Source organism: Mesoplodon bidens (genome assembly GCF_964165515.1).
Source record: "Mesoplodon bidens genome assembly, chromosome: 16".
In the NCBI taxonomy this organism is placed as follows: domain Eukaryota; kingdom Metazoa; phylum Chordata; class Mammalia; order Artiodactyla; family Ziphiidae; genus Mesoplodon; species Mesoplodon bidens.
The window spans coordinates 5,819,070-5,891,158 of record NC_138173.1 but is presented as its reverse complement, the minus strand read 5'-3'; the positions used below and the strand labels follow the sequence as shown (position 1 = coordinate 5,891,158).

Sequence of the window (72,089 nt, the reverse complement as noted above, 5' to 3'; positions counted from 1 at the left end):
AAACTCATTAAGCAGGACAAGGGCTGTGTTTCTATGCAGAGACTCTGGCAGATGAAATGGGATAAATCTTTACTGCATCTCATATCTCCTCAACACATATGAATGCAGCCTAAATGACGCTCCCATCAGCAGGCAAGGATTATAGAGTAACTCAGTTAATGTGACCTAGATGTGCTTTCTTAATCATCATTCACACCCTTTGGGAAAGAATTCAAGCAGAGTGCAGCCATAACTTTCTCTCTAAGACCAGGAAAACCACGATTTGTCTTTAAAAAAACAAATCATAATAAAAACTGCAGCAGCAGAAGCTACAACAATAATAATGCCCTTACAATAAACCTGCCAAATCGTGTCCCATTAGTAAAATATTCATACAAAATTATACTTCCACCAATAGGAAATTATGTTTACCTATCACAAGTGAGAAAAACAAAATTAGAAATTTGAAACATTACAACTTTTGCAAATACTCATTTGTAACACAAAAGAAGCAATAAATTACCAATAAATGCATCATGATTTTACTTTATGTTTTAGTCTCCTTTAAAGTTACCTGATTAATTTTTTACAGGTCACTATATCTCTTTATTATTTATCTGATTTCTGCTACATTCATATAAAGGTCTTCAATATTATCACCATACTGATAGAGTTCCCAGGACCATGAATCCTTAGGTCTTTGAAGCCACACACAAAAAATGAAAAAAATATAAAGAGCACTTTACTGAAACAGAAGACTTGGAAGTTCAAATTCTTGAAGATTAAGGAGTATGAAATACAAAACTTACCAAATGACTGAAAACTAAAGAATGGTATTTTTCCCTCAATGTTGATTACTACATATTCCAGAGAGATTGATTCTTCTTTTTGTTTCTAGGCAAACAATATTCATCTTTAAGGACAGAGAAACATGAAACACTACTACTTTTTCACCCATCTTTACAACTTGAGCCCTATTACCTGTAAGATTTTAGGTCAATCGTGTATGAAAGAGAATACATTCTTCTCTAACCCTGGTATAGCCCAGGAAAACAATCTTCCTTTGGAGGTCACAAGTCTGTCATAAATGGTAATACGATGCACGTCTTCTGCACATGTTTCAGTGGGGTATTTGCATAGGAGTTGAAGTCCAGGTTTAAGGGTATATGTGCTATGTGAACTGTAGCAGACAGTACCAAACTGTCCTCCAGAGGGATTAGACCAATTTACTCTCTCACCAGACTTACTGCAAATATTTTTATTTTGATATTATTATAAATGGTAGACATTTTGAAAATTTTATTTTATATGATGCTAATACATAGAAATACTGTTGATTTTTGTGTATGGACCTTATAGTCCATGCTAAATTTACTGATTAACTCTATCAGTTATCTGTAGATTTTGAGTGTATTTTCTATGTACATAATCATACCTTCTGAGAAAAATAATAGTTTTATTCTTTCTTTTCCAATCTTAATAACATTTAACTTTTTTTCTGCCTTACTGCATTGGCTAAAACCTAAGTCCTGATCTTGAAGGAAATGTTTGTAATCTAAAAGCAATAAACATGATATTTTCTGTACATTTTTTTGTAAATACTTCTTTATTTTATTTTATTTTATTTTATTTTATTTTTTTTTTTTAAATTTTTTATTTTTGGGGGGTAGGCGGGCCTCTCACTGTTGTGGCCTCTCCCGTTGCGGAGCACAGGCTCCGGACGCGCAGGCTCAGCGGCCACGGCTCACGGGCCCAGCCGCTCCGCGGCCTGTGGTCTCCTCCCGCACCGGGGCACGAACCCGTGTCCCCTGCATCGGCAGGCGGACTCTCAACCATTGCGCCACCAGGGAAGCCCAATACTTCTTTATTAATGCAGTTATTTTCTAGTCCCAGGTCTTTGAAAGTGTTCATTATGAACAATGTTAAATTTTATCAAATATTTTTTATGAATTAACTGAAATGTTTATTTGTTTTCTTTCTCCTTTATCCCAGCAATATAGTAGATTATATTCATTGATTTTCAAATGCTAAACCAACTTTTCATAATTGGAATCATTTCAATTTGCTCCTGAGTAATTATCTTCTTTTTATATAAATTTGCTAATATTTTGTTTACAATTATTGCATCTATGTTTATGAGAAAGACTGATCTATAATTTTATTTTTTTATAATGTCCTTGAATTTTGACGTCATGGTAAGACTGGTTTCATAAAACAGGTTCCAAAGCATTTTCTCCGTTTCTAGTCTCTCAGCGAGTATGTATAATACTCTCAGAGACTTATTCCCAAAGTATATCTTCTCCAGGGTATCTAACAAAAGCTCGGAGTGATTATTAGGGACCCTCCTTCTCGGCAAGACATAAACTCAGACTTCTGTGTCGTTAGTCCCATGAGTCTACTGAAAGCTCTGCCTTGTGCTGTACCTCTTGTTCTCTGCTTTCTCCTTCATTCCTGTCCTTCCGTCCCACACAGTGTAGGAACTGGTGACTGGTTCAAGGGGAAAAGCAACTTCTCTGTGATTGAGCTTTGTTCAAGTCCTGGCTGCCATCATTTTCTTCCACAGCCCCTGAGACTGCCAGATGCTGAGTTGTTTTCTGCTCAGCCACCATGATATATGCTGTTTAGAAGTCAGTAATTGTCTCAAAGGGAAAAGTGGAGCAAAGTATCACCTCAATGCATTTCTTTGACTTGGCCCGACAAGGTCCGGTTTCCTTGATTGCCCCCTGATGCCTTCAAATAACTGTGATTTTTAAAAAATTTATATTTTATGCAGCATTTATGTTTTTTCTTGATGGTAGGGCTGTAGGGGAGTTTGACAGGTTGATAGATAACAAGCTACTCTATCAAAGTTTACAGGAGAAGTCCTGGCCATTCTTTATAAAACAAATTTCAAAAAGTGACTTTTAGAGGTGAATGATAGAGAAATGATAACTGGCAGCCTGGTTAGTTTTCTCTGTTAAGCAAAAACTTAACTAGAGCAATTCATGGTAGAAACCAAGTGAAAGAGGAAGAAAAACTCTATATTTGTGTCTATGTTACATAGGGGAGGAACGGATATTGTAAATTTTTACATTTTAATTGAATTCCTGACATCTCCCAGCAGTGTTAGATTTAGTGGGGCTACTGAGGCTGAAATTGATACATTGAGCTGCTATTTGCATTTAAACTGAACAGACCTAGGAAATGGAGGTTTTCCAATAATACAAAATGGTTCCTAAAGCTGCAGCTTTATTTTGCATTGAGAATGGCTGGAGGTAAATTAGTTGGATAAGGTCTATTCTTTTTACACTTTATGGAAACGGAGATCCAGGTTACACTGATAATTTTAGAGAAAGTAATAAACAGAATGGACATCTTTTCCATAGCATTGATCTGTTGGTTTGAAATGAAAATAATTTCTCATGAATTAGGTTTTAGGACATGATACCTTAACTGCCTCTCGGGCCATCTGTGGTAAAAGTCTTTCCCTCAATCCATTTTCTCGGGTCCTTCATTCATCCAGGAGCCAGGCAATTTCCTTACTCAGTCACTGTGGATAACAGCCACCCACAAGATTCTCCTTTGAATGTACCCTCAATTCTTTGACTCCCTTTGTGACCATCTAAAAGAGATAATGAGCAATGCAAACCCCAAATTTTCTGGGAAATGGAACTGACATGGGAGTATAGAGGCCTTTATTATAAAAGTCACAGCCAAACCCCTCTGAGATTTGAGTGAAAAATAAGAAAGACAAAATCAAAAAAAGTACTTCAGAGTGAATAAACAGGTTTGAAGTCATTGCAGTGCTATTTATTCATTAAGCCCTTAGAGTAGAATGATGATATTGAAGATGCTTTTGCAGCTGGCATATGAAGCAGAGTGCTAAGTAGAAATAGAGAAGCTTTCTTTAAGAGCCTACTGACTACAAATCCAAACTACTGGAACACTGCCACCATGATCTGTAGTAACTTCAGAGAAGGCTGAAAAACAAGAGATTTCACACAACAAAGAGTCACTGGTCTGGCCAAAATTTGAATTCCTCCAAATTTTATCTAATGCGTTGTGATTTAAACAGCTGGATTTTTCTTGGACATAACTACTGAACCACATAATAAGAAAGGTGAAATGAACATGATTCCCTTTTCTATGAAAGAAGATGGAGAAAAGTCAGCCCCAGTTTCAGATTTTGCAATCTGCATAGGGGCTGGTTGATAGAAACAGAAATGTCTAAATCCTCTCCTCAACACCATCTATTGAATTGAATCTCTGGGAGAGGAGCCCAAGCATCTGAGGTTTAACAAATGTCACAGAGAATTTTTATTCATGCTACCATTTGAGGGGCACTGCTTTAGAGTAACTCTTAATTAAACTTTTAGTCGAATTGCCTTGGGAAGTTCAATTTTTCTAAGAAAACCAATTTAGGAAATAGCTTTAAAAATTCTACATGACATTCAGTTACTTACTGATTTTTTTGTGTGTGTTTTCACTCAGATACTTGGTCTTTAAATAGTCACAGAGTGAGTATGGGGTATTGGAGAACAGAGACCCCATAATAGAAAGTAAAGGTAGACAAAGTTTCTACTGGGGCTTGGGAGGAAGAGGCCCATAAGTACTTCCTGTTCATAGTTTTGTCCAGATTGAGTTCTGCTGCCTTAACCTGCTAACAGGAACCAAAAGAGCCTGGGGTTGTATTGGATTCTATGTACACATCTTTTATTTTTCTTTAACTGTATGAATAGTTTTTGTGTATTTCCAAGAAAAACCCTAAAAGGCATTTAAGTACTCTCAGGTTCCATTGTAAGTAGCCTAAAAGTGAATTGTAAAGGGCAAAGAGATACCTTTAGTTACTCAATTTATTTTCCAGGCACTTGTTTATGTCATGGGGATAAGAAGTTAAGGATAAGGTATAAGTGAGATGAGAAGGTAAGGGTCCTACCCTCAAGGAACTTCTTGTTTAGGGGAGAAATCAAAAGGCAAGCAGTTAGTAACTAAAGTATTGAAAGCATCTGCATAAGAGTATACAGAATGGGACTTCCCTGGTGGTGCAGTGGTTAAGAATCCGCCCGCCAATGCAGGGGACACGGATTCAAGTCCTGGTCCGGGAAGATCCCACATGCTGCGGAGCAACTAAGCCCATGCGCCACAACTCCTGAGCCTGTGCTCTAGAGCCCACGAGCCACGACTACTGAGCCAGTGTGCCACAACTACTGAAGCCCGCACGCCTAGAGCCTGTGTTCCGCAACAAGAGAAGCCTGCGCACTGCAACGAAGAGTAGCCCCAGCTCGCCGCAACTAGAGGAAGCCCGCGCACAGCAACGAAGACCCAACGCAGCCAAAAAAAAAAAAAAAAAAGTGTATTTTTAGATGGGACCTCCCTGGTGGCGCAGTGGTTAAGAATCCGCCTGCCAATGCAGGGCACACGGGTTTGAGCCCTGGTCCGGGAAGGTCCTATATGCCACGGAGCAACTAAGCCCACGCACCACAACTACTGAGCCTGCGCTCTAGAGCCCGCGAGCCACAACTACTGAAGCCCACTTGCCTAGAGCCCGTGCTCTGCAGCAAGAGAAGCCACCATAATGAGAAGCCCACACACCTCAACAAAGAGTAGCCCCCACTCTCTGCAACTAGAGAAAGCTCGCGTGCAGCAATGAAGACCCAAAGCAGCCAAAAATCAATAAATAAATAAACAAAAAGTGCACAGGCTGATGCTATGACAGGAGTACCTACCTAGCCCAGTGTGTGGGATCAGACAGGGCAGGATTCCCGGAGGACGTGTACCTGAGCAGAGACATTAAGTGGGAATAAGAATTAATTCATGAAAAGCTTCAGGGAGACCAAGAAAAACCATTGTGAAGGGTAATGACCACTGATTCATTCATTCGATTCATGCATTTATTTATTCAGTGACTTAAACATTTGCCAGGTACAAAGTACTGAGCTAGATCCCAGGGAGTCAGAATGGCAGCTGGCCCGGCGCAGCAGAAGAGGTGGAAGCATCCCCAGAAGTGCCATCCAACCTCAGTGGAACTGCGCTAACGGAAAGGTCCTCTGAGCCGGCTAGTACAGTAGCCACTAGGCACGTGGGGCCATTGAGCACTTCAGCTGTGTCTCCTGCAACTGAAGACATAAATTTTTACTTTCATTAAATTTTAACTGCAATACCGTATGTGGTTAGTAGCTACCACCTTCTATAGTACAGCAGTGAAAGATTCCAGATCTGAATTCCCATAGGGACCAGAGATAGGAACCAGCAGCATCTTAAAGATTAGCTCAGATGAAAAAGGGGCTGCAGTGAACACATGAGAGGCAGGAGCGTCAGCAGTGGGGTAAGGACAGGGTGCCTGGTTAAGAGCAACAGAGTAAGCCCAACTTCAGTAAGCCTGTAACATCACAAGGATTTCAGGGCCACGTCACCATCGAAAGGTAGCCCTGTTGCTGTCATTTTGAAACATGATTGGTCCAGTCTGTCAAAATCTTGCCACAGATGAGCAGACAATTTCATTCCTAGCAGGATTAAATTCCTATTTCTGTTTGCTGAGCAGCTCAGGTGTTTGAGAAAAAGTTGTCATCAGATTGATGGTGCTTTTTAAAAACTGCTTTAACATATAAAGAGAAATAGTTGAGCGATTGAGGTTACCCAGGTTTAACAGCACACTGCAGGAGACCACTGCATTCCCTAGCTTAATGCACCAAAGACACAGAGAAGACACAGGGAGAAGGTGGCCATCTGCAAGCCAAGAAGAGTTCTCCTCAGAAACTGACCCTGCTGGACCGTGATCTGGGACTTCTAGCCTCCAGAACTATGAGGAAATACGTCTCTGATATTAAAGCCACCCAATCTACAGTATTTTATTGTGGCAGCCTGATCACACCAATACGTACCCCAATTCTCTAAGCCTCAGCAAGGAAGATGATCCATAATTGTAAATTGTAAATTGTAAAACTCTTTTGACCAGAAACAGGAAGTGAGAAGGTTTCCATCATGATAAGGCAAAAACTTCCTGGGCAGAGCTGGCTGGAAGTTGAGACCATCTCAGAGAGAAAGTGTCTGGGAAGACCCACCTAGGCAGACGGGACTAGAGCAGACTCATAAACAGCAGTGAGTGATGAAGAGCTAGCAGGAACATTCCCTCACCCCAGTTTTTTTTTCCAGCCTACAAAATTGCATGTTTCCAACTCCCAGCTCTATTAGTCGTTCTCAGGTTCTGCTTTATGAATAGCTTTTCACATCCTTTTTCTCTTTATTTTCATCAACTTTGTATTAGGAATAGCAATATTCTGATACATCAGCTGCAGGCATTTTCTCTCCATTTTCTCTTGATATTGTATATGATGTTTATTGCTCTGCACTTTTTAAAGGTTGTGTTAGGAGATTTACATTTGTTTCCTCTACAGCTTTTACCTTTGTCAATGAAGAGCATCATCCCTGTACTCAAGCTATACAAATATTTCCCTAAATTTGATTCTAATGTTTTATAGTCTTAGTTTTTATGTTACGATCCTACTGGGATTTATTTATTTGGTGAGAAGTAGGATTCTAACTTTATTTTCTTCCAAATGAAAAGTCAATTTTCTGAACATGAGTTATTGAAGAAATTTCTTTCATTGATTTGTAATATAACCTTTAACAAATATTGTTTCCATATATATTAGTCTCTCTCTGGAGTGACCTATTAATTTATTGTTCTGTTGGTGCCATACAATTTTTAACTTCCTCAGCACTGTACTTTTCTCTTTTAAAATTGGGATACAGTTCACATTCCATAAAATTCACCCTTTTAAAGCATACAGTTCAGTGGTTTTTAGTGTTTTCACAGTTGTGCAACTGTCATCACTAATTCCAAAATGTATTCATCACCCCAAAAAATAACCACTACCAGTCACTCCCCATTCCTCCATCCCTCCAGCTCCTGGCTCCTCATAAGCTAATTTTTGTCTCTGTATATGGGCCTACTTTGGACATTTCATATAAATAAAATCACACAATATGAGGCCTTTTCTATTGGTTTCTTTCACTTACCAAGATGTTTTCGAGGTGCATCCATGATGTAATACATATCAGTACTTTATTCATTTTTACGGCTGAATAATATTCTATGCTATGCACATACCATATTTTGTTTATCCATTCACCAGTTGATAGAAATTTGGGTTGTTTCTACTTTTTGGCTATTATGAAAAATGTTGCTATGAACATTCACGTACAAGTTTTTGCATCAATGTATGTTTTCAATTTTCTTGGTTATATACCTAGGAGTGGAATTTCCAGGTCATATGGTACGGTTATGTTTAACCTTTTGAGGAACTGCAAAACTCTTTTTAAAGCAGCTATAACAGTTTACATTTCCACCACCTCCTTGCCAACACTCATTACTGTCTATCTTTTTTATAATGTATACCCTAATGCATGTAGAGCAGTATCTCATTGTGGTTTTGATTGTATGTGTGCATTCCTTAGGATGTTCTTCATACATGTACATGTTTCTGTGAGTAAAGATGGTTTAACTTCTTTCTTTCCAATCTGGAAGTCTTTATTTTTCTTGCATAATTGCCCTACTAGAACTTTAGGTAAAGGAACAGGTGTGGACACTCTTGTCTTGTTGATCTTAGGTAGATAGCTTTTGGTCTCTTACCATTAGGTATGATGTTAGCTACATGTAGTACACTGTTTGACTATAGATATTTTAATATTTGGTAAGGCAAATTCTTGCCCACTATCAGATTTTAAAATATGCTCCCACATTTTGTTTTCCATATCAAATGTAATATAGATAAGTCTTCTGCAGAAGTCTGAGGGAATCTGATTGCATTAATTATATATGTCAATGTGATTAAGAATATACCTTTTTTATGGCATTAGGGCTAGCCATGCAGGAACGTGGTACATATCCTGGCTTTCCTTTATGTCCTCAATTACCACTTTCATATAGGTCCTGTACCTTTATTAGCCTCATTCATACACTAATCTGTATTTTGTTTCATTGAGAATCTAACATATTTAAAATTTACACCCAGTGTATGACAAGTGTTCCCCATAGCCTTTTCCTTACCCTCTGCTTTGTCTTTACCATACTTTAGTCAGCCTTCTCTCTTTCTTACAGGACCCTGAGTCCTTCTTACCCTTAAGGATGAACAGGCACAAAAAAAGTTGAACATGCCTTTTATCAGCTCTGCCTGGGAATCAGGGCACCACAGCGAGACCTTTCTCCTGACCCCAGGGTCATTTTTTCTTTGTCCAGCTTCCCCTCCAAAGAGTCTGATTTTCTCTGCTCCCTTACCCTATAACAGAAAAACCTTTTTATGTTTGATTTTGAGATGCTCACAGATTTCTGAGATTGAAGCATTCTTATTATTGTAATAGTCTTTCTAATTAAAGTCTATTATTTTCTTTTTATTGAAGTGTAGTTGATTTATAATATATTAGTCTCAAGTATACAACATAGTATATTGTATAGCACAGGGAAATACAGCGATTGTTTTGTAATAATGTTAAATGGAGTATAATCTATAAAAATATTGAATCAATATGTTGTAAAACCTGTTAGTTTGGATTTCTTTTTATTTGACATTTGTATAATACTATATAGAATGAATATATATGTATGTATGTATACATATATATAATAAAATCTTGTATCCATCTACCATACGGAAACTCTAATTATGGTTAATGCACTTTTTTACATTGAGTTTCTTCTGTTCTCTCAGGATTCAATCAACTTATCTTCAAATAATTAGAATTTGTCTCTTCCAATATTTACACTACTTATTTTCCTTTCTCACCTTGTCATGTTAGTGAGAACTGCCAAAACACTGTTTAACAATAGTGCTATTAGCAGGCATCCTTTCCATTTCTAAATATTGTGGAGAAGACTATGATATTATTCAATTTAATATATTAGTTGAGGTTGAGTCTAAGTTGTGATGTGTTTAGTTGTGTTTGAGAAAATTTCTTTTTATCTATCTCACTTTAGAGCTTTTTCATCATTGAGGAATGATGTTGAAAGTTTATTAAAGGCTCTTCTGATAAAACATTTTAATAATTTCATATTTTCCAATAATTTGTTAACATAAGGATGTTACTGATAAAACATCGTTGAATATCTGAAATAAACTTTATGGTTCATTTTTAATACTCTGCTCGATTCTGTTTGCAAATATTTATTTAGAAATTTCCCATATTTATAAGTGAAATTGGCCTATGATGACCATTTTTTGATTATCCTATCTTTATCAGATTTTGCTATGGGAAATATCTGTACCTTGAGAAGTAAAAGCTAGCCTAAAACCATGTTTTAAAATCTTTCCAAATCTTTTTTATTTATTTATTGGTTTGCTCCAAGAAGATCTTAAGAGCCCATGGTAGCCATGTTCAAATTGTCTGAGGTCTAGAATCAGCAGAGGAATTAAATCCTAAGAGTCTATTTTCTGCATCTCCTTTATATAACATCATTTTAATGCAGGGTTTGCTTCCCAGCTAATGCCTGACTAAACTACCAACACTTATTCTTCTACTTTTTTCAGTACTAGGTTGCTAGCTTGTACTACCTTGTTTTTCACATATGTGTATCATCCCCCAAAAGAGATTACTGTCAGTGTAATTGTATTTGCAAGGCACAATTACTTCCAAAATAATGTCACCACATGCTCTCTAAATGCTTTGTTGAATTTAAAAAAAATGTAATTATACAGAAAAATGTTGTGTTTGATATTCCATTAATATCAGACCATCTTTCCAAGCAGTATTTCATTTTAGTTCTTCTAATATCATTTCTCAAACGTACCTAATGACAGTTACATTGTTTTGTAATTGAAGGTATGTGTCTCTCTCTCAGATTCAAGGGTGAAGCCCAAGGCTTGTTTATCTTTCTTTCCTCCATATGCAGCACAGCCTCTGATACATAATGGGTACACAATAAATGATAATCATGGGAATTAATAAATTATGTCTACATCCCTCTGTAGTCAACTCATTCATCAACAGTCATTAATAAACTGAAAAGACCTGATGTGTTTGAATACAGTAGAAATCATTTACATGAAATAATGACTCTGCAGCTGATGAGTCCAGCACCCAAGACTCATCCAGGAACTGTTCAAGTTTAGCACCAAACCCCCTCCATAAAACAAACATTATCCAAAAATAGCATTCATAGAAATATTCTAGTAAGATTAAGTTTGTTACTAGATTAACTTAATCTAGTAAGATTAAGTTTCTTAATCTAGTAAGATTAAGATTAAGTTCTCATAAAAAGTGTGTTTGAATATAAAGAAATTAATAGGTTTGATGTTGTCTTAGAACCTTCATGAAGAGTATATTGTTCTATTTTTATAAATAGATATGCTGACTATCACTTGAAGTGTCCTTTATTGGCAAAATAAAACAAGTTTAAAAGACATAGTAATGCAGATACACTGGGTTTTTCCAACTTGAGAATTTATCATCTAATTTTGTCTTCCAGTTTTTAAATACTAAGTAATAGAGTCCACATAGCTTTGTCATAACAAATGTTCATTCTAATGACAAATCTGAGGCCTCTGGTTTTTTAAAAGTATAATTATTAAAAATAAAATTGTAACTCATTTTAAAGGAGATGTTAAGTCTGTGGTTTTGTGTATAATCCCTCACAAGGTGTGAATAAAGCATCAGTAGGAGGTAAAGAAAAAAGTCAAAAGACAGAAAAGCAAAACTCAGTGTTTCTTGTATATGCCAGAGACAGCGGAGTCTGTATGGATAGAAAAAAAAGATTTCTCTGTTTCCCAGCCTAGAACTAAACATCTACAGTAAGAGGCCATGAGGTCTCTTTCCTTTCAAATATCCATACAGGATGTATTTTTATATTGCTCTGGTGTCTCAGCCACGGTTACATCCAGACTCATGGGGAGGGCCTAAGGGAATCTGGAGACCCTCTCAGCTAGTTGTTATATAAAATACACCCTAAAGGTAAAAGACTAAGTGTATCAGAACTGATAACACATCAGAAGTACGCAGAAGACATGAGATTCCAATGTCAGGAACTGTAAGAGGCTTCCTCCTGGCTAAATCTCTCCTTACCCCCCTTAAATTCCATCCAGGGTTGAACAATGAAGCCTCTCCCTCGGACCCTCCTTTACCTCCTAGCCCCTCTCCCAGAGCACCCCCCGACACGACCACCCTGCAGCTGGCTGGGACAACAAAGAAGACACAGCCGTGCTGTGAGTCTCACAGTCAACTCAGGACCACTAAGCACCGGGGCCATCATAGCTGCCTGGCAAATACACTAACCCATTTCAGTCCACCCCTTTCCTCTGTGGCGTCATAATTTCTTCTCTTTTCTGGAGGAGTCTGTCCCTCTCTCAGAGAGTCCCTTCGGCTTCTTACCTCCTGGAAAAAACGGCTCCCATAACGTTGCTCCGCCCTCCTGTTCCTGTTGCGCGTCTTCAGCCTTCTCTCCCAGCGCTGCACTGAGCGTGTGCCCAGCTCCCTTCCAAGGCCATCTCTGCACCGCTTCCCCACAAAGGGATGTCCCCCTTTTCTGCAGCATTATCAGTTTCCCCCTCTCGATGTCTTTCTCATCACTCTGCAAATATGTTATTACTTCTCCCAACTTAAAACAAGAATCCTCTTGATCCTGTTTCACTTTCCCAGCAACACTCCAGTTCTCTACTTCCTTATAAAGCAAAACTCCTTGAAAGAGTTACATTTGCTTGCTCTCTCTGGCTTATGTCCTCCCATGTTGTTGTTGTTTTTTTAATATTTATTGAAATATAGTTCATTTACAATGTGGTGTTAGTTTCAGGTATACAGCAAAGTGATTCAGTTAAATTATATATATATATATATATATATATATATATATATATATATATATATATATATATTTATTCATTTATTTATTTATTTATTTATTTATATTCTTTTTTAGATTCCTTTCCATTATAGGTTATTACAAGATACTGAGTATAGTTCCCTGTGTTATACAGTAGGTCCTGGCTGACTGTCTATTTTATATATAGTAGTGTGTATATGTTAATCCTAAACTCCTAATTTATCCCTCCCCCTCTTTTCCCTTTGGTAAAGATAAGTTTGTTTTCTATGTCTGTGGGTTTATTTCTGTTTTATAAATAAGTTCAGTTGTACCCCTTTTTTAGATTCCACATATAAGCGATATCATATGATATTTGTCTCTGTCTGACTTACTTCACTTAGTATGATCATCTCTAGGTCCACTCATGTGGCTGCAAATGGCATTATTTCATTCTTTTTTATGGTTGAGTAGTGTTCCATCATATATATGTGCCACATCTTCTTTATCTATTCCTCTGTCAGTGGACACTTACGTTGCTTCCATGTCTTGGCTGTTGTAAATAGTGCTGCTATCTGGAGAAAACTATAATTTGAAAAGATATGCACTCCCATGTTCTTCTGAATGTACTCTGATCAGGCATTCACCCCTTTAGCTAAACAACTCTGGTAAAGATCACCAATGGTTAACTCTCAGCCCTCATCGCTTTGACCTAAGAGCATTTGACACACTTGATGGCTTTTTCCTTCTTGAAACCTTCCCTCTCTTGGACGTTTACTCACTGCACTGGCCACTTCTCAGTGTTTTGTTGGCCTCTCACCAACTCTCTGACTGTGAACACGGGGGCCCTAGGGCTCACTTCCTGACCCTCCTGTTTTCTGTCTATGCTCATGGGACCTCATTCTAGTCCCACGATTTTGAATACCACCATACGTGAGGTTCCCTGATGTCTATGATTGTCCCAAAGCTCTTCCTTGAACTTCAGATCCCTATAGCCAAAGGGTGGCACAACCCCACCTGGGTACTTTTTGAGCATCTCAAACTTAACACGTCTAATCAGAGCAAGTATATCATTCCCATCGCCCCAGCCAAACACCTTTGAATCACTCTTAATTCTATGCTTTCCCTCATACCCCTCATTCAATTCCTTTTGAAATTTTGTTGGCTGTAATTTTGATACATCCAAAATCTTATCACTTTCACCACCTTTTCTGCTACCTTTTCTGAACCAAGCCACCATCATCCCTCTCCTGGATTACTGCCTAAAAACACCAAAGATCAAATTATCAAATAAGGCCCCCAGACCAAAAGACTCATTGAGTACCAAGCTGCACTAATACTTTCAAGAGTACAATAGAGAGGAAACAGGAAGAGGTGGAGAACTCTACTGTGACCCCTCTTGCCCTTCCTTCTCAAGTCAGGAGCACTCGAGCCCAGGGCAGCTGAGGTTTTAAGTGAGGGCTGAGTAACCTGATTTTCACTGATGGAATGATTATGCTCATGAAGAATAGCATATGGGATGTATTCCAGTGAGGGTTATGCCCCATAAATCTATGAATCCCAGGTGTGTTTACCAGAAGCCAGTCTAGAAACAAAGGACATCTTGTAAAAGCCCTTCAAGATGAGAACAGTCTTGCTCCACAGACGACTTAGCTTTTCTACAGGAGGTCTGTCATTACCACCTTGCGCTGTGTCATTGTCTTCTTTACTTCCCCAGATGTCACCCCTCCAATCCCCATTTCACACAAAGGGAGTCAGTGAATTACAGACATCTTGTTTTATATAAATAAGACCTTATTTACAAAACAGAAATAGACCCACAGATACAGAAAACAAACTTACAGTTACCAAAGGGGAAAGAGCAGGGGGAGGGATAAATTAGGAGGTTGGGATTAACATATACACACTACTATATATAAAATAGATAAACAATAAGGACCTACCGTATAGCACAGGGAGCTATACTCAATATTTTATAATAACCTATAAGGGAAAAGAAACTGAAATATAGATATAGATGTATGTATAACTGACTCACTGTGCTGTACATGACATTGTAAATCAGCTATACCTCAATAAAAAAAAATTTAAAGTAATCTGCCAACTTGTCAAGATAAATAAATAAATAAGACCTGCTTTTTCCTAACGGAAATAATATTTTTCAATAAACTGGCTTTTCTGTTATCATCCTTGCTCCCTATCCAGTCTATTCTGAACCAGCAACCAAATGGATCTTTTAAAAAAGCCAATCTCAAAAAAAAAAAAAAAAGCCTATCTCATCACATCACTTTTCTGCATAAAGGCTCCCAGTAGCCAGATCTGCTCCTGCCTCGGGACTTTACACTTGCTTTTTCCTCTGGGTTGTATCACTTGGCCAGCCTACCCAAAATTGCAATTCCCCCAAACGTGACCACATGCATATCTCACCGGCCTTCACGCCCTTTATATTAGAGCTTATCCCTGTCTAACATAGTACCCATTTTACTAATTTGTCACATGTATTTTCTTCAACTCATCTGTTGCAGGCTCCATAAGGTCAGCATATTTTTGTTCAGTCTTATTCAACGTTATATACCCAGAACCAGCCTGGAAATGTGTCTGGCATGTAATAGGAATTCAGAAAATATTTGTTGAGTGAGTGAATAGATCTTCCCACTCTCATTTTTAATTTTATTTTAAATGTGTGAGTTCTTTTAATTCTTGATAAGATTAGCTAGTAGTTCATCACATTATTACTTATTTCCTTAGAGAACCAGCTTTTGGTTTGATTATTTGATTCTTTCTGTTTGTCTTCTAAGGCATTACTTTTTATTTTTATTATGGTTTTCTTTCTTTATGCTTCTTAATTCTTGAGATCAAGAATTAATGAATTTAGTGTCATCCTTTTTTAGGCCATATAAGTATTTTATAATATACATATGATACATATACAATATAATAATATACCTATTTCTCTGAACTTAGTTTTAGCTATATCTTCTTAGATTTTTATATACAGTATTTAACAATCTAATATTCTGCAATTATAGTTTTTTATCTTCCTTCTAGCCAAGAGTTAAGAGAGCATGGTAACATTTGCAGATTTTTTTAAAAATTGCTGTTTATCTGTCATTAATATACAAACAAGGGCAAGTGACAAGAGTACACGCATATCACCCAGTAGGAGGAATGATTTTTGGAGAAATCTCACAGAGGAGGAGCAGTAACAGGTGTGCAGGGGTCTGCTTGCCCACTGCATACCAGGGCATAACACAGGGATTTGAAAGGGTTAAACTTTGGGCACATGATCTGGAGCTTTTAAGCTGCATGGCTAGGGAAGTTCTGGCCCCTCCCACCCTCAATGTGACCAGGGATCAGGACACACTAGCAATACAGAGTGGCAGAACCTTGGCTCCAGATCTGTCCTGCCAGCTCAGCATTTATGTATGAAGGAGTGACCAGCCTCCTTCTTGGTATGATTAGGGGCTGGGGTCCCAGTCTTTGGTTTGCGGCTATGTGACATGCAAGAATCAGTACATCAGCACTCATAGTTAGGGAAACACCAGCCTCTCTCCTGGTGTGCTTGAGGACAAGTGTCCAAACTTGAGATTGTCCAGGATTGATTGCCTAGGCACTGGGCTAGAGCCAGCTTCCATAGTATTTGCAGAAAACCAGTTCCTTTTCTGGAATGTTAGACCATAGACAAACAGCCTTAGAGCATTCAACCTTGAATCTCAATTTTTAATTCAATATCAGTAGTTCAAAATTCTTGTCTGGATTTTTTCTCCTTTGTAATTTACTTAGATTCCTTTGGAGCCTATCTGTGTTCATACTGTTAAAATTAAATGGCATTTGAAAAGGAAATTAATTCTCCAGTTTCAGTGTATAAAGCTGGATGGATGTATTGTGTGGTCAACCTTAATAATTATGCTATTGGGATTCATAGCTTTATTTATTTTTTGACTGCTTAATCTTTATGGGATAAGAGATTAAATATTCCAACTACTAAATTTTCTGTGTTAAGACCTTTGTATATTTTTTATTTTTAAAGGTTTTGTTATTTAATAAGAAGCAAATTAATGAACCTTAGCTCTTCATTTGGGTTTGTTTGCACATATTATTTTAAGCATTCTTTTTTAGAATTATTATGTATTTCAACCTTATCTAAGCATCACGACCCCTGCTTTATTTGTTTGCCTCTGTCTGACATATTTTTATCCTTTTAGCCTTTCTGTGCCATTTTGTCCCAGGCATACCTTTTGTAGATAGCCTGTAGTTCATATTGCTAAAAGTCATTCTGAGAGTCTATTTTTTAGATGATTTATTTACATTTATAGTATAATACTTTGGTCTTAACTCTGTAAATTTATTTTATAGTATAAATTCTTGATTGTATTACTTCTTTTTTCCTACTATATTTGCAGTATCTGCAATGTGTTCTTGTTTTGTTTTGTGTATTTCCATATGGGGTTTTTCATTAAGATAATTTGGAAGGCTTATAGTTATTTTTGCTTCTATTTGTATGTTTTCTTTAATAATGGCACTACAGAAATTGCGTCTCTTTTCAGTAATTAAAAAATAACTTTAAGTAGTTTACTTAAATCTCTTCATGATGATGTGTTAAACTTAGAAAGCATTTATGTGCTCCCAACTACAAAAATGAGGCTGTGAGGGCACTTACATTCCCTATCCTAAGCAAAAAATACTCCTAATACTCTTAATTTTTTTTCATATAATATAGAGTGAAATATTACCTTATGTTGGGCTTCCCTGGTGGTGCAGTGGTTAAGAATCTGCCTGCCAATGAAGGGGACACGGGTTCAAGCCCTGGTCCGGGAAGATCCCACATGCTGTGGAGCAACTAAGCCTGTGCACCACAACTACTGAGCCTGCGCTCTAGAACCTGTGAGCCACAACTACTGAGCCTGCACTCTAGAACCTGTGAGCCACAACTACTGAGCACACGTGCCCCAACTACTGAAGTCTGTGCACCTAGAGCCCATGCTTCACAACAAGAGAAGCCACCACAATGAAGCCCGTGCACCGCAATGAAGAGCAGCCCCCACTTGCCACAATAAAGTCAGCGCACAGCAATGAAGACCCAACACAGCCAAAAATAAATAAAAATAAAATTAATTAATTTAAAAAATATTACCTTATGTTATATGATTATAAACTCCACAATTTCTTGGCACTGTTTTTATTACTGCTCTATTCTCTTCCAGGAATGACCACTGCTGTGGAAAGGTCAGTGGTCTCCAAGGTTTACCTCACTGAGATGGCTTTTTCCTACCATGACGTCCACAGGAAACTGTGTTGTGTTGATTCTGGAGTTCACTGACATTACGAGAATATATTTTATTCTCTTCAGTTTTTCCGGGAATAGCTTTCAGTGAACAGATTTAGTTCTGTATTTTAGAAACATTTTCCTCAATTATATCACTGAATGTGTTTTAGTATGTTCTCCCTTCTCATTTTCGGGAACACTATTCTTTTTATGGGAATTTTTTTGTTTTCTGTGTTTCATCTTTTCTCAAACACTTTTATCTTTTTGTTCTTTTCCATCTTCTTTTATGTACCATCTTTAAGTCTCTCCTCTGTGTTCCTGATTCTGCTTTCAGCAATGCCCTACTTTTTTCTTTCCCTCTTTGATCACAGCTTTTATTTTTGTGATTGTTTTATTACTAAATTTCAATTCTTCCTTAAAGTCTGCCAGATTACTTTCAACTCTTTACATGGGTTTTTCTTGTTTTATGTCATCTCATATCTTACCATTAATGGATTGTTTTTACAGTTATCATTTCTTTAAAATTTTTCAGTGATATAGAGAAAGTTTTTTTTTCTGAATTTTTGTTTCTGTTTCCTGGAGTAATTCTTCTAACGTGAATTCTTTGTCTACTTTTCACTTACTATGCTCCTTCCTGATTATTTTTTTCTGGTTATATCCATGCAGAGCTTTCATGTGGATCCTTTATACTTACTTCTCATGTTTAAACTGAGACTGTCCCTTTTGGACCTTCTATTTATTCGAGCCTGCAATGGGGGATTTGAACGGAGGGGAGATGTGGGTGAACAGAAGATCTGAAAAAAAAATTTGGGGGCACCTAAATGCACTTTGCCTGCCACATCCTCTGGCTGGGTACGTCTCTCTTCAAGAGTGTCACATTGCCCGCTTTGGGGGAGCACGTCACTCAGGGAAGTCTAAGCAGCCCCAGTGCTGCAGTCCAAACAGAGAGATCCGTACATGCAGCAAACGTGAGCAGCTCTTCCTCCTCCATCCCACCGTATCTTCACACTGCTTGTTATAAGGATGCTGGTCTGCAGGAAGTTAAGAAGATATGCCTTCTCCTCTTCCTCCTTCAGAATTGCCCCTTCTGCTTCTCTGCCCTCTGGGACTTTGCCTCTCCCCCTCCCCAAGGATGCTCCTAGCTTTTCCTGTGGCCTGTCTGCCATCTCCAAATGGTAGCTAAAACCTGGAACTGTATGCACTGGCCCTGTGTTTCCTCTCCATTTGGTCCAAGTTTTCCCGTATTTGGCGTTATTCTTCAAAAGCTCTACTTTGGAGTTTCAGCCAATTGAAGATGATCTCATTGAAGATGTGATTTTCAGAGTTCTTGTTCTCTTGATAACTCTGGGTTTCAGAAAAAGGAACAGAGGGAAAAACATGCTCTTTCTTACCAGAAACGCTACACTTTTGTTTTGCATTTTAAGTAATAAATCATTGTCCTTATGCTCGACTTCACTTCCAGTCTCTGGTCACATGACCCGTGGGAGGGCATCTGAGAACTCGGTTGCTTAGCAACCAGAGCTCCTTTCTTCCTTACAACACCCTGCCCCAACCCTTTCCCTACATGGCCCGGCCCACCCTGTATGGCACCTGAGTCAAAAGATGTGGTTCTCTAACTACCTGTGGCTTCCAGAGGGCACAGCTACTCAAGGGGGGATTCAGAGGGGGACCCACTGAATGGGGGAGGAAAAGATATTAATGTAGATGGTAGAAATAAAATGAATTAATAAGTTCTGGAAATGTATATAGGTCAACAAGACCTTGGGAGGGAGACAAAAGAAGAAGATAGAAGAATATTCTTGTTTTTTCTGTCACAAAAGTGAGGTGATCCATGGACACATTTGGACTCTCACCAGATACAGCAAAATGTCCAGGTGAGGGTAAGCTACACGCACCCAGACATGCTGCATTGCTTTAACAGCATGACTTTCCAAATGCTAAAATGTTAAAAAGAGAAAATTGACACGTATACAAGGTAGCTAGTAAATTGGAGGGGAGGCATCCACTGTCTAGCCAACTCAAAGATGATACCCTGTGAAAGATGAGCTGTGTTTAAATGGATGGAGTTGACACCAGGCACACACAGGCATCAGGACACTGAGACTGTGAAGCCACCTCGGGTCCGAGCAAGGATGGTGGTCTAGGTGGTCCTCTCTGTCCTTTCTCAGTATAACAACCTGCTCCATGGAAACAGAAGGAGTAGAACAGGAAGTCACCAGAAACGTTTATGCTCCGAAAGTTGCTTGTACCTGACAAGAATGGAAATAAGTGCATTTGGATGAGAAAATTTGATTTTAGAAATGTAAAATTATTTTGTATTTTATTGAATACAATAAAATACAAAATAAGTGTTTGTATAAATAAAGTGTTTAACACTTTCGAGGTTATTTTTAAGATATACTTTTAAAATACTCCCCAGTGATAAGCCTAAGCTAAAACATAAATTTTGCCCATTCTGTTGATGAGTTTCCATGTGCAACAGAACAAACTTTCTGTGCATCTCATCCACCAGTCACCAAGACTCACCAAAGCCCTCTGGTTCATGTACTTTAATTTCTTGAGTATCAATTTATTTTAGTAAAAAAATTTATTGATATTTATAAGCAGACTGTATGTTTGGCTTTTAAATAAACAAGAACATTAAATCCAGAAGAGTTAGGTGGGAAAATACAGTGGTTCATAAACTGTGTGCAAGTGTATATAACACCACCATCACCTACGCAGAAAAAGCCACGAAGTATGGAAAACGATGCAGAACAGACTAAGTTCTCCAACTAAGTTGTCTGCAATGGCAGTTAAGCCCCACTCACTTTTGAAAGAGATTTACATGTTATTTTTGCTCTGCCAAAAAATAATCATAACAGGTCTTCTGTTCTAGATGGAAATGAAAGTCAGGGACCTTTGCCATGTGCAAGGGTAAATTACTTTGAAGCTGTACTCAGAGATGTTATCTGAAAGCTAATGTGCTGATAAATGGAACCAGAAAATAACAACACCATCAAACATAGTTCCTCATAATTTATGATATAATTGCACCTATATTGTCTCAGATTACTATGCTTTAAAATTTCTGTGGAAAAGGATGTTAAAAAACATCCCTTGAAAAAATTATTTTCAAATCACATTTTATTCGATGCTAAGTTTTACGAGGTTTCTCTAGGAAATCTCTGAAACAATGATCTGTATTATCTTCGGAATCTGTCCTAAGTCCAATACAAAGGGTCAGAACTCTAGACATGAAAAATATATCCATAACAGTTCATGTCTTTAACAATTTTGAAAAAATGCTTCCTTATCTGGGAGCTTGGGCATGGGATTTCTGCATGATTATTTCATACTCACTATCAAAATCATGATACTGGGCTGCATGTTAAAGCATGGGTAGAGCATCTTCTTTTTAAGTTAAATCCATCTAAATATTCTATTTCTATTATTCTAAGCTATTGTCTTCGTTTGGGGCACATTAGAGGGAAGTGAATTTATTTAGAAAACCATTGCTTCAATTTTTTTCCAGGAGAAATACTCAACTTACTGTGAAAATCTATTTCCATGTATAAATTCAGAATCCTGTAATAAGACAAATGTCTGATTCCCAAATACTTTGAAAAAATAAGACGGTAAGAGACAATCCCCTTCTCTAATGTTTTTTTTCCAGAACTAATTTCACTCAAAGGCACAGATGAATAAGTGAACCTCAAATTTTTGGACTTTTTAAAGAAAAAAATTTCTTCCTCATCCACTTTTAAAGATATTCAGCCTGAGTTATACAGAATAAACAAATGGGGAGAAATAGAGCCATTGTCAAATTTTAGAAGGCAGCTGCAATTAATTATAACTGTGACAAATGATAAAATGGGAGTATTTCATACAGGGAAAAAGTGGAATTTAGCTCTCAATCAGAGTAAAGCTATCAGGTAGCTGCAAACGTCTCCCAAGACATAAACTGAAATGTCTTCGTGAAAGGGCAAGGGTGAGGAAGGGTTTTTTTAAGAGCTGTTTTAATTTCCACTCAGGCAGAGTTCGCAGATCGTGTGGACATGAGGTGAGTAGACACATGTACCTGTTACCTACCCTGAGACACGGGACGTGTTTTTCATACAGAAGATCGGGTTCTAGTTCCGTCTGGCTCTGCCTGGCTGAGTTTTCTGCAGCGCATCACTGATGCCCTGGGTAACTTCAGCTCAACCTTCAAAGTGAGGGCACGGAGCACACAGATTCCCACACGTGCCTGGCACACCTCTAGGATATCGCCAGCTTTCTAGACTGGGCTTGAAATTTTAAAAAGACAGAAGAGGGAAGGTGCATTTATTGGATGTGTACCGAGCATGGAACCAAGCACTCTTCTGGTCACAGCTGACTTAATCTTCTCAAAAATCCAATGTCAAGAATCATCCTCACTCTTCTACTTCTGAGGCACACACACCTCTGAAAGATCATACAAATGGGGGTAACAAGATCAAAATCCAAAAGCCCGTTCTCTTTATCTGGAGTATGAAGTTAGAGAAAATGGCAAGCAGACGTGAAATGAATTTTTTATGTCCCATCATCAAATAAGAAACCATAATTCAAAAAGAGTCATGTACCAAAATGTTCATTGCAGCTCTATTTACAATAGCCCGGAGATGGAAACAACCCAAGTGTCCATCATCGGATGAATGGGTAAAGAAGATGTGGCACATATATACAATGGAATATTACTTAGCCATAAAAAGAAACGAAATTGAGCTATTTGTAATGAGGTGGATAGACCTAGAGTCTGTCATACAGAGTGAAGTAAGTCAGAAAGAGAAAGACAAATACCGTATGCTAACATGTATATATGGAATTTAAGGGAAAAAATGTCATGAAGAACCTAGGGGTGAAACAGAAATAAAGACACAGACCTACTTGAGAATGGACTTGACGATATATGGGGAGGGGGAAGGGTAAGCTGTGACAAAGTGAGAGAGTGGCATGGACATATATACACTACCAAACGTAAGGTAGATAGCTAGTGGGAAGCAGCCTCATAGCACAGGGCGATCAGCTTGGTGCTTTGTGACCACCTGGAGGGGTGGGATAGGGAGGGTGGGAGGGAGGGAGATGCAAGAGGGAGGGGATAAAAAAAAGAAATAACAAAGATTTCTACAAAGGAGGGATCTCGTAGGAAGGAAATCCTAGGACAAGGGACCAATATTCCATTCACTTACTGATCACACAATTTCAAGCCTAGAAAATCCCTTTCTCTTTCTTCCTTCCTTATTCCTCCCCTTCACTCACCCCCACCCACCGTCTCTCTCTCTCTCTCTCTCTCTCTCTCTCTCTCTCACACACACACACAAATGCATGCGCACACACACACACACACACACACACACACACACTTCTCCACTCTTGCATATGTTATGCACTGTTACCATGGTCCAGAGTAAGGGACTTTGATCTCAGTGGTGCTGGAGGCATTTTCCATTTCACTGGTGGGTGTAATGAAATGTCCCAAGTTCCATGTTTATACAATGACTGGGAAGCTTGCTCAGTCATACACCTCTGCTGACTTCGCTTTCTTTTCAATCAGTGTGCTATAGAAGCTGAATCAGTTTAATCTTCAGGTGAGAGCTCATTTATCTGCCTGAGACCTGCTGGGAGGGTTGGCTGTAAATAACATAAAAATCACTGAACCGATCTTCAAGCTGCTGTTTGTGTGGTGCACTTACCAGGCTGCTACCACTCAAACCACTGGAACTGGCTTTCTGGTGAGGAAAAGTAAAATCAGATCCCAAGGCTTTCTTTAAAAATCATTCATTTCTTCTCACCTTCTTTCCAGGTTAGTTTCAAGCTGGAGTTTTCATGACTTAAACAATATTCCATCAGCCTCTGTGAGTTTGCTCTGAAAAGGAGAGTCTTACCGGGTTTGCAAGTGAAAGGACGGGTCGCATCTCTCACTTTAAATCAAAAGCTAGAAATGATACACTTAGTGAAGAAGGCATGTCCAAGCTGAGATAGGCTGAAAGCTAGGACTCTTGTGCCAAACAGTTAGCCAAGATATGAGTGCAAAGGGAGAGTTCTTGAAGGAAATTAAAAGTGCTGCTCCAGTGAACACAGGAATGATAAGAGAGCAAAACAGCCTTATTACAGATATGAAGAAAGTTTTGGGGGTCCGGGTAGAAAATCAAACCAGCCACAACATTCCCTTAAACTAAAGTCTAATCCAGAGCAAGGGTCTAACTCTCTTCAATTCTATGAAGGCTGAGAGAGGAGAAGAAGCTGTAGGAAAAAAAAAGATGGAAGCCAGCAGAGACTGGTTTATGAGGTTTAAGGAAAGAAGCCGTCTTCATAACCTCAAAGTGCAAGGAGAAGCAGCAAGTGCTGCAGCAAGTTATCCAGAAGATCTAGCTAAGATAATGAAAGAAGTTACACTAAACAACAGAGTTTCATTTTTAGATGAAACAGCTTTAGATTGGAGGAAGATGCCATTTAGGACTTTCCTAGCTAGTGGGGAGAAGCCAAATGCCTGGCTTCAAAGCTTCAAAGGACAGTCTGACTCTTTTGTTAGGGGTTAATGCAGCTGGTGACTTTAAGCTGAAGCCAATACTCATTTACCATTTTGAAAACCCTAGGGCCCTTAAGAGTTATGCTAAATCTACTCTGCCTGTGCTCTACAAATGGAAAAACAAAGCCCGGATGACAGCACATCGGTTTACAGTATGGCTTACTGAATATCCTCAGCACACTGTTAAGACCTACTACTTAGAAAAAAAAAGATTCTTTTCAATATATAACTGTTTATTGATAATGTACCTGGTCAACCAAGAGCTCTGGTGAATACATACAATGAGATTGATATTCTTTTTACTTCTGCTAACACAAATGTCCGTTCTGCAGCCCATGGATCAAAGAGTAATTTCAACTTTCAAGTCTTATTATTTAGGAAATACATTTCATAAGGTTATAGCTGCCATAGACAGTGATTCCTCTGGTGGATCTGGGCAAAGTCAATTGAAAACATTCTGGAAGGGATTCACCATTCTAGTTTTCATTACGACGTTCATGATTTGCAGGAAAAGGTCAAAATATCGACATTAACAGAAGTTTGGAAGAAGTTGATTCCAACCCTCATGGATGACTTTGAGGGGTTCAGGACTTCAGTGGAGGAAGAACTGCAGATGTGGTGGAAACAGCAAGAGAGCTAGAATTAGAAGTGGAGCCCAAAGATGTGACTGAATTACTATAACCTCAGAATAAAAATTTAACAAATGAGGAGTTCATTTAATGAATCATGAGCAACGAATGTGGTTTCTTGAAAGGGAATCTACTCCTGGTGAAGATGCTGTGAAGATTGTTGGAATACAACCAGGGATTTAGAACATTACATACACTTAGTTGATAAAGCTGCACAGGGTTTGAGGGGTTGACTCCAATTTTGAAAGGAGGTCTACTGTGGGTAAAATTCTATCAAATAGTATTGCAGGCTACAGAAAAATCTTTCATGAAAGAAAGAGTCAATCATTGCAGCAAACTTCACTGTTGTCTTATTTTAAGAAATCGTCATGACCACCCCAACTTCAGCACCCACCATCCTGATCCGTCAGCAGCCATCAACATTGAGGCAAGACCCCCCACCAGCAAAATATTATGACTTGCTAAAGGCTCAGATGATTGTTAGCATTTTTTAGCAATAAAGCATTTTTAAAATATTTATTTATTTAATTATTTATTTGGTTGCATCAGGTCTTAGTTGTGGCATGCTAACTCATAGTTGTGGCATGCATGTGGGATCTAGTTCCCTGACCAGGGATTGAGCCAGGCCCCCTGCGTTGGGAGCATGGAGTCTTAACCACTGCGCCACCAGGGAAGTCCCAAGTATTTTTTAATTAAGGTATGTACATTGTTTTTTTATACATAATTCTATTGCACACTTGATAGGCTATAGTATAGTATAAACATAACTTTGATATGTGCTATGAAACCAAAAATTTGTGTGACTTGATTTATTGCGATATTTGCTTCAAATTGTGTTGGTCTGGAATGGAAGCCACAGTATCTCCGAGATGTGCCTGCACCAACGTGTGGCCTTGCTGCTTCTCACTATTTAATGTTTATTTGACTCCTTCTACTTTATTTGAGTTTATTAGATTATTTTCTTTTCCTTTCTTTTTTTTCTTTTTTTCCTTTCTTTTCTTCGAGCCTCTGGAGTTCCCTGGCAGTCCAGTGGTTAGCACTCGGCACTCTCACTGTCCAGGAACCCATGTTCACTCCCTGGTCTGGGAACTAAGATCTGCAAGCCATGAGGCATGGCCAAAAACTAATAATCATAATAAAATAAAATTCAAGCCTATAAATTTCCCTTTAAATATAAATTTTCTGCATTTTGCACCTTTATGAAGTATTTCTTTTAAGGTTCAGTTTACAGTTTTGGACTTCAATTACAGTTTCTTCTTTCAATTACAATTATATAGATTTATGTTTTTTGAATTTCAAAATGTATGGAGTTTTCTACTTACCTTTTGGTTCTTGAATAATAATTTAAATTTCTCTGTAGTAAAAGACCACAAAGTATGGCACTGATTTTTTAAAAAATCTGCTGTGATTTGCTTCACAGACTCATTATATTGTCATTTTTACTTAATGTTTGTGTGTTCTTGAGAAGGGTGTATATTCTCGTATTGTTAGGCTCATGGTCCTGTATGTGCAAGAAATTGTGTATTGTATTGTTCAAATAGTCCACACCTCTAGCATATCAATAGCCATGACTGAGCATTCTGATCTGTTATTTCCTGGAATAGCTGTCTCAGAAATGAAACTCATTCCCCCATGAGGCAAAAAAAAGGCAGTGAGGCGTGTAGAAAAAAACAGTAATCCCTAAATTTCAATTTGTTTCAGTTTCCATAGTGTTAAAAACACGAGATCTGGGGAGATGGTGCCCATCACCATCATTATCATTAAATTATGTTTATAAATCCAAAGTCTAAGGTGGAGTGGAATAGAGTTGGAGTAGGGGAATGTGGAGACAAAGAAGGAGCTGTTTTCTTCACTTCAGGACCTTTAGGATGAGGGATGAAAAGAAAGGGTTCCCTGCTTCTTTGGGATAAAGAAATACTGATATGTGAACAGTAGCTGCTGGTATAGATATGAAACTATTAACTGAAGGTGTACAGTAACTTCTCCTCTAAAGAGGAATAAATTTCTTTTTCTTCTTCTCCAGTAGGTAAACAATAGCTTATACTGACATGTGAATGTCCCATATATGGACCTTATGCCATTTAGCGTGAGCTAACTTTTATAGGCATGTCATTTCAAAAAGATCTGTCCTAGAATCTTTGTTTATCATTAAATAAAACTTTGAGTAAAGGTAAACCTCAGAATTCATAGGCTACTTGGCCAGCTTTGGGTTACCTGATTTCTCCTCTTTGGGGCGTTTGTATATATTATCTCTTTTGTCCTCCTGGGTTCTCTGGCAAGGAGGTATATAGATAATTAGTATTTATTAACTCTGCTTATTAGATGTGCAAATCAGGGCATAGGAACTTTAAACTCTAGGCAAGTAAAATGGTGAATCTTTGCCTAGAAACCCTGCTCTGCAACTCTGACCCAGGGTCCCTTCTATTAACCTCCATGGCAATTTTATGTAAATAATCCATTTAGGCTTCAATGACTCCATAGACCATCTTTGAATGACTCACTGATTTTCTTTGGTATCTTGAAGATGACTAGAAGTTTCATCCCCAAATATTTCTAATTCTGAGCCAACTGGAGTGAGCTATTTCAGAATCTATAAATGTGTGTAATTTTCCAAACCCAAAATATTACTTGGAGTCTTAGCATCTAACCATAACTCAGATATGGATTAAACTTGAAGTTATGCACTTCAAGAAAGACAGATAATTATAATTGTCTTCTAACGCTTAAAATATTGTCCTTATTTGCTGTTTGTTTTTAAATAGATTAGTTGCAGGAGAAGTGTACCTGGGAATTAAATTTTTGGACTGGCGAACCTGGTCATTATAATTAAAATGCCTAAAAGATAAACTGGGTGCCTTACAAAGAAAGAAGAGAAATGGGAGCCTGTAAGGTGAGTTCCTGTTTTTGCCCTTATTACTCAGCCACAAGTTTCCTGAGATGCCTACAATTCATTGCTAATGCAGGCATGGAATGACATGTACAGAGAAGAGAGGTAAGTAAGAATGTGGCAGTTAATTAGAAATTTGGATCCAATAATAAGCAAGTGAACTCCAGCTAAAAAAAAAAGGAGTGTTCTGTTAATATGGCAGTCCAATGCATGTGTCTAAACTGATCAATTTTACCACGTGACTGCCTAATATATTCATGTTGTGTTGGACACACATAGAAAGAATAAGTTAATAGTTTGAATTTAGGGGGAAAAAAAAGAGTGCTGATGAAACAGGACTTACCGGTATGGAGACTGACGCCTTGTCTTATGTTTCGCTTCATCAGTTTTTTGTTGACCATCTGTATAGAAGCAAAAATCCCATTTAGGTTCTCCAAACTACAAAATGATAAGCTTGTAAAATTTGTAAAATTGTAAAATTTTGTCAAAATGTGCTTATGTTTCTTTCATTATGGTATCTTATAGGGAAAATTTTGTGTTTTCCCCTTTCTCCCTCTCTGGCATAAAATTTCTCATTCTATTTTAAAAGCGAAACCATCTTCACTCTCCATCCATGTAATCCTGTTGAAACTGACAGCACCACAGCCCAGGTCCACACACAGTTGAGGATCTAAGCTTGACCAATAGTGATTGAATCAGATAATATATGTAGTAATTGGGTCTCCAGTAATTGAATCAGGGTAGTTATGTGACCTGAGCTGGGCTTATCAGCATCACCAGAATCTTGACTAGAGTCATCAGGAAAGAGACGCACACATTTTTCTGGGGTTTAACAGGTGGCAAATACTAATACCACAGCTCTTGATGGCCCTCTCTGCCACTACATAGAAAGCTGGCCTCATAATTTACCCAACACTGTGGATGTAGGAACAAAAGATAGAAAAACGGTCATCTTGACAAGATGTCATGAGCTCCAGTTCAAACCATGCCTGAAGCCATCAGATCCCCCTTTTTCTTTTCAGTTATCTGAGTCAAGAAATTCCCTTTTTCTTAAAGAAATTTCATTGGATGGCATTTCTGTTACTTGCTACTGAATGTCTTGAGAAATTCCAGAGTAATAGGGTTAGGGTATCTCAAGAGACAGATTTAAATACATGGAATTGGCTGAGTCAAAATAGGATATGGGTTAATAATGGTCCCCTAAACCTCAAATGGAAAGAGCACAGTCTTGGAGCATTTCTTAACATCTTTGGCTCATTTTGGAACAGTAGGTTTTCATTTTGATTAATTTCATAGGCATGACTTTCTGGTATATTTTTGACTGTAAGGAACTATTCTGCTTCTTATTCCCTTCTTCTCTTTGAATTACTTTGGATTGGATCTCACCTTGATACTTACTTGTTGATTATTTTTATGTTAAACTAGTTTTCCTGGACTTTTAGAATGTGCCATCATGTACACCCATGTATCTTTGAGTGGAAACAGAGCCTTCTGTTAGTTGACAAGATCTTAAGCCACTAGGTTATTTGAGATTAACATTTTTGCTTTCTTCTATCACACAAAGTGCCTACTTCTTGAAAAACTGGCAAATCTACCCATTTACCTTTTTAGACAGATGTTTTGTCAGATTAGGAATGCTCCAATAGCCACAGAATACCCACTGATTCTCATATTACAAACAAGGAGTGGTTTGTTTCACTCTACAGTGTAGCCTCCTGCTTCAGAGAACTCTCCCCTGCCAGTTCTGCCTTCTTCCTGCTTTAACTTCCAGTGCGCTTGTCACTGATTCTCCATAACCTGGGTTCACGTTCATGGATAAGAGAGATAGAGCTACCTTTATTCTTCCATCTCCTGTAGGATGGCTGCCTGTGTCCTTGAGGAGAAAAGATTTCTGAAGTTATCTTTAAACTTGGCTTGATAATGATGCATAATTTAACACTTATTAAGTTCATAATAAAGTCTCTTCTAATTATTATTTAGAAATTCACATCAGGAAAATAATCTTGTCCTTCTAAGATTAATGAATATAATTTGATAAACACAGTGTTCCACAATCTTATTTAGAAAACATTTACGGTAATATTTCAAATTGAGGTTTCCTGAAGCAATTTATACACACCTAACTGATGTTTATTAAATTAATTTAATAATACCCTGGAACAATTTATACAAAGTTTATCTGAAAGTGGTAATTAAATGTTTAAAATTCACTACACATAGACATATAGTTTACACAGATTGTTTTAAACCCTAAACTTTGCTTTCAAAATCAGTCACTGCTTAACCTCCATTTACTAATTGCACAATATCAAGTGTTTTATTTTCAAATGACAGTAATTTATTTTGAATTAAATAAGATTCAATATTTATGCACGCATGTTTTATTTTAAAATCCTCAGGAAACTAAGTATGAAAACTAACTTAACATACCTAGTTTAGTGAGAATTTTTCATAAATAAACAAGTATACTAAACATATATAGCATTATATATTATTATAGCTATAATAGCTATATCTGTTCAAAGAATGAATGGACAAAGTATCCGTCTATGATCTGTAGTTTACCTTGGGCTTTCAGATCATCAGGAACTAATGTCCTGTACTTGATGGAACAACAAAATCTCAATTAGCTAGTAGGCTCACGTTTCTCTAGTTAAGTGAATATTTTGTTTTAATCCAATTTAACGTGAAAATATTTGTGTTTCAAATGTGCTCTAAAAATATTTTAACAATGTATATATTGATCTTTATTCTTGCATTAATTAATAGCATATGGAGTAACAGTATGGTGAGATATAGATGCAAATATGTATGTAGATGTAGATAGAGATGGAGATGGTGGAGGTGGAGGTGGAGATATCTCCTGAGTCCTAGCCTGATGGCTGGCACATCATCTTTGTCCTCCACCCCCGGCTCCTGTTCATCTTTGCCGTCTGTTTAATCTGACTTACAAGCAAGAAAGGGACCCAGCCACACAAAGAATCTAGGAAGGGATTCTAGGTGATGAAAGCAAAAAATGCAAAGGATCAAGGGTGCAAAAGGCCTTTTGTTTGAGAACCTGATTGGAGGCTGGTGTAAGCAAAGGTGAAGGATGTGAGAGGGCACGGACAGGTAAGTAAAAGCCAAATCATGCAGGGCGTTGTAGCCCAGGAAAATGTTTGGATTTTTCCGAGGGGTAATGGAAATTTACCAAAAGGTTTTAGAAGCAGGAGCAACATGATCTGATTCACTCTTCTTTTTAAAGCGGTGCTGCGTGACGATGGCTTTGGGGAAGTGAGAGGGAAGCAGGAAGAGTCAGGAGTAGCATCCAGGTGAACAGCCACCAACCTGGATGAGTAGGTGTCTGTGCCACCAAGGGAAGCAAACAGTGTGAGATATTTGCTGCTGCTTGGCTGTAATGGAGGAACAGCAAGGAGGCAGAAAGAGGAATCAAAGACAACTTGGAGCTTTGGGGCTGGAAAAACCTGATAGATGGTGTTGTTTGCTGATATGATGGCAGCTAACCTGAGGGGAGCAAATAGGGTGATGGAGAACTTAAAAGTTACATTTAGTCTAATCCGTCTGTAAGGCATTGAACGTCAGATAGTCAATTGGCTATGAGTATCTAAAACAGGTATATTGGAAAGGACATTAATGCAATTTAGAAAAACTGTTTTAGCCCTATAATGCGATATACATATATAATGTATATACTTTAATTACTTATATTGTAGGTAAGTGATATGTTAGCTTTCTTTTAAAGACATTTGAGTCCCCTGATAAATTGTCATGTGTAATTTATATAAAGAATAAAAAGTACAACATCACAAAGTCTAATCTAAGATTTCAAAATAATTTTGTGAAGCAAAATCCTTCATTTAATCTTAATCACATGAAGGAATCACTAACATAATTTGAGGTAATAGGAGTTTTTAGATGGAGATAAAAAAGAAAATAGTGCATTTCATTAGATTTAACCAGCTAGAACAGGTTAGGATTTTAATTGTATTCTTTGTCATTTTGTCTGTTATCTATCATTCCTGATATCTTGAAATAACTCAGGGAAAAAAAATGAGACAACTTTCTTTGGTACTGTTATAAATTATAGCTGTTTTGCAAGAAACATTCATTTTTGACAGCTGTTAATTTTTCTGGAAGATCCTTTGACTTCAAAAAAAAGTCTACACTGTATTCACTTTTGTTTTAGGGAGAATTAAATATGACAATAAACATTAAAAGTTTTCATGACTGGACTTTGTTTGAATAATTAAATGAAAAATTCATTCTGAAATATTAATTGGTAAGTCAGGAACCAAAGACAGATGAATTAGATGCAATCGGTTTTGTTCAGTGACGACTTTAAGTTTGTCAGTGTCCTTTGATTTCTTGACAGTTTAATTTTATACTAACATCAAATTATCAGAAAGTACAATGATGAAAAGGTGTCTGCTATACTTGAAGGAGGCGGTGACAATCCTTAAAATTTTTCAAGCTCATTCAAATAAGCATGAAGCTAAACATTACAGAAGAAGGGAAGTCAAATAATTTTCTCTGGAAAAATAATGCTGCAAGAGTAATTACCTTCGCTAATAAGAAGTAAAATTCACATCTTTAGTAAAAGAGAAACTTGTATTGCATAAAGATAAAGCAGTTGCACCAAACAGTTACACAAAACAGACTAATAGAATATATATTAGATATATATTATATATACATACATCTGTATATAAATATATATACATATATGCATATGATTAGTTATATATATGTATTCATTCAAGAAACTTATTCAAGAAATGTATTAAGGGTTCCTATGTGCCAGGCACATAGGTAGACCATGAGTACAGTGATTTTTTTAAAAAAAGAAAGAAAAACCCAATCCCTGCCCTCAGGGAGATGAAACTCTAGTGGATGAAGGCAGACACAATAAATAATCATCACACAATATGACAAGGGAGTGAGAAATAAAAAAGTTGGAGGGGACCAGAGAATGACAAAGGTTACCTGCTTCAGTCTGAAGCAGTCCCGAATCAGAGAAAGGGCTGATTTTCACAGACTAAGCTCACCAACTTGTCAGACCTTCTCTGCTACATAAAAACTATTGTCCCACGTGCATGCTGAAAGAAACTAAATGGAATACTACACATACACACACACACCACATTCTGATCTTACCAGATGTATACATAAGAAATATGGAAGAAAAACAAATTCCACATAATGAAAAGCTTCAACTAAACGTGACAGTTTAAAGTCCACTTCAGAGTGAGATGGACAGAGAGATAATACAGTATGCTCGTTACATTGATGCTTTTCCCTCTGGGGCACAGGACAGCTGAGGTCTATGAGGTACCAAATTTCAGGTACACAGTGAATTCTAAGGTGGTGACAATGAGCATGGCATCTTTAGGAATTCACAGGATTTTGGTAAACATGTGGGAATGGATTCCTTTTTATTAATCCCTTTTTTATATCAACTTTATTGAGGTATAATTTATATACAATAAACACACGAGTTTTGAGAAATGCGTACACCGCAAGACCACTGCCAAAATCAGACACAGAACATTTCCGTCACCCCAAGCCTTATCTCCTGCTCCTTTTCAGTCTGGCCCTCCCTTAGTCCCTGGCACTAGGCCACCACTTTTCTGCTTTTTGTCACTGTAAATTAGTTTTCATTTTCTAGAATTTTATATAAGTGGAATCATACAGTATGTTCTATTTTGTATCTGCTGCTTTCACTCAGCATAAAGATTTCAAGATTTCTCCATGTAATTTATTTCTCCTTATTGCTGATTCATATTCTATTGTATGGATATACCACCTTTGTTTATCCAGTCACCTGCTGATGGGCTTTCAGATTGTTTCCAGTTTGGGGATATTAGATTAAGAAAGCTGAGAGAAACATTTGTATGCAAGTCTTTGTGTGGACCTATATTCTTATTTCTCTTGAGAAAATACATAGTAAATATAAGAAAAGCCTGGGTCACTTCATAGGCCTATGTTTAACTTTCTATGAAAGTGCCAAATTATTTTCAGAGTGCAGCCTTTTTCATTCCCACCAGTGTCCAAGAGTCGCAGTTGTACCGCATCATCACTAACACTTGGTGCTGTCACTGTTTTGGTTTTTATCAATTCTAACGTGTATGTAGTAGTATCTCATTTATATTTCCCTGATAAGCAATATGCTCAAATTTTTTCATTAGCTCTCATCTTCTGTAAAAGGTATGTTCAGATATTTTTACACTTCTTAGAAGGTTGTTGAACTTCTTGAGTTTTACCAGTTTTGTATGTATTTTAGAGGCAAGTTCTTTGTTAGATACATGTATGTGAGTATTTTCTCTCATCCTGTGTCTTGCTTTTTCCTTTTCTTAAAAGTGTTCTTGATTTTGATAAGATCAAGTTTGTCAACTTTTCTTTAGGGGCTCATGCTTTGTGTATCCTAAGAAATACTCACCTATCAGGTTTCAAACATTATTATGATTTCTTCGAGTTTTATAGTTTTAGCTTTTCCACGTAGGTCTACAAGGCATTTTGAGTTGATTTTGGAGTGTGGGATAAGGTAAGGATAGATATTCATTTTTCTTTCATATGGATATACAGCTGTTCCAGTACTATTTATTTTTCCCATTGAACTGAACTGGCAGATTTGTCAAAAATCATTCAATCATATACGTGTAGGTCTATTTCTGAACTCCATTTAATTAATCTATGTTGATCTTTTCACCGTTATCACACTATTCTGATGACAGTAGATCCCGCAACTCCAGTCAAGCCTTCAGATGGCTGAAGCCCTGGCCAGCATCTTTATTACCTCATGAGAGATTCTGGGCAACAACTGCCTAGCTAAACCCCTCCCAAATTCCTTGCCTGTGGATGTGGGTGATTATGGTAGAAAGGACTACTTAGAAGCCCCTGGAACTGACTCTACCTACCTAAATAAACCAAAAGTGATACCACATTCTAAAAAGGATTGCAGAGATTAGTGCCACCATCAAGGACTTCAAAATACAAGAGTAATGATTCTTACCATTCAGCTCACCTACTGGGCCTGGGAAGATGAAACTGAATAAATGGTAGTGATTACCATAAACTTAATCAGCTAATGACTCTAATTTCAGATGCTTTTCCAAATGTGATTCCCACACTGAAGCAAGTCAACACCACCTCTGGCACCTGGTATGCAGCTACTGCTCTGACAAATATAGGATATTCCCCCAGGGTACCTTTAATATTCCCATATCCTATGACTTAAGTCCGTTAAAAGCTACATCAGTCCAATACTGGAAGGACTATTAATGGTCCAGACACATTAGGAAGAAGTTCTGAGTTACCCCACAGGCATGAAACCAGAGCTTGCTAAAAACAAAGGAGGTATAGATTGGGTAGTCGAAGAAGGCCATTGTAAGTACCAGCTATAACCACATGACCAGGTGCCGAAATGAGAATGTTAACAGTTACAAGCATTTTCTTATTTTAACATTAATTGGCTTGTAGATATTAACAAAATTTTTTCATCTCCTCTCCTATTTCCCTACTACCGATGATAAGTTGTATTAAAAGTAGTAAGACTTTATATCTCAGTATTACTGGACATCAAAGAGGGTGACTTAGAAGGATGAGCATCACCCAAAGGGACACTGTAGCCTGTCCTGAGGGGGACAGGCAGCATTTTCTCTATTGTACATGAGACAGTTGTAGTAGGTTAGGTGGAAGTATGACTTTACTATTTGGATTTTAAGTGTGGTTAAAGACTGTATAAGGGTGTCAGGTTGACAAGGGGTGGACCGTGGTGGCTTTGCAATACGTCAACTCAGCTAAACGTTCTTTTCCAGAATTCCCTTCCCAGTATCTTCCCCATTAGTGTGGAATAAGAGAGACACTGTGTGCGTGACTTGGAAGATGGAGGGGAAGCAGCAGCCACGTGCACCAGGTGCTTTTGCTGCTCACATGCTTTCACTCATTGGAATGGCAGCATCCGGGTGTGCACTATCTCCACCTGGCCCTGGGGCCTCCCTCAGCTTCTCCAAGTCCTAGTCCAGGTACCTGATTTATTTCTGTAAGAAAGAGCACCATGGGCTTCCCTGGTGGCGCAGTGGTTGAGAGTCCGCCTGCCGATGCAGGGGACGCGGGTTCGTGCCCCGGTCCGGGAAGATCCCACGTGCTGCAGAGCGGCTGGGCCCGTGAGCCATGGCCGCTGAGCCTGCGCATCCGGAGCCTGTGCTCCGCAACGGGAGAGGCCACAGCAGTGAGAGGCCCGTGTACCGCAAAAAAAAAAGAAAGAAAGAAAGAAAGAGCACCATCTTCTCCAGCAGGAAATCTACAATACGGAAGTCAGAGGTGGTGAGAGACCAACCCAGGTTCCAGTCCATCCTCACAGGCTCAACATTACCTTCAGTCAGGCCAATGCACTTTGATATTGGATTGTCTGAACTTGTCACTTGTTGATAAATGTCAACAGCTAAGGTAATATTTTCAGATGTAGAATTGCAAATCCTGAGACATGGACCCATGTTATGCCAGGTCTTTTCTTCTTTGTGCCTAAATGAGTTTCATGTTCCTGCTAATTCTAAGGAGCACACCACACACAGATGCAAGCCTGCATATGGGAGTGTGTCTGGCCTCATAACCTTCTTTTGGATATGTAGACACATTGATATCCCACTGATAACCAACTGCCACCATCCCATATAGCTCAGACAGCAGCCAGGAAAAGCCATATACATTTATGGAGCTTTTAACACAATCAGTTAAAAACAGACTTGCGTATTATTGATTGTGGACTTTGCAGGCTTTCTGTGGTGAGCAGCATGCACCATGCTTCTTGTATTTCTCCCCACTAATTTTCTTCCCTGGTGATGCGGAATAAAACACCAGCTGGAGTTAAGGAGAGGAGAGGTCTGAACAAGTTTATTACCCAGATGCGGAGGCCCAGGAAGCAGAGTCATCAGACAACACTGAGTCTTTTGCTAAACCATCTTAGGTATATTTCTTTTGTACCACAGGGGTGGTTTCAATGAGTTGTGTATTGTACTTTCAAGAACTGCGTTGACTGACACTGCTCTTATATAACACATATTAAATAAACTATATAAAGATAAATGTAAGAATGCTTCAAATGAGCATTTAGTTACCAAAAATAATCTAGGTGTTGCTATTTAATTGTATAATTATATTGCTGCTAGTTATCTCTTTAAAAGTCATGAGTGTCGGGTGATGTATGCAACAATTTTCAGTTATAAGATGTATAAGCTCTGAGGATCTAATGTACAGCATGGTGACTGTGGTTAATAATAGGGTATTGAATACTTGAAAGTTGCTGAGAGTAGGCTTTAACTATTCTCATCATGAAAAAAAAAAGCGTTGTTATATGAGGTGATAGATGTGTTAATTATCTTGATCTTGGTAATTATTCCACAGTGTATATGTATATCAAAGCATCATGTTGTACTGAATATATTCTCTAAAGGAAAAGGAACAATGGGATATCAGTATGTGAATAAGAAAAGGACACAAACACACGCAATATTGCACCCACTTAAGTTGCTTCATATAACTTTATGCTTATTAGTCAAGTTCAGGTGTTCCCCATGCATGTGCTATGAGGGTATACACCTCACTCCTACCACTCCATTTCCATAGAAACTATCTGGCGAGGAGTTTTTGAATCTCTCCTATCTGAACTTTTTACTATTTATCACTGCTTACTTCTCAAAATAATTAAACCTCTAATTCCAAGATGCAGAGTTGCATGATTCACTTTCCTCTCTCTGAAACTTCTTCTTTCTCTCCTGTGTTAAGTCCGCACTGGCTCACCTTCCAGTCCCCACCCAGGGTCCCAGGGCTCACTCTGCTCAGATGCTTTGAGAATAGATGCTATCCACCTCCATAGGTCAACTGCTATTGGCATTCAAATAATATACTTGGTCAGTCTTCCCCTAAATGTTTTCCCCCTGGACTTATTTAACATACTTCTCTGTTATTCAAAGAAAATATCAGCACCATCCAATTTTTGGAAGACCCACCATGAACAGTTTCTAGCCACCTTCACATTTGAAATATTTATGGTTTATCAAGAGGTTCACATATGTACTTATGAAATGACATTCAAACTAACCAAAATATAAACTTTTAAATCCATCCTCTAAAGATAATCATTTTATGCTGCCCTTACATAGATCTCTTTTCTTCTCGGCCAATTCCTTCTAGTCCTCCCACTTTATCAAAACCAAAACCAACTCACAATTCACAAATTATTTTTGCTTTTTAGGGGATAGTAAATCCTAAGCTCTCTGAATACTTATTTTCTATTTTTGTTTTACCTGCATTTATCCACCCCCAAAATAATGCCAGCCTCAAGATAAATTTATGAGGTTAGAAGTCAAGATAGTGTATATGGTGGGTGGGATTAGTGGCTAGAAAGGGGCTGAGGGTAGGATTCTGGGATGTGGTTATGTTCAGTTTCTTGATATGGTTGCTAATTGGATGGGTGTTTTCTGTTTGTGAAAATTTATCAAGATGTTTGGTCATAATTGATTAATGTTTCTGTACATTTAAAACATTTACAAAAGAAAATCAGTCTACTGAAATCAGCCCCAAATCTGTGTTTACTCTTTCTCCTCTCAGCCTGTTTTTCCATTCTACTCACAAACCTAACAAATAACAAACATACTGAGTTCATTTTAAAAGATCTAAGGCAATGATGACTTTTATCATTGATTTATTATATCTCTACCATCACAGTTATGTTTCTAGCCAGGTAGACAATATTAATATTCTTTAGACAAAAGTAATTTATCCTTGAACTCTTCCCATTGATCAACTTCCCTACATGCTACCATGTTGCGGGTCTAATTAGATGGTGTTCAGAAAACATCTGACGGGGCTACACTTGAATTTGTGTTGTGGATAACAGACAGCAGAGCACAGGAGCACCATGCTGGAGTGTAGTAATGACTCTGTAATTAATACAATTCAAAGAACTCACATGGGAAGTGTCACGTCCTTCCTGTCTGTCAAACATGATTAATAGACCTCAGCTTCCAGAGCCTGTTCATCCTGGTGTTTCTTCACATTGGAAAGAAATGGAAATGTAATTCAAGATTTTATAAACCTATATGTATTTGCTATGCCTCTTATGCACACACAAACACACGTACCACATGTACACACACCGTATACACACACACACACACACACACACTGTGTGTGTCTTTTTTGGAAAAAGCCACTATATTGCAAGTAGCTGGGGCAATCCATGTGAAGAGTAGACAACAATGGATAAAAGAATTGAAATGAGTAAACTATTCAGTCCTAAATAATTACTTTTGGTATGGCATATTCTTCTACCTTTCAAATGTATTCAGATTAAGAGGAAATATCCAGGCCAAGTCTAGCATTGCCCAAAGAATCAGTCAAAATAGAATATATGAGCAATAAGAAAGGATCCCATCATATGTTTCTCCCACAGTACAGATGGACTCGATTCAATAAAAAATAGCATTTATTATTTACTGTGGGCCAGGCCCTGTGCTGGGCCCACCCAAGAGAAACCAACGGGAGCAAGACACAGTTCATGTCCTTAAGGACGTGGCAAAAGATGTGATTAAATCAAGGGTGTTGAGAGGAGATTGTCCTGGACTATCCAGGTTGGTCCCAAATGCAATCACATGTATATTTAGAAGACATGCACATGGAGGAGAGGACAGCCAGAGAAGGCAACATGAAGACAGAACACAGAGATGAAGCCACAAGCCAGGGAACCCTGACGGCCCATGGGAGTGGGAAGAGGAGAGAAACGAACCCTCCCCAGAGCCTGCAAGAGGCGTCTGGTCCTGCCGACACCTTCATTTTAGCTCAAGGAAACTGACTTCAGACTCAGGTTTCCAGATCTGTCAGAGAATAGATTTCTGTTGTTTAAAGCCACCCAGTTGTGGTCATTTGATACAGTAGTGATAGAGAACTAATACTTTGGATTAGGTTAAAATGTGATGCTAAATATTTAGCTACTTGGTTGAAATCCACTGCATTTAAACTTCTTCCATGTGTGCAATGGCAAAAAATAGTATTAAGTACAATTTTACATCATTACTGTGAAATGTGAAGCAAAGTTGCAGCTAAGGACCATCACTGGTGGAATCAATTTTTCTTTGCTCTTGGATAACTGCATATTATTAACAAACATAAAAGTAAGGAAACACATTCTAATATGATACGTATGAGAAACAAATTGGAATGAAAGTCAGGTTTCTCTGAAGAAGGCTTTATACTGATGTCAATTAATATTTAATATCACTTAATCTGAAAATAATATGTATCACATTGTTTTTTAAAATAATGACACAAAGTTTTGTTAACATGCATCGCTCAGGGATACTTTCAATGATAAAATGATAGAGATAAGACAATTAAGATATATCCTCCATTTCCTTAACTAGTAGCTTCTAGATGAACAGGATTTTGTCAAGCAATAAAACTCTATGTCATTCACTAACTCATTCAATCCAATATATTAATTGAACGTATACTGTATGACTCTAACCCCAGAACTTTGGAGAGCTCCTAGAATATGGTCTTGTGACTCTTCTTTGAACATCTTTCTATCTCAAATACCTGTCCCCAGAGGCAGTTTATTTCTGCCCAGTTAATGTGATGTCTGTGACATTTTCACTTTCTTTCAAGTTCAACTGATAGTTGCAATCATGATTACAGCAATAGTTCTGATCACAATTTATTCAACATAAATTAAGGACATAAATACCAAGAAGACAACCAAGAATTTATCAGACATTCTGCTACTTCTAGATGATATATAACTCTTGGTACTGGTTCATTTTATCTCTGCCAACTATGTAACTAATATTAGGATAGCACATCCACCCTACTTGTAAGATGGGAGAATCTAAGTTGAAATGTCTACCTGAGTGAGGTCTTTGATATACCCCTCCTCAATAAGACTTGTATCTCCTTTCCTCTGAGGCTTACTCAAATGCCAGACACTACAATCCTATCTTGGAAAGTATGGTCTTCCATCAGGGATGTGCCTTCTGGATTCTTATATGGGAACAGATCAGGGTTATTACAGACTCACTTCCCAGCTCTGTGACCTTTGAAAACCTCCTCCTCTCATCTTCACTTTCCTCATCCTTAAAATGCAAATTGTAATGCTTCCTGATTTCTTCCGAGAACTATTGAAGATGAAATGTGATGATAATGTATGTAAAAGATGTTTGAATATAAAAAGTTCTACCAACATAATCTACTGCTGTTTTTTTCCCTTATTAAGTGTTCCCAGATTCTACTCAAGCATCGTCTCTAAGTCTCAAGGACACCTAAGCTATTATATTGAATTCTATGTATTTATTACCTGTACTTTGTACATTGGTCTATAGATATCTAAGCTCAATGAATAGTCCGTTCACTTTCTTCCTTGTTATTTTCCCTTTAAATTTAATAGAACTTCCTCTGCTATGATCGTTTTGTCTGTAACATTTATTTATTTTATTTTTCTTGGAATCAAACATTTATCACAAAATGAACACTTTCAATTTTTAAACATACAATCACTTTTCTTCATACTTATCTCAAAATTAGTAAACAGAATTTTATTCAAACTTTACAAATATCCTTTATATTTAGCCTGAGATTAAGCATGAGAAAGTTCAACCTGAAGTTAGACTTCATTACCCAAACACTTAAGCATCTGAAAATAAAGCTGAGGCTGAAATGTTCATTTATCAAACATAATTTAAGCATTTCAATAAACTTTGACAATGAATAGTGACCCAAACCAAACTTTAACTTGCTCTGGTCTACATGATCTTCAGAGCCTAAAAGTACCTATTATTTAATAATGGTTTTAAAAAGTCTTCAAGTGACAAATTATGAAGGTGTGTCCAGATGTAGAATTTTAGTTCAACATTTCTATAGCTGCTGCTTTAGACTAATATTAAAAAAACAACTCTCCAATCCTTATTATTCAACATGTACTTAAAAACATGTAGCAGCATGGTATAGTTTATTTTTATAAATATTAGTACCTGTAATAAAATATAAAATACAGAGTCTCCCTTTTTCAAATATTAAGTCTCTGAATGCTTCACTCATCCTTTGATTTCAAACCCATACAATGCACTCACATGACTCTGTAGATTTAGCACTGAGACAAAACATCTGTTGGGGAAGGAATGCTGTGGCAATACCAAAGTACAACATTATAGAAAGGAAACATTGAAGCAAAAATACCTTCTGAATATATACTGTACATTATGTAAACAAACATTCATAATAAGAATCAACACAGGCCAAAATATTGTTTTCTAGGAAATCAGAGTCTTCTTTCTTTTAAATCACACACATTAAATATGCTTTTTGTTAGGAAAAAATGGAACCTGTTCCTGTATTTGCTTATGTGCTTAAATATCTTGGAAATGAGTAATTGTTACATTCATTTGCTAATGGTTTGTCATCTTAGTTGGCCGGCTGGTGCAAACAAGGAATACAGTACTATTTCAGTACCTGTTTTTCTTTCTTTCTTATTTATTTATTTATTTATTTATGTATTTTTGGCTGCGTTGGGTCTTTGTTTCTGCGTGCGGGCTTTGTCTAGTTGCAGCGAGCGGGGGCTGCTCTTCGTTGCAGTGCACGGGCTTCTCATTGCGGTGGCTTCTCTTGCTGCAGAGCACAGGCTCTAGGCACACAGGCTCAGTAGTTGCAGCACGCGGGCACAGTAGTTGTGGCGCACGGGCTTAGTTGCTCCGCAGCACATGGAATCTTCCCCAACGCTCGAACCCGTATCCCCTGCATTGGCAGGCGGATTCTTAACCACTGTGCCACCAGGGAAGCTCCCTGAGTACGTGTTTTTCATGTAACACTAGCTCTGTAATATATACTTAATTCTTTTTTTTTTTTTTTTTTTTGCGGTACACGGGCCTCTCAATCTTGTGGCCTCTCCCGTTGCAGAGCACAGGCTCCGGATGCGCAGGCTCAGCGGCCATGGCTCACGGGCCCAGCTGCTCCGTGGCATGTGGGATCTTCCCGGACCGGGGCACGAACCCGTGTCCCCTGCATCGGCAGGCGGACTCTCAACCACTGCGCCACCAGGGAAGCCCTATACTTAATTCATTTTTATCAGTCCATATTAATAATATAAATAGATTAAATGAAGCAGTGAATTTCAAAATTTGTGCAGGGGAAACTAGTTGATAATTTGTTTCCAGTAAGGCTAGTAGCAAAATAATTACTACAAAGTTAGTCCAAGCTGGCAGTAAACCCCTGATTTAGCAAGCTGAATCAAAGTTTGAAGTTAGTTTATTTCCTATATGACCATGCAAATCTAGAATTTCCTGTGAAAGAAAGTGCTGGCAGCATCAAAGTCCTGTAATAAGAGAACGAAATACTGATTAGGTTTTCAGAATGCCAGAGATACTATATGAAGAAATTTGAATGTCTTAATGATGGCATCACAGCAATGGCCTCAGGATTTCCTTAACGAATCAGAAACTGAGAAACACAATTCGTTAGTCAATAAAGTTCTCAATCAAAAACCTAAATGTGAAGCAAAAAATGATAAAGACACAAAATCAAAGATGCGGGCTTCCCTGGTGGCGCAGCAGTTGAGGATCCGCCTGCCGATGCAGGGGACGGGGGTTTGTGCCCCGGTCCGGGAAGATCCCACGTGCCGCGGAGCAGCTGGGCCCGTGAGCCATGGCCACTGAGCCTGCGCGTCCAGAGCCTGTGCTCCGCAATGGGAGAGGCCACAAGAGTGAGAGGCCTGCATACCGCCAAAAAAAAAAAAAAAAATCAAAGATGCGTTTTCTACTATGACCATCTGCAAGAATTTCAAGCTTTATGTCAACATGTTTACCATTGACAGCCCCTCGAACAGGAAAAACCTTAGTCATGACTGTCCATCCCTTTTCAATTTCAAGTTTTTGAAGGAGTGCATTTCCAACTGCTTCCTGGTAGACAGGGCTGAGCGCATCCAGCAAGGAGTAGACTGTTTCATGGTAGGGAGTCTGTAAATGATCATCCACCGGGTCGAAAGCACAACCTACCACCCTGAGCCCTGCTTCATTGAGTTCCAGGCAGTATCTATTCCTTTCTCTTGTTTCCACATTGATATAGGCCACATCGTCTGCACAGCACAGGGTTTTTGAGACAAACACGGTGTTAACTGCAAAGAGAACATCACTTACGACTGCTTCACCTTCCAGCCTCATGTCTTTCATATCAGATCCTTCAAAGCCATTAAGCCTGCATCTTCTTCAAATCCTGACACACTGCTCAGCTCCATGGGATTACAGTCTGTTTCCATTCTGCAAACATCTTTGACCTAAGCCCTTTGACTTCAAGTTCGGTGATCTTTACAGTAGGTGGAATGGCTGCAGCTGCGCCCTCTTTCGGCTCTGAGAAGCATGTGACGTGGGAACGCTACCATCTTATTCCTGCCACCTCAGGCACAAGTCTGCGCGCACCCCGAGTCCTCCTCTTACTCCCTCCCCAGGTATCTGGCCATTTATTTATTTTAATTCAAGGGATACAGATTTTCTGGACATCTGCAACTCTAACCAAGATAATAGCTACCTTGTACCAACGCAAATTCCTGCGGAACAGATTCCGTTGAGATGCATAAGTCTAATATGCATATTCTAAGTATAAGGTGTGGTCCATGCCCTTAAGGAACATTCAGTCAAATAGAAAGACAAGAGTAACTCCCTGAAAAAGAATAATTTTGTTAAACATTTATTCTCAGCATTCTAAGAGGCATTCTGTTCCTTGCCTTTCCAAAATAGATGGTTAGCCAATTTCACGAAAGATGTTAGGAGAGAGAACCCCAAGTGTTAACCTGTTGACATTCTACAACAGTTCACATCAGGGCCAGGACCTAGGGCCTTGGTCCCATTTTCTTTAAATAGATTTTATTTTTTAGAGCTGCTTTAGGTTCATAGCAAAATGAAGCAGAAGGTAGAGAGATTTCCCATTTATACCCTGCCTCCACACATGCACAACTTCCCCTATTATCGACACCCCTCACCAGGGGGGTACATTTCTTACAGTTGATGAACCTACACTGACACCTCGTTATCACCTACAGTCCAGAGTTTACATTAGAGTTCACTCTTGATGTTGTACATTTTATGGGTTTGGGGCCAGCTACCACCATACTTCCCAGGGACTATCGATATTTGGACCCATAAATGTTAGGTTTGCCCCAGAGCCAGGGGGAACAGAGTTGGAAGGGGAAAAGGGATCTGGGTAAAGAGAGAGAACAGAATGATTTCCAGATCATCCATCTGAGAAGTTTAGATTTTTATGCCTCCAACCGTTTATTTAGCTGACCTTGTTTCATACATAGAATGTGGTTTTATGGGGCAACAGAGTGTTTTTCTTTGATTTCATAGAGGTGGCTTCTATTTCTATTTTTCTAGAAATTAGAGAAACCTCTGCTTTTTACTCTATATAGGGTATATTTTATCAGACATATTTCTTATGTTTCCAGTGTAATTCAAGTATCTAAGTAAAAAAGAGAACATTTCCTATAATAAGGGTATAATATGATGATACTGGTAATATTAGAAGTATGGTTTTAATACTATCTCTTCAATATATGTCATAGGACTCAATGGAATTGCTCACAGGGGCATCAAACAACTAAGGGGTTTGAAGAGGGGTGTTTGTTCTCAGCCCAGGTCAGGGGATTTGGCCATCTTCTCAATTACCTATACGTCTGTGCTTTTTTATTTTTTTAGCATCTTCCAGTATAAAAACCTTAGAAGTGGAGTCCGATATCCTAATCTATGGAAGGATGAAGCCAAAGGCAGGCAACTTCATGAAAGTAGAGAAAAGAATATCTTTTATCTTCCATTAGACTCAGAGAAATCTGAGAACATCTACCCACAAAGTCAACAGAAGAAAATGAGTATTCATATAATGGTGCCCAACTATTAAACTAAAGAAAACAGTGATTAAAGATCAAGCAGGATATATTTCAGCTATATAGAATCATGCAGAAAATTCAATAAAAAGCCAATCAAACCTTATACTGTCAAGAAAACTAATTATCACTGAAAAAGATACCAATATGACCAGATTTTAAATTTTTAAAAATACTTCTTTGTGAGAATATTTTTCATATATACTAACCTCTCCCAGATCTAGATATAACTTCAAGTTCATCTCTCTGTTTTAACTCTTATTGTTGTTGTTGTTTTGTTTTGTTTTTCCAGCTTTAGAGAGAATTGACAAATTCTGACATTTGTTCAGCTAAAGATTCAGACACTCTCAAGAAATAAAACAATAGTTCATACAAGTTTGCAAGCAACATGTATTGTGTCTTTTAAAACAAATTCCAATACAAACTGGACTTTGGTCTGAGATCACATTGCAAATGCACTGGAAAAGAGTACTAGAGTCAGTATTATATAGCTTTTTATTTTAAAAAAACTACTAAAGAAGTAAGTGAAATCTAACTACACTTCAATAATTTTCCCAACTTCGTGTTGATCCAGCCTTGATTTTCTAGGTATTCACCCAGAGTGTGCGGTCTACCACTGTCTTATGCCACTGTATAAGATGTTGCTTATGCCGTCCTGAAGTATTCAGACTCTACTCATTGGAACAGAGGAAGGTTTATACAGAGAGCAATGGTATAACCAGAAACACATTTTGAAAGGATAGCTGGATATACCATGGAGAATGAGTTTAACTAGAAATATATAGGCAAACCACTTCATACTCTTTCAAAAAGGAAATTTTTAAAGAATGTTAGATTCATTCATTAACTCAAAAAGCATTTGCTGAGTAGCTATTCCATCACATCACAAAGTGGTTTTCTTTAAAAAGAGTCCTGGCATTTAGTGATAGTTTAGTTGTCTTTTTAGACAGAATAAAGATAAACTTATTATTTTTGGTAACAAATCAGTACAATCTTTACTGTGCTCTTGACATGGTGCCACATAATATAAAGGACTAAACTACATCCAACAATAGATGATGAGAACTTCAGTGTGGGCAGAGGCAATGAAATTGAAAACAAAGGAAATGTGCAGAAGGAACTCTCTTCAGCATCCATGGAGGACACACGCAAAGGGCAGAGTGTGGAACTTGCTCCTGCTTCCTGGGATTTGAGTCTACTGGTCTACCCAGGATGCCCCAGATGTGCCACCAACCTCAGAAGCATGTTCTTCAAAAGGAGAAGACAAGACTAAACTCTAATTTCCCTATTAGCTCTAAAGAGTCTTAACTTTACCTTAGTTAAGAACACACTGTGTTGTATAAAAATTTCAAAGAATTAGAGAATTAACCTCAATTCACATTGGAGGAAAATTTGTCATTTTGATAGCATTCAGCTACAATTTTCAAATATCCTTGCTTATAACAAGGAACTAAAGTAAGCTAGTGGTGCTGCATGCAGAATTTATGCAAAACTTCACTCATATTTTAAATAAATTAGAGGTAATTGTCCAACATAATTTGAAGTCTTAATGAGAAGATGCAATTTTATTCATGAAATTTCCTTTAATTCTGGTTATAACCTACACAAACGGCTAAGGCTATATGAATAGCATTTGTTAGTTATGGTATTTTTTAGATTGGCCTCTCAATGAAGTCCCATTCTTTTCTCAAGTCCAGAAAGACAGTTCGTGTAGAAGGAGCTATTATTCCTTGATAATTACTCAGTGGCTCTCTGTACAGTATTGTCTCTGTGTCATGTGGTTTAGCAATTTTTAAACAGAAATTCATTAAATAGGAATACCAAATAAACACAGGTGGGGAATTTCTACATATAAAACTGTTATAAAATTTGTAACTTAGAAGTGCACTTATATAACACATTAATATTTCCATTTAACATAGATGAAAGATTAACACTAGTGATTTTAAAACACTGTTTTAAAAAGAAAATAACTAACAAATTATTCTTATCTTTAAGAGCCATGAGACCACCATCACTCTGTAGTGACACTAAGTAATGCAATAGTTGATATTCTTCCCTATTTTGGGACTAGGTAAAGAACCCAATAATTCAATAGCTCAGAGGGAGGGTAAAAAGTGAAGGGAAGGAGGTCCAGACAGTGCAGTAGGGACAGGGGGGCTGCAACCAGATTAGGAAGAGTAAAATTATCCCCTAGTAATTTGTATGGAGAAGTAGCCCAAAATCATGGTTTTGGTTTTTCCGCCTATAAAACTAGTCTACGTTCTTTTTTTGATGATCTGTAAGCTCATTTGTTGAGGAATCTTGTTTCAGATGGGAAGAATGAAGAGTGGCCTTTATTTTCAATCATTTATAAATTTATGGAACAAATAGGAAAAGCTGCAGATGGGTGGGTGGTGGTTAGGGAAGGGGGGATTACCAGCACTTTCAATTGTGAGGCTCATAATCATTTAAAACTGAATAAATCTGACTGTGATGTGCAATGAGGAAAACTCTAGCCTATAAGTGCTCTCTGCCTATGAAAGCAACTAGGTCCACATTGACTACATGCTAACTTGCCGTGTTTAATGTTCTCTTTTTCTCAGACACGGTTTTAAAAGAGTTCAGGATGGTCAGCTCTGGAGCCAAATCCTCTGCTAAAGAAGAGACAACGTGAAAGGACTGGTCATTAGTTAGGCTCTGTGTGACTGCAGGACCAGAACCCACAGAAATTCATAAACCGTGGAACCAAGACAGAAACTTAACAGTCAAACAAACCTAATGCCCAAGGAAACTCACTGAAGCACTACGAAAAGGTCAGCAGTCTGTATCAAATACCACAGAAGAGAGAAGTGTATTTGGTTTTTCCAATGTCACTCCACGAGCATAAGGAAGGATGGTTCCTAATCACCGGTAGGAACCAGTTAGTCCTCATAGCTGCCAGCCATGGGAAGGAAATTCGCCAACCAACACTGAAGCAAAGGTGACCCCATGCAAATTACCTGTATGGAGCGCAAATACTACCTAGATGCCTTTGGAACCAGACATCACTGAGAGAGTGGATGGGAGTCACCATGTCTCATCAACTTTTGCAGCTTTGTCTGAGAGCCTGGAGACGTAGGGGTCTTCCAATGGAGACCCTTCATCATGTAAAAAAGATCCAGCAAATCTCCTGGAGCATAGACTTGAGTTGAAGAGTTAGAAAGCAAACCACACAGAAAGACAACTGCTGGCAATCCTGACAGTTCCCCTACCCTTACTGGCCGCCAGCCTCCCCTCATTTTCACCTGGTGTACTGGACTTTGGTGCCAAATGGATCCTGGTTTAAATCCAGCTACAGTATTTATTAGGCATGAAGGTCAAGATAAGTCCCCCTCAGAGCTTCATGTTCCTCATCTGTAACGTTGGCAGCATCTAGGCTGTATTAGTTAATCTATGAAACTGCCTACCATGGAGCCCAGTCTACAGAAGCCGGAACCATAGTGCTTGGTTTCTACTTCAGACTCTAAAATTCCTACCTTAATTATTTGTCACTGGCCCCAGGGTTTTTATTGTTTAGAGGTGATCTCTCCTGTATTTAAAACTCAGTTTTCTTGAGTGAAGTTTGATTTAATACCCATCTCTTCTGTACTTCAAATTTAGTTTTTCCCAATGAACTTTAGGTCACCAGGGTTTGCTTGTTTGGTCAGTAATCTTTGCTATCATCCCAAGGGACCAAACCCTGACCTAACCACGTGGCTAATAAAAAGTATCTTTGATAAAAACAATAGAGCTCAAACATAAATGTAACATTTTAAGTAATGCAAAAATCCACACAAGGCAGCTCAACTTTCACTGAAATTTCAAATCTCTGAATGCATTGGACAGGCTTTCTCCCATCTCCATGCAACTTCTGGGAACTTCAACACAAAAACAAGAAGGTTTCATTTGTTTTGATTCTATCTTTAACTGACACTCTGTCACATTTACTGTCTTTCTCCCTGTGTCTTTACTCTCATTTTATGGGATTAGCTTTACACTTCACAGCACTCATAGGGTTATTCCCTCTTGAACATTCACCACAGGTTCCATATCCTGCTAGCAGAGGGAGATTAGTGTTTTAGTTAAGATTTCTGTGGAAGAGTTATCTGAGACTCAGATAAGTTGGCATTCATTAAAATAATTAAACCCTACTACTAAACATGATTCAGAAAAGATAATACCTAGCCTTAATCTGGTATCCTTTTCACTAATACTTAATACTTGTTCTAATTTTTATTCCAATCATATATTTATGTAAAGAAGTTACTACTCCTTTTTTTAACTATATAATTCCCCCTGAGAGGGAACTAAAAAGAAAAATAAAAGCACAAAGAATAAAAATAAAAAATAAGAGAAGTTAAGCATGCTGTCTCTGGTCAAGTTAAATTGTCTGGTGCTTCCTGGTATGTCCGTCTAGCAAGGGAGTAGCCAAGATGCAAGACAAGAAAACCCATTTCTACAAATATCATATGATACCACTTATATGTGGAATCTAAAAAATGGCACAAATGAACCTATTTACAAAACAGAAATTGAGCCACAGATGTAGAAAACAAGCTTATGGTTACCAAGGGGGAAGGTGGGGGAGTAGACGGAGGGATAAACTGGGAGACTGGGATTGACATACACACACGACTATATATAAAATAGGTAACAAATAAGGACCTACTGTGGAGCACAGGGAACGCTACTCAGTACTCTGTAATGACCTATATGGGAATGTTAAATGTGCTGTTCACATAAGAGATTTCCCCTGAGGAGCTGCCCTGGGGTCCATTGTAGCCCCCAGTGAGGAATGATATAGATAAGAGAAGCCAGAATATGTGTATCTCACCAATTTGCACTTTCTGAGACCTCGGTACCAAACTTGGGAAACTATCTAAGGCCAAGATGTCGTACTGAACATCCTTAGGAGCCAGGACCTCACCGAGGAAAAGAAAAGAGCAGGGCGCCTGCCAGGACAGGTATCTCCAAGTGAAAAGTTCAGGTGACAGGTGTAAGGACAGGGTTTTCTCTTTTTTAGTCTTTGCTCAGATCATTCATTTGGGACTGGGTGGTGGACATTCACTTCTAACTCCCAAAGTGCTGTGGGTACCATGACGATGCTATAATTTCACAAGATGCAACGAGCCACCAGGCATTTGTTTCTGCTACTGCAGAATCCCCAAGTCCCATGGTTGCTGAAAGGGGCTCCTCAAACAGATAGCAAGGAACAGAGTCAAGGCCGGCCTGGCACAGACCACAAAGGTCCCATCTCAGCCTTGAATGTGGGTGGGTCCTCAGGGCAGGCTCCAGAGCCTCCCACAACCAGAAAACCACCCTCCCACAACCACAACAGAAAACTGTCTGTTCTTCCTCTTCCATCCCTCCTCCCTGGCACTTCCATGAAGTCCCTCCTGCCAGCCACACCTCATACCTGCTTCAGACGGGCCACCTGTCCAGGGCAGAGCAGCCCCTGCAGACGTTAGGTCTCCATCACAGTGTCATGCATTCCAGTGTGGAGGATCTTGGTCACGTTTTTTAAAAAAAGACAGGAGTTGACCCTGCCTGGACACCTTGGGGTGTGGTCAGGCCCCCCTGCTCCCCTGAACTGGGGGACACTCTGTGGTCCCATCAGCTGCTGCATGGCACCTCCCCTACTTCCCAAGTTCCACTTTTCAACATCCCTCATCCTAGTTTCCATGGCAACGCATGGTTCTCTTCATGAACCTACAAGAGCAAGAACATGCCTTCATCATGGAAGGAGATTTTAAACAAAAAGTACATAACAAAAATCACAAATTACTTCTTCTTTGGAGTTATTTGAAGATTTAGTGGCTGCATGTTGAAGAATGCTGTATTACTATCCACACACTTTTCTGCTGGTTGAAATCACCCTTTAGGAAAAGTGCTCCATCCTGCAGAGCTTCAGTCTATGTTTTCCTATTCCAGGAGCTATTATGGACCCAGGAGGGTCACACCATCTCTGTAAAATCTTCGCCTATGCTCTTCTTTATATGGATTTTGAAATGTTCCTCTTGATCATTAGCACTCACGGAAACGTGGAGGACTTTTCACTTCTCACGAAGCGAGTCCCTCCGTGACGCTCGGCGAGATATTTGATTAGCTCGGGAAGATAGACTCGTTTCCCAGAACAGCTGAGCGGTGTCCCGTTTCTGCAGAGGCTGCAAATCGAGCCTGTGATTGCACGCTCGTGTGCCCGTCCAGCCCGGGGCGATGCTGCCCCACCTTCCATAAAACCGGCATTTGCTCTTTGCTGGCCTATAAAGTAGCAGCTGCTTTGTGCACTTAGTATTCAACAATATTAATTAATGGTACTACGGTCTATATCTGGGCAGGCTGTCTCTGCTTCTTTATATAAATGACCGTGTTTCACTGTTATATTTAGGCATTACAGAAGGGCATTACATTACATGGTACAATGGTGTTCAATACTCAAATAAATCATTACCCTAGTTTTTAAAGTCTGAAGAAGATGCCTCGGGTTCTAGTAGTAAGAGTCTCGATCCTTTGATGTTTCATTGTTGAAGGAGGAGGGGAGGGGGAGGAGAGGAGAAGAAGAAGAAAATGGGGAAGGATTGTTATGAAGTAACGGAGAGGAAAACGGGATGACTGAGGAAACCGTCTGTAGAGGGTAGTCTACTAAGGGAAGCATAATTTAGGACTCATACACATTAAAAATGGATTTCCTTTCGAAGAGAAAAACAACAACAACAAGCAAATAATTAGCATGTAGCTTGGTTTGGCTTCGTCCGAACCCAGAAGTTAAGATAAGGACTTGGATGCAAGTGGTTTATTTAGAAGGGATCAGGGACCCCGGAGCCAAGGAAGGGGTGCGAGGAGAAAAGCCCACGGAGAGCGCGGGAGCAAGTGCATCCTGCAACGAGGGCCCAGTCCAGCCCGGGAGCCTCAGAAATGCCCCTCACGACTGTCTCTTCAGGGGAAGAAAGGCATTTACCCCACCTTGTACCTCCTCTGCTTCAAGAGAATGACCAACCCACAGCACTCCCTGCTGGGGCTGAGTTCCCACAGCCCTGGGGGGAGACCTCAGGAGGAACAGCAAAGAGATGCTTCCGGAGCTTGAGAGAAGACCATCAGGTTCCAGGGCGCATGTCCACACAGCTGGAGGCGGAGGAGGGAGGTGGGGACCAGCCCAAAGCATCTGCCCCAGCAGGGCCACATCTGGGCTCCCTGGATTCAGATCCCTGCAGCAGTGACATCCCTCAGAGTGTTTGCCTGATGAGCCGTCCCTCTCTGGCCTCTCCCTTTGCTATAATCTTCACCCCCTTGACATGTCGTCACGTGATTTTTTCTTTCTTTTTTTTGCTTGATGTCAGTTTTCCTGACTCAAAGGGTACACGTCTCCTCAGGACTCACGGCAGTGCCTGACACACAGAGGGTGCTCCATCTGTATTGGTTAAAGGATTCATGTCAAGTTGTTCCATGCACTAGATTAAAAAGTAAGTAATCAGGGCTTCCTTCCCTGGTGGCACAGTGGTTAAGAATCCGCCTGCTAATGCAAGGGACACAGGTTTGAGCCCTGGTCCAGGAAGATCCCACATGCCGCGGAGCAACTAATCCCGTGCGCCACAACTACTGAGCCTGCGCTCTAAAGCCCGCAAGCCACAACTACTGAGCCTACGTGCCACAACTACTGAAGCCCGCACACATAAAGCCCGTGCTCCGCAACAAGAGAAGCCACCACAATGAGAAGCCCACGCACCACAATGAAGACCCAATCCAGCCAAAAATAGAAAAAGTAATCATAAGCATCTGGGGTGACCAGAAAGATGGTAGAAAAAAGAAACTATGGCACTAACCTTGTCTCTGTGTTCCAACATTAAACGAAAATATCCTGCATCACTTAGGATTGCCTATCATGCATGTTTATACCCAAAGCTGTGATGCCCATGAAATATTATGATAAGGGCAGAGAGGAAATCTATAACTCAGTGTGTTCTGTCCACCTTACATGAAAGGAAATCAGATGGATCTCCCCTTAGAAGGAAAAGGGTTGTCGAGCATTTATTTTTGGGCCAGCTCTTCTCCAGAGCCCTTGCTGGTCTGGAATCTCTCAGAGAGGCAGATCCCAAGCTCCCTGTGCCTTTAATTAATAAGAGAGATCACAGTGTTCCAGGCCTGTGTTGTTTGTGAGAGAGATGAGGTTACACGGTCGCTGAATGTATTCCAAGGAAGGGTTCACGAGAGCAGATGCCTGATCCAGACATTCAATTACCGCTGCAAATCCCGCAGAAGAGGTAGCTTTGCTGGAGTGGCAAGTGGCATTTATCAGGGGCATGGAAACTGGTAAATGGCTGCTGTCCTCTGGAACATTGTCCAGAACAGGGAACGGATCAGAAACAACAGGTCGGTAAACATTTAGCAACCGAAATTTATTGCAAATGAGCTCCTAAGAGAATATACTATGCAAAGATCGTCTTCCAACCAGCTGGAGTGCTGTGTTGTGATTAGGATGGGTGAGCGGAGACCTCAGTCGTTTGGGAAGAAAGTGCCCTCTTTGTTTTAAGATTGTTTGATGAAGAATAGTAACGTGTTTACGTTCAGTTGTGCTGCTCGGGGATCACACACATAGGCTTTCAACATTAAAAAACTATGGGAAGTAGGATATTTATTTGAACCAATATCATGTGTGAGAAAACAGGGAATAGAGTGAATTTGAATAACTCCAACACTCTGATAGTGTCAGCTGACAGCAGATTCAGTAAACACTTGGAAATATGAAAGTAAGGAGACAAAGTATTTTTTTTTTTTTTTTTTTTGCGGTACGCAGGCCTCTCACTGTTGTGGCCTCTCCCGTTGCGGAGCACAGGCTCCTGACGCGCAGGATCAGCGGCCATGGACCACGGGCCCAGCCGCTCTGCGGCATGTGGGATCCTCCCGGACCGGGGCACGAACCAGTGTCCCCTGCATCGGCAGGCGGACTCTCAACCACTGCGCCACCAGGGAAGCCCAAGACAAAGTATTTTTAATGCATCATGTGAATCAACATTACGCAATGTTGTTACCAAACGTCGATGGTGGTTTCAGTCCTACAACAAGAAGGTGACAGTCCTATTCAAAAGCTAACCTGGTCAGGGTGCTTCAAGACTACTGGTCAGTTCTGAGAGCCCCACCAGAATCCGGTCAAAGGAAAACAACCACACTAACAAACAAATCAAAACCTATGCAATGGGAGGAAGTATCGAGGAGGCTTAGATGTTTACCCTAGGAAAAAAGAAGATCTAAGGGGAGAATGGTATTTTAAAGGGTTGTCCTTATTCTCTGTAACTACAGAGGGAAAGCTAAGAACCAATTCATTCATTTGACAAATATTTCTTGAGATTCTGCTATGTGCTAGATATTTGGTAGACAAAGTGAATAAACACATGTAACCCCTGCCCTCTTGAAGCTTATAGTCTAATACAGGAGTCGTAACTAACCAAACAGCCCACAAATGGAGATGACAAATTCTACACAGAAGAGGTGCAGATTGTAGGAAAGCAGGTAACAGAGGAGCTTGACCAAGTTAGGCAGTTGGGAATGACTTTCTTACAGAAGTGATGGGAGGAAATACAGACGTGGGCTTAATACAAAGAAAATCATGTAAAGAATCATTCGAGGAATGGGCTGCCTCCGGAGGAAGTGAGCATCTCATCACGAGGTGGATGAATGCATCAGACAGGGTCTGTATGGCTGGTTGCTGGATAGTTTGTGTGGAGGAAGCCACACAACAGGAAAGCCTGTGTCAGGTAAACTGAGAACTCAGCCAACCCTGAGTTCCTGGTACCAATAGGGACACCTGGCAACCCCTAAGAAGGCTCTGAGGAGGGCTTTTAACATGACCAGTTTGGATATTGCCCTGTGGTTATAAAACTTGTTGGCATTCTTCCAATCAAGCCAAGTCACTTACATGCATATATACACACACACGTGTGTACATGGAGATACAGCTCCATGTATGTACACATATATAGAGGGGTGTGTATGTGTGTGTAAAAGTATATATTATATATATTTATTATAAGTATATATGATACTTTTACACCTATATCTATATGTTTTTAATCAGAAGAAATTAGCTTTGCTACTTCATCAAATCAATGCCACTACACCCACCGTTTAGTCTGCCTCTGTTTTGCCAAGCTTGCCTTCTTTTCCTTTTCTATTAAACAGAATCTGTTTTGGTAGGGTGAAGAGGTAGGGTGAGGATTAAATGGACTTAATGATGTGTTTTGCTCTGTATTTTTCTTTTAGAACATAGGTTTATATACTTTAGGACTGGGGGCCCCAAGCAATGGCCCTTGGGCCTGGTTTTTATAAATAAAGAACATGCTCATTTACATACTGTCCATGGTAATTGCAACAGAGACTTTATGGCCTGTTAAGCCCAAAATATTCACTATCTGTTAAAAACAGAAAACAAGAAAGCTATAGATTCCGAGGATCAGAAGCGCTCACTGGCCATAAATAAGTTGACTTGAGTATCAAGGAGAATAATAACTGCAATGGATTAAAACTTATTAAATATAATTTAATTAAACCCATAAGTTCATAATTATACTTGAAAAAATGCAGTGGTTATCTTTGAAAAATCAAAAGGAACCACTCATTATTTTGAAAACTGGTTAATAAGGAAAAAAAATCATCCTGCCTTTTCTACACAATCCATACTTCAGGGATTGTAACCAAAGAATCAACAAGGGGAAATTTCTCTGTATAGAAGATTTGTAGCTAATAAATGAAGAGTGCATGAAAATTAGAATTTTACCATTTTGCAATTTCTAAGAAAGTAATAGGGCCAGGCAGTACTCATCAATGGCTGGTAGCCTGACAAGAAGAGAGACAACCCAGACCTTACATACCTCCTGATGAGGGTAGACACCACCACCTAAGAGGAAGTCCTCTGAAAAAAAATCAAATCTGAGGCTGATCAAGCTTCTAGATATAACTACCAATATACAGAAAATACAAGAAGCCAAAAAATATGTGAAATACTACCATGCGTATGTAATCCACAAACATACAGACATGGAGAAACTCTACAAGACAAATAACCTCATTATTTCCATTTAAAAAAATTGCAAGTAAACAGAGATGAAAGGGGAACATACAGATTATTGAAATAAATTAAGATATATATCGCCAATGTCAATGTATGGATCTCATTCCAATCCTTTTCACACATATCTATAAAAACTAATTTCAAGTCTAATGGAGAACTGTGAATACTAAGTAGATGTTTGATATTAATAAATTATTATCAATGTTTTAGATGTAATAATGGTATCCTAGTTTTTTTAAAGAATCCTCATCTTTTAGGAATACATACTAAAATATGTAGAAATGAAACACGATATACGGGTTTTACTTGAAAATAATCCTTGTCAAGGGGTTGTGGGCAGAAGTATAGATGGCAAAGAAGACATGTGTTGACAGTGGTGGAACCTGAGTGCTGGCCCAGCCGGCTCATTGCACCACTGTCTTTATTTTTGTATATGATGGAAAAATTTCAAACTACAAAGTTTATTTTTTTCCTTTTCATCTAGATCACATAGAAGTGTAGTGGTTAGAATTACAATTAGACATAAGTATGCTTCAGAATTTTACCAATGGAAACGCATATGGAAGTCAATTCCCTAGCTTGGGAAGAAGTAACGAAGGCTCTATTTTGTGGGATGCAGGGTGCACAGTAAAAGCAAACCAAGGCTTTATTCTCCTTTATGCTGCACCCAGTAGGGCTCTTGCAATGCCATCCTGAGCTCTTTCCTCAACAATTATCTCACTTGGGGTTGAGGAGGTAGGAAGAGGAGGAAAACCAGGGAGGGAGACTGACGTTCGTGCTGGTTGATGCTCAGGAGACTTCTGTATGTTGGCAGCCACTTTAGATGGAAAGGAACTATGCCAGGAAGGGAATAAATAGTTTTTTGGTTTTGGGGTTTTTTTAAGAGAAAGTTGTCTCAATTTCTAGAAGTTCATAATTCTGATCCCACTGATATTTTAATGAACAGGGGAAGGAGTTTATTTTTTTCTTAGTCTCTATCACTCAGTGAAGTGTCTGGTATTACAGGAATCTGGTACTTATTCCTTCAGCTGGCATTTCTTAATCACCCACTAAGTGTCTGAACCTGTACTGGGAACGAGAAGCATTTACCGAACGGAAACCACGGAATGGTTCTGTGTAGACCCGTCTCTGAATGTCAACAGTCTCCGGTTATTCATGCCCAAGCAGAAGAGCAGTGGCCCAGGGACAGGCGTTCTGTTTTTATTCACTAACTGTTTGTTCCCATCAAGCTCTTTGGAGGCAGATGGTGGAGGCTGCCTTTCAATAGAATCCATGGGACTAGGGCGTTACTCTCCTGTCATCCACGAAGAGATTCTGAACTGACTCCCGGGCACAGCCAATGTCCGTCTGCACTCGAGATGCACCAGGGCCAGTGCCCTGCCCTTCCTGTGTGCCTCCTGTGAGAATCTGTTCCATATTCCCCAAAGGAACGTCGTTTGGGACCTCTGATAGGACTGCTGCCAGGTTTGGCTGTGGGTCTTACGAAAGTAAAATTCTTGATTTTTTCTGTAGTCCCACACCTGTAGAATAAGTACCCTGTGCAGTATTCAAGAGTATGTCCTGCACCTGATCTCCAAGTCAGGTGAGGACGCTCAATTTCCCAGGGATCCCCCATCAGCGCACACACCGAAGCGCCCCCAGGCTGTCCCTTGAGACCCTGTTTGTGTTAATTCATCAAGATGTTCCCAGTGGGCAATGGACACATTAAAGGTGTCACGAATGAGTATTGAACCAATGAGTAACAAATCTGTGAGCTCAGTAAATCACCAGTGAGCTCATTTATAATCTGTCCTGTCTGTAGGTACAGAGTTCACATAAACAAACACTCCTTGTGTGATCACAACTGCTCCTGGGCTTCCAGGCATGCACTCTTTCATTGTGGTCATTTGAATGAATATGTAAACTTTGAATAAATTGAGTAATATGTCATTTTAACTACTAGTAAATATGCTTTATGGTGCATATCAAGATGCCACGAATTCAAATGTTAAAAAAAGGGGTTTTGAGATTCTTTAAATGCCCCTTGGCGTTCAGTCTTCTGTTCCTGCAAAATTAGGAAGAACAATTCAACCAGGGGCAGCCAAAACATAGGCTGCTCTCTGGAATAAGCAGAAGCCTCACTATATGGAGAATAAATTGATATGGAGTGGCAATCCACTCTTTAAGTAGAAAATGTATTAAAATGTAGAAATATGGGAATTTGGAGGTCAAATATTTTCTCTGATTTTTTTTCAGTATTTCAGAAGCCAGGATAAAAAAAAAGAGCAATTTTCTTTACCTCTTTATTTGGAAAGAAATGTTTTCAAATAGTTTATACAGGATGGTCTGATTTTTCTCTCCAAAAGCAGTTGTTTTAGCTCCCAGGGTATAAATGAGCCCAGGAATATAAAAGGAAGAGCGAATATTGGAGAATCTGCATTCAGCTATCATACTCAGAGCACTGCATCTTGGAAACTTCTGGACAGTTGGGTTTTTTTTTCCTTTAAAGAAATTATCTACCCTGAAATCTAGATGACTTCTCCAAGTTAATGTGGAACAACTTCAGGGAAATATTTTTAATTATAAACTTGGGAACTTAAAATAATTAAATGCACCTAATAAGACCTACATGAAACACCAAACAAATCTTTCTGGAGTCATGAGAAGATAAACTTTCATTTTCATTTTGCCTAATTTCAAATCTATCAGCAACTAAAACAAAGTTTGAGTGCGATAAACTTTATATCAATTTAATCTCACCAAACTTTGGTATTTCCTACTGAAGACCGTTTATGTAAGCTAACTTGGGATGCAACTAGAATTACATTGTTGAAATAAACATATTTATCTGATTCAACATTTTTCTGTGTCCTCCAATAAGGAACTCAAACTCTTGTGTGTAATCCCTAAATAATAATTTTTGCCTTTTTAAAAGCCCCTAGTTTTAATTTAAACTCGCTATAAATCTGATGCTCCTGAAAAAAATTACTTGGGTCAGGGTCTTTGCAAAGTCTATGAATTGAAAACGCTAGTAAAGCAGTGTCTGAGACCCAAAGCATTTCATCTGTTTAAGAAAATGTGTCAGGCATGCGCTGTCAGTTTTCCATTTAACTTAGTTTTATTGATTTAAAACTAAAAAGTTGTTTCTGTCATAATTAAAAGATTTGAAGCAGCTGCATGACTTTATTCTTTCGGGGTTTGGAGGGGTTGGTTTTTCTATAAATATGTAAACCTAGCAAAGGAAATACATGAACTTTGTGTTCATTCAAGGTCTATCAGCTCATTAGAGACAGGAATTTAGCAAGTACAACCAACAAAAGAAAGACACATACTGGCTTCCTGGTGCCTGGGCTTCCACATCAGCCCCACGGGCTTTCTCCGGGGCTGTTTTCACCAGAGAGAAGGGAAAATGGTTCATCCTTAGGGGTATAATAATTTCTTCACGTGGAAGCATTTCCTCCCTATTCACTGGTGAACTTAGGAACAGAGAGGAGCATGCTTAGGGTCTGTAGAGACCCCTAGAAAGTCAGTTGTAAATAAGAACTTGCCCAGGGAACTGTGAAAGAAGCAGGCATCCTGTAATTCACCTGATGAATATGGGTGAAATAGGCGCAGGGGCAACAAAACGTAGGTGTTCGCTGTCCCCTTCAGGTCTTCGCCAGCATCATCAGCACCATTACTTACAGCCTCTGGGTTGTGGGTTCCTCATCTATGACGTGAAGGGTGGGTGGTAAACGGTCTCCAAGTTGCTTTCAGTTCAGACAGGATCCTAATCCATACTAAAGTATAGAGGCTGCTAAGTGCTCGTCATGGCCCCCACTCTCAGCCCTGGGGAATTTGTATTTAACAAGAACCTGAAAGCTATGCTATCTTTCCCCCAATAATAAATCTTACCCATAAAAATGTAAATGAATATAAAAGGGGGCTTTCGGGCACCCCACAAATCACACCTCTCACCAGCCACGTACTTCTCCTGAGCATGAAGTCTCCCTCCGTACAAACACAAGGATGTCCATGGAACCTATGTACCGATTATCTAATCAATTCAAAGATTCATTTTCTAGTGATGGTTGACTACATGTGTAATATTATTTTTTTGTTGGCAGATATTTTAGAAAGTTGTAAATCATTTGGGGAGAATTCTGAGCCTGTGACTAGCAAGTAGAGGGGGAATAGGAGTAATTTTGTAAGGGAATTTTGTCAAGATGAAGCACTACATTATTTTAAAACAGACAACTTTTTCAGGTAGGAAACTAATACATTTAGGAGTTCTCTAGAACGCACCTCTGAGCTTTTCTGTAGAAGCTGCGACTGGGTGGGAGAAAGAACGGAAAACAGAGCTGAAAACATCCTTCCTAAGGCATGCACAGCCCTACGCGTGCACTTGCACTTTTGATCTAACAGCCCTTCCTCCCTCCCTCCCCTCCTTCCTTCCCTGCCTTCCTGAGGTGTTCATTGCAGACCCACTACGTGCCTGGCCTGCTTGAGAGCCCTGAATGAAAGAGACAACAGCCCCACCCTCGGGAAGCACATTTTCCAGGGCTGGACGGTGACACTGTTCCAGGTACAGGGCTGGCCCTGCTCTTCCTCAAGTAAAACTCTCAAACTGTTGTCACTTGGAGACCCTACAAGTTGCTAAATGACTGAATGACATAAAATGGAAATTAAAAAAAATTACTCGTATATAAGATTAATCACTTGATTTTTGTTTTCTTGGATCCAAAAGCTACAGAAACGAGCTATGTATATTCCTGCTCAGAACCTGCCATGTGATTTTCCTTCTCAGGTTCTTCTGGGCCTTTCTCAGGATGCTGTCTTTCTGGAATCCTTTAGGGAACTATGTTTAAGCCTCCCTGTGATATTATTGGTTCTCCCTTCACTCTTCGGGGCTCAGGCCAGTTCCCTAGCAGAGGAAGGTCTCCTGAACACAGCACATACACTCAAGAACGAATTACCAAGGGGAAAAAACATTGGATAAAAGTAGTGTTGGTACATAGATTTTGTTTGTCTTTCGGATTTCAGTTCAGACTTTACTTACCCTCAACCAGATCAGGATCCATAGACTGTTCTATCAAAACACTTGCAATAGAGTCTCAAAATTCTAATAGCATATCCGTGGGATGGTCTGAGGTCTTTCTCCCCTACTACAGGGCACAGAAAGGGCAGTCCACAAACATGTGATGAATCAGCCATATTCAGTAAGTGATTCTTAGAACCTGCATACCACTGCATTAATGAAAAATCACAAAGTACAGGTTAACCATACAAGGTTAGGATTTCACAACAAATTAAGAAAGAAAACTGATTCCAAAAAGGCAAATTCTTTTTTGAATAACAAAGGAAAGATAACTGTCAAAGAATTAATGTTTCTACCAAAGAAAAAAGGAGGAATTATGTATACGATTGCAAAATTTATCAATATGGACATTATTTTAAAAGAATTTGGTTTGGAAGATGCTAGGTCTCAGCTTGTTTTCATTCTCAATGTTCAAAAGAAGCTAAATGCGTAATTTCTATAACAGAGGCACCAAATGGGCTTTATTTAACCATCATTCCACATGCCTTCCACCTGTTAGAAATAGATCATTTTTATCAGGTCCTGTCTGTTTTAAGTCAACTTCAGTCTATTCTATTCATCAAGTTGACAATCTTAAATAAAAGTCAGGATTCTATTTGATTTCCTGCCATCACAAAGTGCCTTCAGCCACAACCTTCAAATTGCTTTTCCCTAGGGAAGATTGCAGTATGATAAGCTCACAGCTGAAAAGCTATAATAAATCAACTGGCATGGAGAATAAAAGTGAAAAACGCACAAAAAAAGAATGTCAGATCTCATTTATTTCTAAGTCTACCCCGTCAGCACACATATATCTTTTTTATGTTTTAAATATTAGCTCCAAATCATCCATCTAAGAGGAAGTTTTCAAGTTAATTTAATTCCCATAGCATGTGCAAGCAAACACAGTGCACAAATCAACAAAACAATCTCTCAATAGCTAAATGGTGTTTTTTCTCTCTCGGTGGAGCCCGCAGAGGCAGCATTAACTCCTGGGGGGAGCGGATACACTGTCTCAGAACTTGCAGAGTTCTAATCTTGTACCCACATAGTTGGAAGAAATTATTCTGGGGTCTTCCAAAACTTAGGGATACCTCATCGTCAGTTAGGCTCTGTTGAGGCAGAAATGACAGCAAGAGCAGGCAATAGCAGCATCGCTGACTGAGTACCAATCGGGAAGCAGACAGCCCCCAGGGGTGGTCAGGCTCCCCAACAATGCCAGTGGGCACTCAGGGCTCCTCCCCCTCCACCGCCCCCCCCAACCCCGGTGAGCCTCAGCATGTGGGCTTGTGTCCTTGAGTTTGCTGCCTTACAGACATCACGTGTTCACACAGCAGTGTCCAAAGGTAGGAAGAGAAGAAGCCAAAGGGGGCTGTTCCCTGTCCCTGTCTCTCCCTATCAAGGAGAGAAATCTTTCCCAGAATTCCCAACAAAATTCTTCTTTGAGCTCGTTGGCTAGAACTGGGTCCCATGCACATCCGTAGACCAACCACTGGCAAAATATATGCGGTTCCTGTAATGAGCCCGGATCAATTATGATTCAACTCCTGAAGACTCAGCTACCCAAACGAAAGGAGATTTTACCGTTTGCTAAATGAATGAAGGACCACAACCAATCAAAAAGATGTGTTTATCCCTCAAAGCCACCCATAATTCTATTTTTTGCAACTTAATTTATTAAACAGGGGCATGCAGTAAAGGAGGAGATCAAGGTATAAAAGATTGATAAACTACTAGCCCTGAATAGTTGAAGCTTTAACAAAAGGATGTCTCATTCTTACTTTTAAGATAATTCTAAGTGTGTTACAGTTACAATAAAGGCTTCATGACTGAATATGAGAGATTTACCATTTTCCTCTCATGTAGTGAACTTTAACATTTACAAGGTGACATTTGTTAGACTAAATCAACAGATCCTCCAGAAAGAAACATGGAATTGTAGAGAAGTGTCTAAATGTTAATGTTGAAAGTCCATGAATAATCTTTATGTCATCTCTGAAGAGCCATCCCATTATTAGATATACCCTGGTCACTGCCACTGAGCCGAGGCATCCCAGGAGCACCTTCTTACGATGCTGTCAGCGACCATTACTCAGCATTTCATACAAATGTTGTTCAACCACCTTCTTACCAGTCTAACTGCATCATCACCCTGTCTATAGCTATATTTATCATCTTGTCAACAAAGGTATCAAAGGGGACATATCAAGTCCTCACTTAAACACAGCTATAGAATGTCCCTGGAGTACCAGTCCAAAATTATATCCCAAAGTTCATTCTGGAAAGATTTTTCCTGAGAAAACTTTGCTGAGTCCTGGGAATCAACCTTTCCTTTCCTAGGTTCTCACTAACCATTCATTTGAGGATTAACCCACAGTGTTGTCATGAGGCTTGGGGAAGGCGGCCCCAAAATATGCCAAGGTGGCATATTGATTATTTTGAATTAAAGTTACATGAGAAACAGCCAGTCCGTGAAGAACACTCTGACCCTCCTTTGTTCCCCTGAAGGCAGGAAACAAAGCTCCCATGAGAAAGTAGCCTCCCTATGCTGGGAAGATGGAGAGCATCCTTATCCCCAGAGACAAGGAATTTGAGGCCAAGAAAGATGTATAAACAAACTTCATTACTTCTTCATTAATTTGCTACCCCAAGCAAAAACCCCTTTAATTTGTCCAACCTTCACAAAGAATTGATTCTTTGTCTAAAAAAGATACATGAACAGCCCGCTTTAGTCACTACTTAGGTCCCTATACCTATGGGGACTTCATACGTACAAAATTAAGTTTGTTTTTCTCCTATTAATCTGTCTTGTGTCAATTTGATTTCTAGACCAACCAACAGAACTTGAAAGGGTAGAGGACAACATTTCTTCCCCTACAATTGCCCGGTTAAGCTCTCTAATCATTTAGTCCACAGACGGTTTCCTTTTGGAACCATCTCTATCTGCTTCTTTGGAGAGTCATCCTCTCCACAGTTCCTCAAATACCGCAGGCACAGAGACACCCCAAGGGCATCCCCATCTGTTTCTGTCCTCAGACGAAATGCCTCTGGATAAGGAGGTTTGGAGCCAACGTTTGCTCCACTCTGAGATACCTTTTCACTGGCTACAAAGCAAGGTTTCTCCCTCTTATCTCTCTGCCTGTGGTACCTGCCCAGAGAAAGAAGCTCTACACTCCTTGTACATTCCCTTGATCCCAGCATAACATTGAAAGCCACAATGGTTTATTTTCTCATTCAGAAAATGAAGCATCTCTGACAACTGTGCAGTATCACCATTTCTGGGTAGTGGGAATAGAGTTTGATATACTATTCTCTACTCTCTTGTGTTTTTACAAATTCTTAGTATAAGGAGGGCCTTTTGAGTCTTTAACTCTTTTCCAGTGCACAACAAATATTTTTTAGTGCCCACTATTCATTCAGCAAATATTTAAGCACCTACCACATGCCAGGGATTGGACTAGACACTTCACAAGCGCCATCATTTGGGTGTTTTCTGCATTTTTCTGATGAGGGAATGGGTGCACAGAGAGTTTGATTAACTTGCTCAAGGTTCCACAGCTATGCGGGGGAGGTGTCAGGAACCCACATCACCTCGCAGCTGGTGTGGGCTGTACGCTCCAGACGCTGCTAAGCATAGTGCCCCTTCGGGACACTTCACCTGGCCCAGGTGGCTCTCTACTGCCTTAGCACGTGTCCACTTTATCCCAGAGCTCAGTGAGGAAGTCCACATTCATAGAGTGGCTGGCTCGGTGACCCCAGTGCTCACCGTCATCGGAATCACTCGCAACTCTGGTGGTGACATTTCATCTCGAGTGTGTGTCCGCTGCCTCCAAAAGTATAACTCTGAGACACAAGCACCTCCCGATTTAGAAAGTTCAAAAGCCCAGGAGAAATGGGGTAGCAAACCCCAGACAACAAGAGACGGCAGCAAAGCCCCCTCATCCTCCAATCCCACCTTTTCTGATGCTCAGCCCTCCACCAGCCTCCTTGTTCTCACCTCACATGATTTCCCCTGCGCTTCTCTCTCAGCAAAGGTGATAAACTACACACGGAAACCTAAGCTCAACCAACTCCTTCTTCTGCTCTGCAGCTCCAGCGCTGACATTTTGCAAACACCCTGTTTTCTGCTCCAGTTCCTGGCTCTTCCTCATTTTCTGTGCTCAGAACTCTCGCATTTCCTCTGTGCTACAAGCCAAACCAAACCAAAACCACCGTCCAAAATGTGCCATCTTTCTGGATCACCTTTCCTGTGACTGCCGTGGACAATGACGTCACAACCGTTGCTTGAGCTTTTTTTCAGAATTCTTAAATTCTTCAATCTCCATCTAATTAAGCCTAGAACTCCCTTCCTTGGCAGTATCAGACCCAAAGATGATTTAACGAGCATCGCCAAGAGTTGTTAAAAGCGCAGGGCTGGAGCCAGATTCCCTGGTTTGGAATCCTGCTTCTACCGCAGGGCTGGAGCCAGATTCCCTGGTTTGGAATCCTGCTTCTACCAATGACTAACTGTGGAATTTGCGGTAAGCCTTTGGTCTCTCTCTACCTTGATTCCTGTTTTTCGTTTGTTTGTGTTTTTTTGCGGTACACGGGCCTCTCACTGTTGTGGCCTCTCCCATTGCGGAGCACAGGCTCCGGACGCACAGGCTCAGCAGCCATGGCTCACGGGCCCAGCCGTTCCGCGGCATGTGGGATCTTCCCGGACTGGGGCTCGAACCCATGTCCCCTGAATCGGCAGGCGGACGCTCAACCACTGTGCCACCAGGGAAGCCCCAGTGCCCTACACTTTTTGATTAAAAGTTGCTTTTCTCGGGCTTCCCTGGTGGCGCAGTGGTTAAGAATCCGCCTGCCAATGCAGATGACACGAATTCGAGCCCTGATCCAGGAAGACCCCACATGCCACGGAGCAACTAAGCCCGTGAGCCACAACTACTGAGCCTGCGTGCCACAACTACTGAAGCCCGTGCACCAAGAACCCATGCTCCACAACAAGAGAAGGCACCACAATGAGAAGCCCCTGCAATGAGAAGCCCACGCACCGCAACCAAGAGTAGCCCCTGCTCACCGTAACTAGAGAAAGCCCATGTGCAGCAACAAAGAACCAATGCAGCCATAAATAAATTAAATAAATAAATATTTTTAAAAAGATAATTATATTAACAAAAAATTGCTTGTCTCCACAAAATGGATTCCACATTCTTGGTGACCCACATGAAAAAAAGAATTTTTTTTAACAGAGAATGTTAGGATGAAACCAGTTTCCGAGGATAACTAAATGATATGTAAAAGCAGGTTCCCATGCTTTAGTAGTTTAATCTGGTCCTGTGCTCCTCACACTTTATGCTGAGAGCCTAGGGGTAGAGCCTGAAGTAACTTCAAAATTGTTCATTCTGCATGTTTTATATTTAACGCTCATAAAAATGTTCTACCCTACCTCTTTCTAAGTCTGCTTTTGTAACAGAGAAAAATTCCCTAAATCTTGCAGTAAAATGGACTTCCCACAAAGATGCTCCCTGTCTGTGCCATGGTTTCTCACATCCACTGGGGACCACAGCACATCCCAGGGGGAGGATAACAGCTAATCAAATCAGGAGGTTCCTGGCTGTCTTTGCAAGAATCGTTTGGTTGTTCTGACAAGTGTTATTTTTAAGCAAAATATTACGTACCAGTAACCCCAATAGAAAGCTGTTCCTAAGAGCAGCGATCCACAGGGATAGAAGCCTAAGGCAAGATGAGTGCCTGCATCCACCCAGCACCGTCGGCTGTGGGGCTCAGCAGCACCCAACTTTCTTGCCTGGTCTCACCTTCAGAGAGCTCACTTGGTTGTGACCAACGGGCTCGGCCAGTGCCTGCCCAGCAAGCAGTCCAGCCGGCAAGTGGACGTCAGTCTTACAGCGGTGCCCCTCAAGCAAGAGTGGAATGAGCCTGAAGATTTCATTACAAGCCGGGTCTGATTCTGCTCACCCAGCAGGGTGACCAGCGTCCCTGGGTTGCTCAAAACAGAAGGGTCTCCCTAGAAGTGGGCTTTCGGGGCTAAAACTGGGACAGTCCCACGAAATCAGGATGGTTGGTCACTCTTTTGTCCAGATGATGGTAAGATGGGGGAGATACTGCAGAATGGGATCCAACCATGTGACACTGCCCTTTGACCATTTTTAAACTATCAAAATGGCAAATTTGCCATAACTCCACCTTGTAATTGTCAATTCCAGAAATGGTCTGACTCCCCAGGATGCTGGCTCCTCCTCAGTGACCTATCGTAGGCAACCATCAATTCCTTGTGCCCTGCAGGTGCATCACCTGAATTCCCTGGGCGATCATGGGGATGTACATCCCTGACTGGGTGGTCCATGGTGAGAGTCAACTGTAACAGTTATCGCAAAGCTTCCTCTCGTCCAAACTCTGCGGACCTCAAGCATGATTTTTGGAAGGAAAGATTTGTCTCTGAAATCTCCAGATAAACAAAAGCTGAAGGATTTCCTGAAGGAAGAAGGGTTGAATCAGTGAGAGAGGCAAACCCCGTCGGTTCCAGCAGCTTGGGGCCAATGGCCTTCAGCCAAGGTCACTTTTGTGGAGCCTGACATGTGATTTTTGCCGTCGACTCATACTCAAGTGTGTGACACTAACACTTCCCCTTCAGGGGTATCTTTTGAAGTGTGGTCATTTGCTCCTACGGATTCAGACACCCCTGGCTGTTGGTACCATACACATTAATCGGACTGAAGTCAACTGGTTTTAAGTTACAAGGAATCTGGCAAAAAAAAAAAAGTGCACCACCTGTTACAAAGTCCTCTTAGAGATGGGGGCAGCGACCGAACTGGAATTTTCAACTCCTTGTTTTGATAGGATTTAGACAAAGCTGGACTTTGTGGAGTTCACTTTGGGGTTTAGCTCTCGGAGTTCCCCAACCAGAACGGCCTAATGGAGGACCTTCAGCTGTAAAATGGATTTGAGGTTCTCACAACTCACTCCCCAGAGCTTTGAAGCAACAGAAATGCAGCAAAACAATATGAAACTGTTGCTCAGGAAAGGACTCGGTGTGCTTCAGTCCTTGGAGTTATCTCCCTAGGTGTCTGGGCTCTGAGAACAGGAGTCTGAGATGGGCAGGGATTTGTGAAAGCTTGGCCCTGTCCCCGGTTGATAAGCACAAGACTTTGATGGGAATCCAGCCAATCCATCAGTTTTCATTATCATTTATTAAAAAACCCAGGGGCAGACCTCTTTCATGTGCAGGAGCCAGACGGCTCATCTGCAGCAACAGCACAGAGATGCTACAGTGATTTCCACTCTTCTCATAAATACAAAACTCTGCGATTTGAAGTCAGCCCACAGCCCTCCCCACTGTCCTCCAGCCTTTCAGAAAATGTGGACCATCTCCTCTGTTTCTCTTCCATTCCCGATGTGTCACGCTGGGAAGATTATTTACCTTCTCTGATCCCAGCCAGTTTCCTCATTTGAACAGCGTCTGTATTCATGTAGGAGTTGGGTGAAAACTGGTGGAATTAGCCCATGGGAAACCCTGACAGCTGTGCTTGGTATAAAGTGGGTTTCCCAGAGAGGGGCTGATAGTGTTCCTCCATCCTTAGCTTTCTTTCTGGATCAGGAACTCTAAACTGTTCTAAAACGTAGGTCTTATTATTATTTAGGTATAGCAAAGCCAACAGATCAGGATGGGACTGCCATTAAGAAGATAGTTTGTTGTGCTCACAGATCCCAAGGGGAGGGGTGGTCATGCCATGGGGGGCCACACGGGGAAGTGGCAGGAAAGGCAACAGTCAGAGAGAGCGAGAGGAGAATTGGACAAAAGTCTTTACTGTGGTTTCCACAGGGAGAAACAGCTGAGGCAGAGGAATCAGGCTTCCTGTTGGCTATTTTAAACCATTTCAGTGGGCTCTGGGACCTAGGGGTGTCCCTGATTTTCTGGGACCTAGCCCTGGGGTGATTAGGGCAGGGGGATAGTGGCCCCAGTGTGCAGTAGAGGAGGCGGTGGGCTTGTGGGCTCTGGATTGGTGGTTTGCATCGGAAGGAGATCTTGCATGGAGCGATTTGTTATCTCTGTGGATTAGCTAAGCCTGGGAGGGGCCGTTCCTCCAGCCTACAGGGCCCCAAGATGTCAAAGCATGGGAGCATAGCGGAAAAGGCATGCTTGACACTTCACCTCTCCTTCCAAACCTCTGCAGACCTGCTTGTCTAAGTTCATATTGCCCTTCCTAGCCCACCGTCACGGGAATTCTCCAAGTGGTTACTTAACCCCTCGCAAATATACAGCCTCCGAGAGAGTGGAGAGCAGCCCTGGCCAGGAGGGGTGCTCAGGGAAGTGTGCTGTTTTCTCTTGTCTCTGAAGTCCAGAGGCACCTGCCCTGCTGCGGTTCAGCCCGGCCACTGCAGCCCTAAGTCTACTCGAGCTGCTGTGAGAGTCTCAGAACAGCCTGGGAGAGGGGCCCACGGGAGCGGGCAGCGACAAGGAAAGCCTCGCCATGGACTCCCTTTGCAAGATGTCACCTCCTTCCACGCAGCTGGATGCTGAGAGTGACGATGCGTCATCATAGCTCCTTTTCCCGTTCGCAGTTCAGAAGCAACTGAGACAGACTCCGAGGCAGACATGGAGATCAACATGTCAGGTCTGAAGTGAAGGAAGCTGTGCTGGAGAAATGCAGTGTGCACCCGGGACATAGCAGAGCATCACATCCTCCCCTGGAGTTGCGTCCCCGACCCCGTCAGAGACAGAGCTGGACCACGGCTGGCCTCTCCATAGGGTGTGTGACTCAGGACAAGCTGTTGTGGAAAATAGGGCCCCCGAAGGTGAGAGCCCCCCAGTTTCAGCTCCTTTTCCCACTCTCACAGTGGGATGACTTGTCCCCCCTCTCCTGGGGATGGTGAGTGCAGGGCACGGAAGGGAGGAAGCTACTTGCCTCTAAAACTCCAGAAAGGGAGGAACTTCCTGTTTATTGTTATGAGCCAAGATAGGACGCTGGGGAGGGGGGGGGAATTGTGTCTCCTAGGAGCGTGTTCATTCCGTTCCGATCAGTGTTTTCCTGGTGCGTACTGTGTGCTGGCTTTGGGCTGGTGCACGTGGAAAAGGAAAGCAGGAACATGTCCCTCATTGTTTCTAGTTTGGCGCAGACCCACCCAGGACCTTCTTGGAAGTGTTAGATGTCCCGGGAGCAGCAGGACCCCACTCCCTAAGCACCTTCCATGCCTCTCAGGCCATGCCAGACTGTAGTAAGAGCAGGTCCCCAGAGATGGGGTCTCCTCCAGCCCAACCCACCCCGACCCCAAACCACAGGGACTGCACAGAGCTGCCCCCTGTCCCCGTGCCTGGGATCCATGCCCTGAGGCAACGCACTGCTCTCGTTAGGCTCCTCTCGTTGAACTAAAAGATCCTTGATATCTGATCTGTCAAACTAGCTCTTCAGCTTCTTCGTATGGATTCTCAATCCCCAGTCAAAAGAGAAGTCTTCCATACTGGGGTGCACGCAGTGAGCAGAAGACTGAAGGAAGTGACTGGTGACTGCAGGAAGGAGAGGTGACAGAGTCAGGACGACTCACCCACTTCGTGCATCGGACGACCCTGGTCGCCTCCGTCCTTTCAAAGGGGAAGGATGCATTCCCCAGGATGAGCTCTACGCAGTTCCATACTTGGGCCCCCACCCCCGTTTTCTTTTAATTTTATTTATTTATTTATTTATTTATGGCTGTGTTGGGTCTTCATTCCTGTGCGGGGGCTTTCTCTAGTTGCAGCAAGTGGGGGCCACTCCTCATCGTGGTGCGCGGGCCTCTCATTATCGCGGCCTCTCTTGTTGCGGAGCACAGGCTCCAGACGCGCAGGCTCAGTAGTTGTGGCTCACGGGGCTAGTTGCTCCGCGGCATGTGGGATCTTTCCAGACCAGGGCTCGAACCCGTGTCCCCTGCATTGGCAGGTACATTCTCAACCACTGCGCCACCAGGGAACCCCATACTTGTGCCCTTTTGATTTTCCTTTCTTCTTCTGATATTTGTGCTCCATGGAAGAAGGAATCGATCGAGAA

At 40.1% G+C, this 72,089-nt stretch overlaps 1 pseudogene across 1 annotated transcript; it reads right to left on the bottom strand.

The window, feature by feature from the left end:
• Positions 1 to 43,930: 43,930 nt before the first annotated feature.
• On the bottom strand, positions 43,931 to 44,347 carry LOC308630060 (GSK3B-interacting protein-like; annotated as a pseudogene). The gene has a single exon. The product of its transcript is annotated as a GSK3B-interacting protein-like (transcript).
• Between the last annotated feature and the right edge of the window lie 27,742 nt (positions 44,348 to 72,089).